Source organism: Lynx canadensis, chromosome A3, assembly GCF_007474595.2.
Source record: "Lynx canadensis isolate LIC74 chromosome A3, mLynCan4.pri.v2, whole genome shotgun sequence".
In the NCBI taxonomy this organism is placed as follows: domain Eukaryota; kingdom Metazoa; phylum Chordata; class Mammalia; order Carnivora; family Felidae; genus Lynx; species Lynx canadensis.
Genome location: NC_044305.1, coordinates 107,507,159 through 107,579,247, shown reverse-complemented (window position 1 = coordinate 107,579,247; position 72,089 = coordinate 107,507,159). Strand labels below are relative to the sequence as shown.

Genomic DNA, 72,089 nt, shown 5'->3' with positions numbered 1-72,089 from the left:
CAAGAAATCTGTTCCCCAAAACCACTGATGGGAAGAAAGGAGAGCGTTTCAATACCACCAGGATTCTATAAACAGTGGAGTGAGAGTCTGAAGTTCCAGAGCTCAATGCCTGGTGGTGCTCTGGTGAGGAAGCAGAACGAATCCCCGGGTCTGAGGGGTCTGTGTGCACACAAAGAGAAGCAGTTCTCCTGCTTGGAGAGTAATTGGTAGAGGCCATACAGCCTCCCCACAGGCAGAGGTGACCACTAAACCAGCCCCGCAAGAAATTTTAAGGGGAACTCTTTAAGTGGAGAAAAGAAAAAACAAAACAAAAAAGACCAAAAGCAACAAAAATGAGAAAGGACCAGAGAACGTCACCAGAAACACCAACTCTACAGGCAACGTGATGACACTCAATTCGCATCTTCCAGTACTCACTCTAAATGTCAATGGACTAAATGCTCCAATCAAAAGACATAGGGTATCAGAAATAGATAAGAAAACAAGACCCATCTATATGCTGCTTACACAAGACTCATTTTAGACTTAAAGACACCTGTAGATTGAAAGTAAGGGGATGGAGAACAATCTATCATGCTAGTGGTCATCAAAAGAAAGCCAGAGTAGCCAAACTTATGTCAGACAAACTAGATTTTAAAATAAAGACTGTAATAAGAGATGAAGAAGGGCATTACATCATAATTAAGGGGTCTATCCACCAAGAAGATCTAACCATTGTAAATATTTATGCTCCAAATGTGAAAATACCCAAATATATAAACCAATTAACCACAAACATAAAGAAACTCATTGCTAATAACACCATAATAGCAAGGGACTTCAACGCCCTATTTATAGCAATGGACAGATCGTGTAAGCAGAAAATCAACAAGGAAACAGTGGCTTTGAATGACCCACTGGACTGGTTGGACTTAACAGAGATATTCAGAACATTTCATCCAAAAGCAGCAGAATACACATGGAGTGCACATGGAACATTCTCCAGAATAGATCACATACTGGGTCACAAATCAGCCCTCAACAAGTACAAAAAGATCAAGATCATACCTTGTGTATTTTCAGACCACAAAACTATGAAACTTGAAATCAACTACAAGAAAAAATTTGGAAAGACCATGAATACTTGGGGATTAAAGAACATCCTACTAAAGAATGAATGGCTTAACCAAGAAATTAAAGAGGAAATCAAAAAGCACATGGAAGCCAATGAAAATGAAAACATGACAGCCCCAAACCTCTGGGTGGTCATAAGAAGGAAGTATATAGCAATCCAGGCCTTCCTAAAGAAGGAAGAAAGGTCTCAAATACACAGCCTAACCTTACACCCAAAATAACTGGAAAAAGAACAGCAAATAAAGCCCAAAACCAGCATAAGAAGGGAAAAAATAAGGTTAGAGTAGAAATCAATTATACCAAAAAACAAAACAAAACAAAACAAAAAAACAGTAGAACACATCAATGAAACCAGAAGCTGGTTCTTTGAAAGAATTAGCAAAATTGATAAACCCCTAGCCAATCTGATTAAAAAGAAAAAGGAAAGGACCCAAATAAATAAAATCAAGAATGAAAGAGGAGAGATCACAGCCAACACAGCAGAGATACAAACAATAATAAGAGAATATTATGAGCGATTATACGTCAATAAAATGGGCAATCTGGAAGAAATGGATAAATTCCTAGAAACATATAAACTACCAAAACTGAAACAAGAAGAAACAGAAGATTTGAACCGACCCATAACTAGTAAAGAAATTGAACTAGTAATCAAAGTCTCCCAAGAAAACAAGAGTCCAGGGCCAGATGGCTTTCCAGGGGAATTCTACCAAACATTTCAAGAAGAATTAACACCTATTCTTTTGAAGCTGTTCCAAAAAATAGAAATGGAAGGAAAATTTCCAAACTCACTCTATGTATCCAGCAGTACCTTGATTCCAAAACCAGACAAAGACTTCACTAAAAAGGAGAACTACAGACCAATTTCCCTGATGAGCATGGATGCAAAAATCTTCAACATGATGCTAGCCAACTGGATCCAACAATACATTAAAAGAATTATTCACCATGACCACGTGGGATTTATATCCAGGATGCAGGCTGGTTCAATATCTGCAAAACAATCAATGTGATACATCACATCAATAAAAGAAAGGACAAGAACAACATGATCCTCTCAATAGATGCAGAGAAAGCATTTGACAAAATACAACATCCTTTCTTGATAAAAACTCTCAAGAATGTAGGGATAGAAGGATGGTACCTCAAGATCATAAAAGCCATATGAAAGACCCACCGCTAATATCATCCTCAATGCGGAAAAACTGAGTTTCCCCCTAAGGTCAGGAACACAACAAGGATGTCTACTCTCACGACTGTTATCCAACATAGTGTTGGAAGTCGTAGCCTCAGCCATCAGACAGCGCAAAGAAGTAAAAGGCATCCAGATCAGCGAGAAGGAAGTCAACCTTTCATTCTTTGCAGATGACATAAAACTTAAGTGGAAAACCCAAAGACTCCACCAAAAAACCGCTAGAACTGATCCATGAATTCAGCAAGGTCGCAGGATATAAAATCAATATACAGAAAGCGGTTGCATTTCTATACATTAATAATGAAGCGGCAGAAATAGAAATCAAGGAATTGATCCCATTTACAGTTGCTCTGAAAACCATAAAATACCTAGGAATAAACGTAACCAAAGAGGTGAAAAATCTATACACTGAATGCTATAGAAAGCTTATGAAGGAAATTGAAAAAGACAAACCCACACACACAAATGGAAAAACATTCCATGCTCATGGATTGAAAGACCAAATATTGTTAAAATGTCAATACTACCCAAAGCAATCTACATATTCAATATAATCCCTATCAGATTAACAACAGCATTCTTCACAGAGCTAGAACAAAAAAATCCTAATATTTGTATGGAACCAGAAAAGACCCCAAATAGCCAAAGAAATCCTGAAAAAGAAAACCAAAGCTGGAGACATCACAATTCCGGACTTTAAGCTGTATTACAAAGCTGTAATCATCAAGTCAGTATGGTACTGGCACAAGAACAGACACACAGATCAACGGAACAGAATAGAGAACCCAGAAATGGACCCACAAACGTATGGCCAACTAATCTTTGACAAAGCAGGAAAGAATATCCAATGGAGTAAAGATACTCTCTTCAGCGAATGATGTTGGGAAAACTGGACACAAAATGCAGAAGAATGAACCTGGATCATTTTCTTACACTATACACAAAAATAAACTCAAAATGGATGAAAGACTTAAACGTAAGACAGGAAGCCATCAAAATCCTCGTGGAGAAAATAGGCAACAACCTCTTTGAACTGGCAGGCAGCAACTTCTCTATTGACACGTCCTGGAGGCAAGGGAAACAAAAACAAAAATGAACACTTGGGACCTCATCAAGATAAAAAGCTTCTGCACAGTGAAGGTAACAATCAGCAAAACTAAAAGGCAACCGATGGGATGGGAGAAGATATTTGCAAATGACGTATCAGATAAAGGGTTAGCATCTAAAATCTATAAAGAACTTATTAAACTCAACACCCAAAAAACAAATAATCCCATGAAGAAATGGGCAAAAGACATGAATACTTTTCCAAAATTAAAAAAAAGAAATTAAATAATTAAAAAAATAAAGTGAATGTTTTCACTGTGAAAAATTAAAAAAATTTAAATCGTAAAAAATAAATAAATAGGAGTGCCTGGGTGGCTCAGTAAGTTAAGTGTCTGACTTCGGCTCAGATCATGATCTCATGATTCATGAATTCAAGCCCTGCATTGGACTCTGTGCTGACAGAGGCTGGAGCCTCCTTCGAATTCTGTGCGTCCCTCTCTCTCTGCCCCTCCCCTGCTCGCACTCTGTCTTCCTCTCTCTCTCAAAACTAAATAAAACATACATACATAAATAAATAAATAAATAAATAAATAAACATTAAAAAATAAATGAAAACCTACAGTGTAAATTACAGAAACAATGGCATGAAGCTATCCGATGTTGAGTCAATAACAAGGATATCTTCCACATTTCTTATTACACATCAAGAAAGGTACTTCATTTTCTGTTTCTCTTTGAGAGGTTCATCCCTGTGCATTGACTTCAAAACCAAACCTTAAGACAGCCTTGGGAGTATATGGAGGCTCTGACTGGCATTCCTGTCAAAAATAGAGGAAACTGAGACTCTGAACAGTAACCTAAAGTCTTTTGGCCAGTCTCTGGCAAGGTGTCGAACTTCCTAGCAAGTGAGCTAAGTAGGTTTCGAAGTTCACATAGCTAAGTATCTGTATTCCTGCAAACACGTAGATAAACCACTAGCCTCTGCTTGAAATGCCTCTGCGGTGACTACAGTAAATCGCTCTCATGCCAACACGTTTCTCAAATAAAATGGACGTGGGAATTGAAACTAAACCAACTGTGAAAGGTAATCTGGGGGAGATAACATGAGTGATTAATGCAGTATTGATTCAAAGGATGAGCCAGTTCTTAAACAAAGAGTTTTCCAAATAAAGTAACAGTTTAAAGAGTGTTCACAGGAATGGGGAATGGTTTTCAAGAGAATTGGAGCAAAGTGAGGGAGGAAGGTCGGAGGCGGAGTGAGGAGAGGTGGGTTGAGGGACAGAGCCTCGAAAGCCACAGGCAGCCATGCCACGCAGGACATGTGGATGCACCCCTCTCTCCACCTTGTGAAAAATACCAGTTCCGGCAGGGAGCCAGAGGAGTGAAGAATGCAACGGGTTAAGATGGAATTTAGTGCAATTTCATTATTTTTAAAGCAATCAGCCTGTGGGTCTGTGATACGCCTACATAATCAAGAAGGGTGTCACAGAAAATGTCAAGCTTTTACCTAGGAACGATTGGTTCTGTGTTGCATGATTCCATACATCCCAATTGTCACAAAGGAAAAAAAGGAAAAAAAAAATCTTCCCTCAGGGAATAACAGTTGAAAAATGTTTTCCTTTTCCCTTTGTGACATTGAAATGCGAGGATTTGGTTCGGGCAAGGGGGTACTTGGTCTATCATCCTGGAACTTTCTGGTTTGTTCGCTTGGTTGGGCAGATGACCTTGAAAAGTAACCTGTGTGTGGTCATTTATTTATCGGATCTATATTGAGTGACTAATATATGCCAGTGACTGACTTCAGTGTGGGGAATCATCAGTGAGCCTATCAACAAAGCCACTCCCCTCAGGAGCTGTCGCAGTAATAGCCAGAGAGACAGACAACAAACAAACATGTCCCTTGTGCTGGGGCTAGGGGCTAGGAAAAGAAATAGAGATGGTGAGGAGAATAGTGTGAAGGGTGAGGTGGTGGTTTGTTTAGGTAGGGAGATCAGGGATGGCCTCGCTGATAAGGGGACATTTGAGCAGAGAGCCTGAGCAACGCAGGTGTGGGAGGAAATGTCCCGGGAGAGGGATCAGGAAGGACAAAGGCCTGAAATGGGACGAAGCTTTGCATATTCCATGGCCAGCAAGAGGACAGAATGAACGACTGTTAGAGATGAAATCAGAGGCCACATCAGGACGCCAAGTTTTATTCTGAGTAAAATGAAATGTCATTGGAGGGTTTTGAGCAGGAGAGTGATATGTCTGACTCACACAAAAATAAAAACAAAAAACTTCTGGCTCAGCGAATTAATTTTCCTTGGTTTCCATGTTAATATCCAGAGGCCAGTACTGGGTATTTGGAGCACACAGGCAGAACACATGGTTAATGTATCCGCTCTTCCAAGATGAACTCAATCTCAAATAGTGTGGAGGTATCACGGGCAGAGTACAAAATGGCAGCTGGAAGAATGACCACGAAGTGGTAGAAGTAATTAGTAAGAGAGAGGAGGGTGGGCAGGGAGGGGACCTGGAGTAATTACTTTCCTTTGTTACACCCTCGAGAAGGCAGTTACTCGTTGAAGGAACTTGATGAAAACTGACAATATTAAATGATTGTCGCATTCAGATGGCAAAATTATACTTCAAATCTCCGGATTCTTTTGAACATAATAGATTCATGGAAATTAACTGAAAGACAAAGAAAGCTGAGCTCTTCTTATAGCTAGGCATGTTTTCAGTTGTTTCTTTAAACTCCCGACAAATCCATTGCTTGTCATTCAAACATTTCCTGGACTTTGTTCCTCTTTCTTGGTCAAGCTTTTTCTGAGTGGTTTCATCCCTCCATTTCCAGAAGTCGGGGATAATCTTTTCTCTCATATACTCAGACTTCCAGCCGGCACCCCACCTCCCTCCCCACCTGCCTTTCTTTCTACAGAGCTGTCGTGGCAGCATTTCAGGCAAGGCCAGTCTACCAAGGAGCATCCCTGGAGTTTGACACATAGCAAGTACTCAGTAAATGCTTGATAGCTCAGTGAAAAAAGGAGTAAATAAGTGAGCAAAAGAATAGGAGAATAGAAGAAGCTACATACACTGTAGGAAATAGTGTTGGTATAACATGTATAAAAATACTCACTTGAGATTTCTTTCTTTTTAAAAAAAATTATTTATTTTGAGAGAGAGAAAAGGAGAGAGAGAGAGAGAGAGAGGGAACTGGGGAGGGGCAGAAAGAAGGAGAGGATCCCAAGCAGGCTCCACACCAGAAGCACAGAACCCAACTCGGGGTTCAAGCCCATGAACCGTGAGATCAGACCTGAGCTGAAATCAAGAGTCAGATGCTTAACTGACTGAGCCACCCAGGTGCCCCACACTTGAGATTTCATAATGACCAGGATTTCTCTGTGAAGAGTTTACATCTCACCTAATTTTAGTCCAAAGGCTTTCTTGCATAGTGGTTTGAACAATCATATTTACCTTACATCTAAGTGAGTGGTTCCTCTTGAAAATCAATATATCTTGAATCCCTGATGAGACTTAGCTTCCTAGATTCTATAGGAAGTAGGTATCCCCCTGACAGCTGTCTATCTCTTGTATGGCTTTCTGAATGTCCCTTCACTGTCCTCAGATCCACGAGTACTTATCTGTTCCCCTCTAACAGGAGCCAGTGCAATGTAGTTCAAGAAATATTAAGTGTTCTCATGTGTTATGCCCTGTGCCAAAGGGGAAAAAATACTACAGAATATTCCCAACTAGAAGATAATTTTCAAATTTTGGAAAATCCTCAAAAGGCTTTATTGTCTTATGCATTTGATACTAAAGACGCTTTAGCAGAACCTGAAACTATGATTTAATTCTGTGAAATACACTAAGATCATTAGAACCACTGCCTCCAATGATCTCCGCTGCTGTCATTCAAGTCAATGAAGAAACACATTTTTCTCTCTGTCATTTGCTGCCTCTTGGTTACACACACAAAGATGTCCACCCCCACATGTATTTTTTTTTCTCCTCAAGATGAAAATAAGGCTTAGACACAGAATAAAAAAGACTGTATTTTTCAAAATCTTTAGGAGGCCAAAACGTTATGAAAATAATTTGGGGAGGGGCCGCAAAACAGAAAATCGAGACCTGGAAAATATGGCCACAGGGCAAACGCAAACCATACGAAGCACTTCAGTGAGACTGGGACAGGCCGCGCCCGCACGACAGGAATGTGCTTAGTGACCGAGGTGTGTGGGACAGAGTTCCCCGCTGCCATCAACAGAATCTACTTTAGGTGACTTAGAAGAAAAGGAGTTTATTTTAAAATATATTAAGGTGTTTAAGAGGGCCAGAAAACCTGTCCGGCTGGCTCTACAACTGGGAACACCATCCAAACTGTATGATGGGATTGTTACCGCTGACACCTCCGCTGAGCACCCACACCACGGCTTGCACCATCGATGTTGGGCCCTGAATGCTGCCCTCTGTCCCTGCTGACCCTTGGGACCAGATGCTTATTCTACCACCCTTCCAGAAAGTGGGCTCCATTTTGGGGCTTGCTTAATAAGAGGTGATATGATAACAGACACCCCTCCCACTTTCACCCATTGGTCTCTGTCTTCTGATTTTGGGAGAAAGAGCACCATCTATTGGTCACTGGATCAGAGCACACACAGCATCCTGCAGGGAGGCATTGCCCCCTCTCAAGGAATAATCTCTGCCAGCACAGTAATGGAGCATTCGGTAGGCTGTACCACCATGCCACGAGACCTTCTGTTTTAGGTGGTGGGGGACACGGTGAGAAATCCTCTGAGCATAGGCTTATCGTCTCCCTCCCATCGCTGTAACTGAACTCTGGTGAGAAGCATTGCTGCCCGGAAATAAACGATGCTGAAGAAGATAGTTTGGCTAAGTCCATGCGACGTGCTGCCGGCCTGGAGAATCCAAACCCCGAATGCATCGTTATTCCAGTGGGGACAAGTTATTGCCCTCTCCACAACGGAAGGGGTCTCCGCTGTAATCTTCCTGCTGAGTGTGGTATTACAGCAAATCTCAGGGCTGGTCACTGCTCCTGAAAGTGAATCAGCAGTGGGCAGCAGACGCTTGGTGAGGAGAAGTCCTTGGTGGGCCACTGAACTCTCTCTATGCCTGAAACCACAGCTGCTTTGTCCATGAAGCCACTGAGCAAGGGTGGCCAGGGAAAAAGGGAAGGCACAGGACAGGCGATCTCCCACCTGCGCACTCAGAACCTCCTCCACGGTGGTAGCTTTTGTGGCCATTCCAGTGTGACACAAATATTCTCCCATAGACTGGGCCCAGCTCAGAGACATCCATCCCGTTCCTTTTTCCCAGACCTTCTTTCATGACGCTGACCGTCCTTTCAACCTGGGAGTCACTAACACGACATGGTTAGCATCTGCCTCTCAGGCTCTCTCTCCTTTTCAGGAAAAGTGTACCAGGTGGACTGCTCCCAGTTCGGCTCCCTGAGAACATTTCCTTTCCCCATTGTCTCTCAGCCCCAGTGGGGCTGGAGAGCCCCCGCAGTTAAATTCCAGTAGGTTCCAGCAAAATTTGCAGGACCGTCTGCAAACCAGATGTGACTTTTTTCCTCTTTGGCGAACGGCTCGGTGTGGATTCCCCCACAGGAACACGGCGGTGAGGGAGGGGAGCGGCGCAGAAGTCAGGAGGCACATGGCAGGATAAGGCGCCGACTGTTCCTGTGGCTCATAAGGCCCATCAGCCATGGTGCTCGTATACACCCCTTCCATCTGATGCAAACGTGCTGGTGGGCTGGGCTCACCGAACTCTGGTTTGGCGGGTCAAATCACTCTCAGTTAGAGGCGCCTGGGTGGCTCCGTCGGGTAAGTGTCCGACTTTGGCTCGGGTCATGACCTCACGGTTCGTGAATTCGAGGCCCCACGTTGGGCTCTCTGCTGTTGGTTGGCACAGAGCCCGCTTCGGGTCCTCTGTCTCCCTCTCTCTCTCTGCCCCTCCCCACCCGTGCTCTCTCACTCTCTCTCCCCAAAATAAAAATACACATTAAAAAAAAATTATTCTCAGTTCAACATGGGCAATTTAGGTCCCAGGGTCACCTAGTGCCCCGTGGTCAAGCCCTCAGGGGCCAGCCAAGAGTTCTTTCTGAAAGGAGAATAATTACTTGCACGGAGAGCTTGGCTTTGCTCCAAAAGCTAAGAGGCGACAGCTATGCTTCCCCTATTAGGACTTGCTGCAGGCTCTGCACAGCGGCCAGGTGGGTCACAGGCTTTCTGAGCACGGGGTCATAAGGACAAGCATGCAGAGCTGCTCGCAGGGGGCCTGGGCCAGCTGGAGAGCTCCCTCCCTTGCGCGAGGCTCCATTAAAAGTAAATGAGTCAGAGCAGCAAACCCGAGGGTGACATCGATTGCCTTCTGTTGCCAAGGAATTCCGCGAGGCCTCCGTGCTTCTTTCTCCTTAATGGCACGAATCGTTGCAGTTCCTACAAAGGAAGAACTATTGCTTTTGTTTGGCCATTTTGGCAGGAAGGGGGAGCCCCGGGAGGATGGCATCTTGGCCCTCCATTAACAGACGCCATGCTTACCCCCATGCTGTGGAAGCCATTGTGGGGTTTCTGCATTTGCTGAGGGCACCGTTCCAGGCACAGAGGCAGGATCTGGGGAAATTACCACATAATTTCTCACTGAGAAGACTGAAGCATGCAGAAGAGAACTTCCACAGCCCTACCACCACCACATCCGCCCCCCTCCCAGCATCTGCTCCCACTTACAGTCTGTTCTACAGTGCGTGCTTCTGTAATAGGCATTAACTCAAATATTATTGCTAGGTGGGGGATGATGTCACTATAATGGGGAAATTGGGTCGGTTCCTAAGTGATGTTTCCCCCATTAATATTTTGTGCCATCAGATAAGAGCAGCTGAATGTGGAGACACCAGTGGAATGAGCTGAATGAGCAAACTGCCGAAGAATCAGGTACTTTACGTGAGCCCTTTTCACTGCATCTTCTTATTGGGGCCGTTGGGCTACAGGTTCCGTCTTGGAAGTGCTTACTGTGTACATATCTGCTTCTACCCTTCCTTCTGCCAAATTCTATCAAGCTGCCTTTGCCTTCTTCTTGGAAAGGCGAAATCCTTTATTTACTGATGTACAGTTGACCCTTGAACAACAGGGGTTCGAACAGCAGGGGTCCACTTTTACGTGACAGCAAAAGCCACAAGGCATTTATTTACAACTGCCCACCTCGGTCTCCTTGGGAGCAAGTCAAAGGCGAAGGGTACAGAGGTCATGGCTGCTGCCCTCTGAGTATTTGGTGAGGCCATCGAGGCCGTCAGCAGACCCCAGGCACCCAGGACCAGGCAAGGCTGCCGGTCCCCCGTGTGCTGACAGGGTGGCTGGGCAAAGGGCCCCGGCTGGTGGGCAGGAGGCTGGGCTGAAGCAGAAGACCATTTCCAGAAGGCGGGGAGAATGCTGCAGGAGCTTAGCCTGGGACGTCTCACCTTGGTCCTCCTGGCTCCTGGCTCCAGGACTGGGGCCTCTGCTGGGCCAGGTGCAGACCCCTCCCTGCGGGACGGTCACAGGGTGGAGGACACCTGCAGGGAGACGGGGCAGCTGTACTGTACTTGGCCTGTGTCGCTACCCACAGGCTCTGGCTGCTGCTGCTGAGCCAAGGCCACCAGGCTTCGACCCTCTGCTGCCACTGCACTTGACCTGCTCACCCAACCAGCCTATACTTTGTTTTCAATAAACACACCTACAGTGCTGCAAATGTGTTTTCTCTTATGACTTTCTGAATAACGTTTCTTCTCTCTAGCTTACATTCATATACGAATCCAGTGTATAATACACACAAAAAAAATATATGGTAATCAGTTATTTATGTTATCGGTAAGGCTTCAGTTCAACAGTAGACTATTAGTAGTTAAGTTGTGGAGGACTTGGAAGAAATTATATGTGGATTTTTGACTGTGTGTGGGTCAGGGCCCCCTAACCCCTGTGTTGTTCAAGGGTCAACTTTATTAGGAATGTAACATGTTCTTTTAAACTATGTTAATTGGTATTTTTGTTGGTATGCAATTTCCAAAGTTGGACAGGTTTGAAATGGTCTGCCCTATATTTCTTCCGTGAATTCTGTTATTTTTAGTGCATGAATTTGAGAATAAGAAATTTTCAGGAGCACATTTATCACGTTATTGCAGAAATGCCTGTGTGCCGCCTTCCCACTCGTAACCATGGAGAAATTATTCATGCTCTTATCGAACGCTAATTCCCCCATGTGTGGAATGTATTCCAACCCCCTTTTCAAGGACACTGCTCCAGCATTTATCCTTTTCCTACCTCATGAATTTTTTGCCTTTCTCGGAGCAGTCTCTTCAATATGAAAAACATGTTGCTGTTTCTCCCATCTTAAAAAAAAAAAAAAAAAAAAAGTCTTGATTCCACATCCCTAACCCACCTACTAACTCCATTCTTCACTCCCTTTTCAGCAAACTAGTTGCAAGAGTTGTTTGTACTCATTACCTCCAGCTCTTCCCCTATTTTCTCTTAATTCCAACCCAGGGTGACTTTGCTCCTTCCACACTCCACCAAAACTCCCATTGTTAAATCCAAGGGTCAATTTCCAGTATCTTATCTAGCAGTACTTAATAGGTCACTTCCTCCTCCAGACCCTTTGCTCATTTGCCTTCCAGGCAACCACTCCTTTTCCTCCTGCCTCACTGGTTATTCCTTGTCAGTCTCCCTTGCAGACCCCTTCCCTTCTCCTGACCTCTTAGTGTTGGAGGAACCCCTATTCTTCCTTCTCCTCCATTTAGTCCTTCAGCGATCCCATCCAGTTTCATGGCACCAATATGCTGAAAATTCCCAAATTTATATCTCCAGGGCAGAACTTTAAGAACTTTGGACTCTTGTATTCAATTGCCTACTCAACACCCCCACTGGGATATTTAATGCGCATCTCAAAAGTCAGCAAGTCTAAAAATGAGCTTCTGCCTTCTCACACCCAACCTGCCCCCTCTGCAGCCTTTCCCCATCAGTTGATGGAAACTGCACTGTTCAGGTTGCTTGGCCAAATATCTTAGAGCCACTCCTGTCTCCTCTCCACCTATCACACCACACATCAAACACATCCGCAGATCCTGCTGGTTTAAGAACCAAAATATATTCAGTATCTAGCTGCCTCTTACTGCGTCTACTGCCACAGCCCTGGGGCAAGTGACCATTTTCTCTTGTCTGGATTATTGCAAAAAACTCCCAATGGGTCTACTTTCACCTTTGCCTGTCCACAATACAGTTGTCACAGTGATTCTGTAAAATGTAGGTTAGATTTCTACTTGTTCAAACCCCTCCAATAGTTTTAAGTCAAAGTCAGTCCTGCTAGAAGTCTTTAAGACCCCCTTTGGTCTAACCAGCCTGGTACCACCACCTGCCACTCACGTATCTCCAACCTCTCCTTCTCCCCCTCATTCACTCTGCTCGGGATAAATTTCCTCTCTGCCGCTCCTCAAATACATCAGGCAGGCTCTTGTTTTACGGCCTTTGCAACTGGCTGTTCCATGTGCCTGGTACACTCTTCCATGTCCTTCAAGTATTTGCTCAACTCCCATATTCTCAACGGGGCTTGATCTATTTAAAAATGGAAGGCACTTCTATCCCCATCCTCCTGTGTTTCCCAAACCTTTGCTCTACTTTCATTCCCCCCAAACCCACACATATCACCTTCTAAGCCATCAAATAAATTATTCATTATGTCTACTGTTTCTTCCCTGTCTCCCCTACTAGAGTGTTGTCCTCTGAGGGCAAGTATCTCTGGTTCACAGATGTGAACAATGCCTTGGCAGATAATAGCTGTGCAATAAATATTTGTTGTATGAGTATGTGATAGGCTAGGTCCTGCTGGGGTTACTGTGAATTGCTTTCAGATCAGTAAGGTAGTAACTAAGTAAATTTCATTTATCACAGGTGCTCCACTAGCCCCAGACTGATTGGTGGGCCTAGCTTGATACTGGGCCAAGGTTACATGCCACACCCTAGCTGGAAAAGAAGTTTTCTGCTTCTGCTTTGGAGAGGTGGGATTCACAAGGTGAGAGATTGCCTAAACATGGAAAGGTTGTTCAAACAGTACTAAAGCAGCCAAGAACCCAAGTCACTACTTTATTGAAAAAAAAAAAAAAAAAGAAAACCATATTTGCATCAATTTTCTATTAAGATTTTCTTCTCAAGTTGTAAACACAAGGAATGCATTTCATTTAAATAAGAGAGAGGTGACATTTAAAAACATTTATTAATGTTTTTAGAAAAAGAGCAAACTTTATTTTCTATCATGTTGGAGGATACTGGCTGGATTCTTATTGCTATTATTCCCATTAATGTTTTACATTATAAGATGGGACATATAAAAGGGCCATATGGGACATATAAAAGGTATTCCAAATAAAAATTATTTTCATTCCAATGGAGAAGAAAATTACCGGCTTAAAAATCAAGTTTAATATCAAAAGAAGTAACATATCAAAGTTTCCACATTTAAAAAACTTTGATAGTTGGGGGCGCCTGAGTGGCTCAGTCAGTTAGGCATCCGACTTCGGCTCAGGTCATGATCTCACGGTTGGTGAGTGCCCCGCATCGGGCTCCGTGCTGTCAGCTCAAAGCCTGGAGCCTGCTTTGGATTCTGTGTCTCCCTTGCTCTCTCTCTGTCTCTCAAAAATAAATAGAAATGTTAAAAAAAAAATTTTTTTTTAAAAACTCTGATAGTTAAAATATCATCAACCTTGTGATGAGTGCAATATACTTTATGTGAACCTCTGAAAATTTGTGTTCCAAGTTGCAGCTCCTTCTCAGAAACTGCAGGCGGGGCACAACTCCTCACATTCCAACAGAATTCAAAGTTTGAGAGTTCTTTAGTAGGAGTATTCATTCACAGGTCTTTGGCAACTTTCAGCTCTTTCCAGGATGAAGCTGGAACTCGTCCAGCAGCCATGCCTCCTGACCCCAGGGGAGTCTGCTTCCCTGGAACTCTGTGGCCCCATCAAGATCCTATGACAACTACCTTCGCGGCTGTACGGCTGGCTGACACGCGAGGACTCGAACCGGCTTGCAGTAGCGAGGCTGCTAGAGTCCCAAAGAGTGCAACTTCCTATATTTGCATATGAATGCATCTGTTCTCCCAAGGCTAACTTTGTGGCATTCCACTGGCACTAAAGAGCCAAAGGGTGGTGTTTTGTCTAAGCACTCCTGGCTACTGGCTTCGAATGAAGATGACACTGTCTCTGATGTGCCAGTTTTTCCTCCAGGCTTCAAGCACTTTTTGATTGAAGGTTCACCTGTGTGGCTGCCCTCGGAATTCAAAGGGATGCTGCTCTGTTCGCCATCTTTAAGGCGCCTGTGGTGCTCTTCGCTAAGCAACAATACAATGGCTCCGCCAACGTGAAGCACCCTGTGACAAAAAAAATGGTAATTGGTATGAGTACTTCTTTCTTTTTAGACAACAAACAATCCCACTTTATTTAAAATATTTGGGGTTTTTAATTTGAAATTTAATTTTATCTATTTAAACACAAGGATTTTGATAATTAGGTAGTATCTTCCATAATGCATATTCATTATAGTAATTATGGAATCATGAGCACAAATCTGCTTTAATTATCTATTTTTACTCTACTTAAAAGGCAAGCCTCAAAGTAATTCATAGTCACATTCTAATAAGTGATTGTACAAAGGAAAAGGCGGATGAAAGAATCCTATAGAATCAGCATACACTAGGCTGATGGCAGAAGAAAGGCACCGGAAAGAGTGAGGACGTGGACAAAGGAATGACAACGGGGAAGCTCAGAAAGGGAAAAGGGGAGGCCTCAGAATGTCAGCCTGTTGAGAACTGCTCAATCACTTGACCAAATTCTGCAGAGCACTTGTGTGTGGAAAAAGTGATGCCCAACCACAGTCCTCGGAGTTGCTAAAGAGATTACTGAAAGCGGGAGAGAGGCAAGTGGAGAGTTACAGAGGCTGGCGATGCCACCCTCCAGGCAAGTACGAGGTCCCCTGGGAACACATGAGCTGGGTCCCAAACGTGCACCGTGAGTTAAGGACAAGCGGGACCAAGCCAGGCCAAGTGACAGCGAGGGGCTGGAGCGAGGCAGGGAGCTGGAGGCAGAAAAGCAGCAGAAAGGAAGAAGTGAGGAGGAGGAGGCACTGAAAGAAATTCAGCGTGAGGGTGAATCAGAGGGGTGGGAGGAGGAGGGAGGAAAAGAGGGCTGTCTGGAATATGCTGAGGGACCTCAGGAACAGGGCAACGTGAGCTCCAATCCACAGTTGGATATACAGCCTGGAGGCGATGAGACCAGGGCTCCAGGTAGAGATTTCGGAGCTGTCAATAGCACACGGTAGATATAGCTGTGATGGTGAATGACATCACCTGGGGAGGCAGGTTAGCGTGAGAAGAGAAAAAGGGCCCAGGAACAGAGGCTTCACAGTTAAGGAAGGAGAGAGGAGGGACGGGCCATGGAACAAAATCCCGGGAGAAAGTCTGGACAACAGTGATGGCATGGAAGCGAAAGGTGCACACTTTCAGGATGGGAATGGTCTCCACAGCGTCTAATGCTACAGGATGAACAGGTGACTAGGATTACAAGAGGTCCTCGGTGAACCTGAGGACAGCAATCCTAGTTGAGGACACGAGAAAATGCTGGTCTGCCAGAATCGAAGGGGGACTGGAAGGTGAGGAAGCAGAGATGTCAAGTGTAGACTCTTCTTTCAGTAAGTTTGGTTGTATGGGTAAGGAGACAAGGTGACAGCTAGAGGGTCAAGAGTTAAAGGGAATCTCCCCCACACCCAACAAAGATATCAGGAGCTTAAGTAGCTTTCCCTCATCTAAAAAATCAGTGAATCAAGACAAGTTTGTCTCCGAACTCCACTATATCAGGCTCCACTGCCTATATAAAACCTCCAACTATAAAAACTGAAAAATCAAACCATAAAGGCTGTGGGCAGGTGTCAAGGAAGCGTGGTCATAGGAGTTCCTTATGTTCAAATACATACACTTTTCAACTGATCCTACTGAGGCATTGAAATTATGGGGGGAATCTTGAATATCTTCTGGGAAGTTTCAGGTTAAATATAAGTCACTGCTTACACATATTAGTATTTCACTATGAGTTGGCTTAATAGTGTGGCTGGTGAATTACCCACTGGGCACAAAGGCTGCGGTTATTAACACAGGCTGCAGGACAGAATCACCTTGGGAGTGGTTAAGAAATACACCCACGTTCTACTCTAGACCCATTAAACTGGAGAGGTGGAGAATGAGCATCACTGTTTTTCAAAAGCCCCTGAAATGATTTTAATATGAAGTCAGGGTTGCAAAATCTGCTTGAGGGGAAGGTGTTATCAGGCAGAAGGGAGTGCAGGCCTGAATTATAGGTGGTGCCCAGAAAGAGATCTCAGGTCAGGTAACTGTGTGACAGGGGAAGTTGCTTGGAAATAAGATAATCCAAAAAAAGTGTGGAGCATCCAGTTCACCAGATGGAGGTGAGACGGTTCTTAGTTGGACTTAGACTTCATGTCAAGTCTTCATATAAAGTTAAGTCTTTAATTTTCCCTACAGAATGTCAGCCTTGACACTGAATTTTCTCCATCCAAAACCCATGGCTCATTTTTTCTATTGGTGACATTATTTATATACAGGTTCTTGACCATTTACATTGTCTTGCTCTATCAAATGTCCAACTGAGACAATTTAATGAATTGACTTCTTGGTCATATCTATTTATTCCTCCATGTGTTCTAGGTTCTCTCCTTTACCAGCTTAAATGATCAGAAAAATATATATTCAGGCTTCACTGTTTGAACTTCTCAAAGAAATACTTTCCCTGAATTATATTCCCTGAGGCCAACCTTAGACACCCTGACATGAATAACACCTCTAAATTTTCATTTTACAATCAGCAGTGTTGTAGCCTCTCTATGATACTGAATGCTCCTCATGTGAATTTTGTTGTGGGGCTTAGTAGCTGTGATCTTGAGAAAGTTCATCTTTCCGGGTCCCAGTTTCTCATTTGTAAAGTGTGGCCGATTAACACATTAGGAGGCAGGGTTTTGGTGAGGTTTATAATATGTAAATTACCTACCTCAGTGATTAAAATATAGGTCACTAATCCAGATACTCGAATTTTAGCCAATAATGAAAACTCAGTATCTTTTTTGGAATAAAACTTAATATAGTATAAGATGATACAGAATAACTATTTCAATGATAACCTTCTGATTTGAAACCTTAGAAAATTTAAGTACAAAAACTCTGGGAAATTACTAAAATGCAATCAAATCTTAGCTGAAGAACTAGGATATATTTCAGTTAAATGACCAATAACTCAAAAATCATGAAAATAAACTCAAAACTTACCTCTCCATTTCTTGTAGAATGCTTTTGATGTCTTCCCCTAACTTAAACTTTTTCCCAAATGGAATGTCAGAAATAATAACATCGACACTTTCTGAAGGCAATGGCAAGTCTGAAACACAAAAACCAGAGAAACCCGTTACATTAAGTTCAAATATTTACAACCTAAATATGAGAAAACTGAAGTATGGAGAATTATTTTTGCATATTAAGTACAATTTAGGGTTGCTAACATTGTCTCCAAGAAATTATAAGTTCCCGAGAGGCTTTTCAACTAAAAAATAAATGGTAAAGTTATTAGATTCTGTTCTTTGAAAATTGGTTTTTCTGTTATGATAAAATATGACATGAGTTAAGCAAAATATTAAATTAATCAGAAAATTGAATTCTCTAAACATATTACATGAATACAAAGTTGCCAGATCCAAGAAGAAACACATTAAATTGTCTAGAAAAAACTTTTACAAATTATATGCTCTTTCATTTCCTTCTTCATACTTACATATAAAATTTTGCATGTGTATATCTGTGTGTTTTTAAAAGGGAGATGATCTTAGCTTTCACTGAAATTTTAAAGGAGACCCAAAGGTTAAGAACATTGACATAAATCCTAAGGCTAGAGAAAAGGCTAAAAAACAAATAATCAACAAAATGAACATTATTACTAAACAAAATTAAATGTAGTATTTGATTACTGAATCTGAACTTTTTTCTCATCTTTACATTTCTCAGAAATTAGCTTCCCAGGTCATACACATAATCTTAACTTCCACATTTTCTGAGTGTACTTTTCACTTTCTACTTATTTTACTTCCCACCCATCATGTAAATTAGTTGTATATTCATAAGGTAGATGTCCCAATTTTCGTTTTTTGAATAGCATTTAACTCTGTAAGAACAGAATACAATTTAAATAACCTTTGCTCTTCTAAATACCATATACATTTTTGTTGGCTGGAAATTTAAAAACAAAACAAAAAATCCCATTATCGGGGAAAGTCTAAGGAACACTTGATGATCTTTCCTAGTTCTAACCCTTACTTGAGATTAGTAGAAAAATAATAGGCCGTCAGAAGAAAAGTCTCAGGATAATATTCTTTTAAAGCTAGACATGAATTCTTTTTTTTTCCAGGTCATATTTTAGCTTCATGCACTTAGTTTTAGGATGTTGCTACCGGACACGTACATTTAAATACCGTTTCTATACTTTATGCAGGGCTACTCAAGGTAAATGTACTGTGAAGGCAATCATGGTTATCAGATGTTTTATACCGGAGAAACCATGCAGTAGTTGACTCTAGAGTTTGAGTCCACATCTTTCTTTTGCATTCATACACACACACACACACACACACACACACACACACACAAGCTGCCCAGTTTGGTCAGGTTTGGTAACATTTTTTTTCTTCTGTCAGTCTCTATTTTTATTTGCAACTTTCCTACTCTGTATTATATAATTTGCTAAACTGCTTTAAATAATTTTAGAAGTTGAAGGAATAAACTTAAATGGAATAATTTTTTTCAAAAAGTTCTAGAACTAAGCGATGCTATCTTACAATAGAGCATAACACAAGTTTTTGCTGATGTGTCTGAGAGCGCGGGCAGGCCCTGCTATTAGACGGCTTGCATCTGGCTCTGCCACTAACCAGCAGTGGGACTTCGGGAAATGACTGCTTTAGTTTCCTCGTCTGTAAAGTGAGGTAAGGGTACCTATCTCAGGGTCCTAACAAGTGAGGTCACTTATGGAAAGCACTCAGGACAGTGCCTGGCACCCAGTGAGCACTCGATGACTGTGGTGATTATGTACAATGTCCTCTCTGGGTGTACAGGCAGATGACGGCCAGGTGGAGACCGGCGGGCCAGAATCCCTCAAAGCAGCTCTGCAGAATCCTTCTCACGGCTCCTCAAATGCCCAGCAGGGCCACCGCTTCCAGGTGGGCCTCTTTCCTGCTCTTCCTCCAGCAGCGGTTCTCAAGGCTGCAGCCATCCCTCCTGCGCAGCATCCCCAGGAGACACCGGCAGAATCAGAATCTCCTGGGAACCATAAGTGCAAAGTCTTGCTCCCTTCATCCCAAACCTACTATGTAGTGTGTATCAGAACTGACTGGAGGGTTGGTAGAACACAGACCGTTGGCCTTACCTCCTGAGTTTCTGATGAGGAAACTCCTGAAATCATGAACACCTGACCCATAATTTTCAACACATTAAATCTTTTAAATTATTAAATGCCTTGAACGGCCTGTGAACAAAGAGTTTGCTTGTAGCTAAGGAGATAAGATTCTGAAATAGAAACATAGCTCAAAACAAATATATAAAACTCATCCCTTTTGTATGACTCTGCAGGATGACTCAAGAACATGAAAAAAATGTAAAATACTGGTGTATCTTGAACAAAAGAACTGCTCTATTTCTCCCTCTTGCCAGAAGAAAAATGGGTAAGAACTGCTTAAAACTCAGAATTATGGCTCTAATATATTGTCTTCCAATAGGTTTTAAGAGCCTTCAGGATATCTTTTTGTGCATTCATTTATTTTAAAGTTTATTTATTTATTTGTTTGTTTGTTTGTTTTGAGAAAGACAAAGACAGTGTGAATGGGACAGGGGCTAAAAGAGAGGGAGAGAGAGAATCCCAAGCAGGCTACACAGCCAGTGCAAAGCCTGATGTGGAGCCCAACATGAGGCCCGAACTCATGAGACCATGAGATTGTGACCTGAGCCGAAACCAAGAGCTGGATGCTTAACCGACTGAGCCACCCAGGCGCCCTTATTTATTTATTTTTAAATGTTTATTTTGAGAGACAGCAAACGTGCACAGAGAAGGGGCAGAGACAGAGGCAGGGGGACAGAGGATCCGAAGCAGGCTCTGCGCTGACAGCAGAGAGCCCGATCCGAGCCAAAGTCGGATGCTTAACCAACTGAGCCACCCAGGTACCCCTATGGATTTTCTTTTTCAAAGCATCTGATAACCCTGAAACAAAACTGGCAACGTTTAACTGTCTGCAAAGGTCTTCTACTAATGGAACCAACAAATTAATAGCTATAGCTTCATTTTGTTCATGTACATAAGAAAACTTGGTATTGAAGATGAGCAAAATTAATTTCGAATAGTCATTTGATCTAAATGAAAAGTCATGCTTTACAGAGTGATAGTTAAATGCGTTTTCTTTAGCTGCATTTGATAAATGGCTGTCTTTGGGCTCTGTCCCCTTAAAATACCTGCAATGTTTTGAAATAAATGCTACACACTTCTATACACAGATCTATTTCATTTGGTCAGTGATATCACCATGGCCCTCCCAGCGGATGATAAATGTCAACAAACATTTTACTTAAGATATGTGTTCATCAGCTTTCTTACAAAATGACAACTCTGTATTCACTTTTTCATTAAACATATGCTTTTAAGAACTTATTAATGCTGAAAAACTTTGTTTCAGAATACGAGTGTTGCCAAACAATAAGAAAGGATACCATACAATAAACTGTAAGGCCACTGTACCAAAGAAAACACTCAATATAGTAGGCTTCTTATCCCCTATTTCCACATACTTCACATACACCTAACTCATCACTTCCCACATTTCCTTCTGATTTCCCAAACACGGAGCCTGGCAGCTTCATGAATCTTGCAAAATTCGGCACAGGCCACAAGACATGTGGATGGAACACCAGGGCCCAGGCCAGCAAGGGCAGGAGAGGAATTAGAGAAAAACACACTGATATGAAAGAAAATGCAGCCACTACATTACGGGCAGCTTGTGGGTGTACTGAAAAAGCATGTCTTATTCCTACAAGGGTGGAAATGAATAACACCTAAGAACAAAGCACAGTTGTTGGCAATAAGCTTGTTATAAATTCTCACTGAAGTAATGTGTGACAGGCTATAGAATATCTAACTGAAAGGAGTGAAAACATTCCTTTTCTCACCTGTCAACAATTTTGTCATTTTAATTAATTTATATACGTGTTTCTTTTGCTCAAATTTGTATATATTACAGCTCTCCATCTTATCCTAGGAATGTATATGTATCTGTAGATTAACAGAAAACAAAGCCTAGCCAATGACTAATTAGTTCCTAAGATAGCCTGCAACATAATACTCATTTGGTTCCAAACTTTCATAAGTAAAACTTAGGAATAAACACATGCAATTCCTGCATATTAAAGGATCATCTCTTTTTATACTAGTAGAAAGTTGTAAGGTGAAAGTTACTAAAAAGGTAGAAAAGATATAGTCATCAAAGCTCACAAAGAGAACAAAGATAGTGATTCTGCAGAAACAAATCACAACGGGAATATTACTAACTTCCCAGACATCTCCATGTTTACAGAGGTCCTTAATCATGCTGCGTGTTAGGCGATGTGCTCTGTGTGCTTATGTGATAAATCCTCACCACAGGCTCTATGAAGCAGGGATTACTTTCAGACTCTAGATGATAAAATACAGAGGTCCAGGATATTGCTGAAGGCCACAGAGTAAAGAAACAATGGTGGAGCCAGGATTTATACTTGGTCTGTTTGATTCTGAAGTCTTTACATGCGCTTACTTACTATAGCAAAAAGATGTGAAATCCTCACACCTGTGAACGTCGAACAATTCATGGGTCTCCCCACTCTAAGTTGTGTTTACGATTAAAGCTTTGAAACGTAAAACCAAATTAGCGAAGAAAAATAAACACTTGGATCCAGCTACAATTCCACCTCTCAAGCAGAGATGTGTTATGAAGGGCGAATTATTAGTTAATATTGGCCCCTTTGCACACAAGATATATATGGTTCCCTCTAGACTCAAATTTAACATTAAAAGGTTAGGATGATGAAACAATTTAAAATAGATGGTTTATTCTTTCCTCCAGAGTGTTACCCTGAAAACAATTAATTTGCAAAAGAAAAATCTACAAATGACGTAATGTGAAAAATGTTTTATCTCACTAGTAATTAAGGAAAAGTAAGTCTGAAAAATGTATCAAATTTGCAGTTTAAAAAAACTGCAATAAAATGATAATACCTCGTCTTGACAATGGTTTAGGGAAATGTGCACTTACAGCAGCAGCTGGCGTGGAGAAACCACGCACAACTTCTATTCCCAAGTGCTTTCCCTTCTCTATTTATCCTCATTCCCGAGGTGATCTCCTGGATTTAAACGTTACTATGCTGCTGATGCCTCACCTCTCCCCTAAACTCCAGATCTGGGGGTGGGGCTACTAACCTGACATCTTCTCCCCTAGGTGCCTAGTGATCACGTGGAATTTAAACAGGTTCCAAAACTCCAACTGGTTCCCCAGCAGTTTTCCCCAACTCCGAGGGTGGCCACCCCACCCTCCAGCTGCTTAGGTCGTCACTCTTGTTCTTTCACATGCCACATTCAATCCAACAACACATCCTGCTCACTCCACCTTCAAAAATTATGTATCTGACCTCTTCTCAACACCCCCACGAATAGCACTTTGGGCCAAGCCACCATCATTTCTTACCAGATTATTGCACTAGCCTGTACTTAGTTTCTTTGTTTCCTGTTTCCATCCTGTACTTAGTTTCTTTGTTTCCCGTTTTCCATCCTCCCTGCTGTAGTCTATTCTTGACATGGCAGTTAGACTGATCCTTCCAAAAACTACAATTTATTTGACTCCTTGGTGCCATAGAGAACGTTGTTTTTAACACTTTTATTATTATTATTATTATTTTTTTACGTTTATTTATTTTTGAGACAGAGAGAGACAGAGCATGAACGGGGGAGGGGCAGAGAGAGAGGGAGACACAGAATCGGAAGCAGGCTCCAGGCTCCGAGCCATCAGCCCAGAGCCCGACGCGGGGCTCGAACTCACGGACCGCGAGATCGTGACCTGAGCTGAAGTCGGACGCACAACCGACTGAGCCACCCAGGCGCCCCCTTTTATTATTATTTTTAAGACAACTGTGCCTTTTGCTTGTTTTTAAAGTGAAATCTTGTGGGAAAAGCCCCCCACATGAAAACATATAAAAATGGAGTTGTGGCAGAGGACAGACGGACAGCTCAGTACTTCCTTCCCAACGCGCCCGAGGCTCAGGAGATAGTAAAGGGTTTGAAAAACCACCGCGCTGCAACAGCTGATGAAGCCAGTCCAGTCCTCTTGCAAGTACCCCCCTCCCCCAAATAGCTTTCTGAAAGAAATTAGAGTTCATGAAAGCTGATTTCGGCTTCATCACCCCTTAGTTTCCTCTGGAAACCTGCGTCTTATCCCATTAAAAACCTCGACAGAAAGGTTGAAAAACAGTCGTTGGCAGCAAACAACTCTGAGATCTCAATCAACAATATACCATTTTTTTGGGATGAGCATTGGGTGTTGTATGTAAGCAATGAATCATCGGAATCCACCCCCAAAACCAAGAGCACACTGTACACATTGTATGTCAGCCAATTTCACAATAAATTATATTTTAAAAAATTAAAAAAAAAAAAAAAAAACCCCAAAACCCCAATACACCTTCTCCTCTGGGGCTGCTTTACTATGTTCTTACCCATAGTTACCCTAATATCTTCTTCTTGATACTCTATTATTCCTCCACTACATTAAAAAATTTCTTTAAAAAAATTTTTTTTTAATGTTTATTTATTTCTGAGACAGAGAGAGACAGAGCATGAGTGGGGGAGGGGCAGAGAGAGAGGGAGACACAGAATCAGAAGCAGGCTCCAGGCTCTGAGCCGTCAGCACAGAGCCCGACGTGCAGCTTGAACTCACAGAACACAAGATCATGACCTGAGCCGAAGTCGGACGCTCAAGCGACTGAGCCACCCAGGCACCCTCACATTAAAAAATTTCTAAACAATTATTTTGTTCCTCCAGATTATAGGTTTAACACTGGGACCATCTACTAAGAGAATGCCATTTTCTTAGTTGGGAATTAAATATGCTCGTTTCTAAGGGAGAAAGATGTACTAAGGGAAGGGGAGAAAATAAGGAATGTAAGTCTTGTCTAAAATGGTCTAAACACCATTTTAGATGGATGGGTCTTAGGGAAATATTATTTTGATTGGACTCAGTAGAGTTGATTCCTAGTCTGTTTGTCACTGCTGATTCCCCAACAGGTTTCCCTCTACCTCATAGGGTGACCAACTATCCTGGTTTGCCCCAGACTTGCCTAGTTTCAGCCCTGGAAGTATTGGTTTAGCAGACAGGGATGGCTGGTTATCTCATTCCTATATACCACAGGACTACTGTCCAAGGTGAGGCAAGAGAAAGATAAGATAATTCAGAACATTTCAGTTTATCTGAAAGAAATCCAAAGAAGGTGATGATGATGATGATGATTCTGTCCTCTTTATTTTATCCCTATATTAAGTGGTCTGTGGTTATGATATGAGAACAGTTCACATACAACAAACACATCTTAAAAAGGCACTTGTGGGCCACCTGGTTAAGTGTCCAACTCTGGCTCAGGTCATGATCTCGTGGTTTGTGGTTTGGATCCCTGCATTGGGCTCTGTGCTGATGGCTCAGAGCCTAGAGCCTGCTTTGGATTCTGTGTCTCCCTCTCTCTCTGCCCTTCCTCTGATCACACTCTGTCTCTCTTTCTTTCAAAATCAACTAAACATTAAAAAAAAAAAAAGGGCCTTTCACTTAAATGCTTAGGGATACTATATAAATGTTGGTACTAATAACCTTTTGAGACAAAAGTTATAATTATAGTATTGGAAATCAACCAAGTATTAGCCCCAAAGAATTCAACATATGGAAACATTTACATATGGAAAGTGAATTTTGTTTAATATTATGATTCTAAGTATATTTACATATGTTCATTTTCCCAAATGTTTGCATTTTTTATATCTTACCTATAACAGAAACTTGAAGTAACTCAATTTTATTCTTAAGGCCTGCAGCTTTCAGATTGTCATATGCACCTAGTAACTGTGAGTCACTGACATCAGCACCCACATAATATACATCCTATGAGGAAAGAAATTCATATTTTAAGTATAAATAAGACTATCAGACATTTTACATAGTTAAGAAAACCTACTTGCTTTTTCTCCAATAAATGAAAATGAATTTAATAGATTTCTTAATTCAGGTTAAAAGAAATTTGTAGTATTTCTTTAAAATGATATTCAATAGTAAAAAATTAGAAGTTTTTGTTAATTTTTAGAAACTGTTAGTATATTTTCCAGTAACAAATGCCTAAAGAATTTGGGGATTATCATAATCTGCCATGACTAGTTATTGAAATTGCTCACATTTTCCTAAATTCCCTAAAATACGATTTCCTAAATAGTTGTTTAAGAAATGAAACAGTGATTTAATTAACCCTTCATAATCCATTTTGACAATAGTACATAGCAACTCATGTAGTCAAAACTAATACTCCTGAATAGACAATCTACTTATAAATAACTGGTCAGTGAAAATACATATAATGATTAAACATACTGCTTGATTTACCAAACGTGAGTACTTACGGGCCATTCTTTAGCAGCTTCCAAAAGTATTGTTCCGAGTCCACACATTGGATCTAAAACAAACGCACCAGCCTGCAGACAGAAATACTGATTTGTTATTATTCAGTCTATCATAATATATATTATAAAAGAAACCTAAAACTTGAGGAATCAACATTTCAAGAGCAGAGATTCCTTTTTACACTTTATTAGGAATTTCAGGTGGTCAAAGCCACAAGGTAGGTGTATGCTCCACATGTATGAAGATTAGGAAGGTCACTGGTGTGGCCAAAGCACAGTGAGTGAGATGGAAAATGTGGTGTTCACATTAGGGATAGGCTATTCCGTCAAGATGGACTGGGTTATGGGGCGCCCGGGTGGCTCAGTCGTTTAAGCGTCGCGACTTCAGCTCAGGTCATGATCTTGCGGTCTGTAGGTTTGAGCCCCGTGTCAGGCTCTGTGCAGAAGGCTCAGAGACTGGAGCCTGATTCAGATTCTGTGTCTCCCTCTCTCTCTGCCCCTGCCCCACTCACATTCTGTCTCTCTCTCTCAAAAATAAATAAATATATATATAAAAAAAAGATGGACTGGGTTATGCCGCACGTAGTAACAATCCCCAAATCTCAGAGGTTGAAAACAACACATAGCTAATGCTACATCTCCACAGAAGGACATCTGGGGCTTCTGGAAGCCAAACTCATGAAGTGGTCACCATCCAGAGCACTGCCATCAGAGGGGAAAAAGAAGCATGACAAATCGTGTACTTTCCTAAAGATGCCATCTAGAAATGAGACACATTACTTCCACCAACACTTAACGGGCTAAAGCATGTCAGTCACATGACACACGCAATTTGAAGGGGCGAAGAAAGTGTAATCCTACTTGTGCCTGGGAAAACGGGAAATTTGGAGAAAAAACTAATTTTTCCCGTTCTGGGGGAGGGATGTCTCATTACTTCACATCTTGTAGGTACCGTAAGGATTCTGGTTGCCTTCTGAAGAATGGGAAACGACTGGAAGGATCTGAGCAGAGGAGTAACAGGACATTACACTTCAAAGGGCTCACTCTGGCTGCTCTGCTGAGAATGGACCAGAGAAGGGGAAGAGTGTTAAAAGGGAGGCTAGTTAGGGGACACCAGCAAGAGATGATGTTGACTTGAATTAAGAGTGGTATTGGTACAAGTGATGAGAAGTGGTTACATTCTAGATATATTTTAAAGGTGGAGCCAATGGGATGGACTGGATGTGGAATGTTAAAGAATGACAATAGTTGGAAATGACTAAGGGTTTTGACCTGAGCAACTGGAAGAATGGACTTCCCTGTTACTGAGATGGGAAGAGATGGGGAGGAGAAGCTTTGAAGGAGACAGGAGTACGGTTCTGGACAGGTTAAATTTTGAGATGCCTCTTAGAGCAAGTATGGATGTCAAGTGATTTGTTGAACATATGGGTCTGGAGTTCAGGGGAGAGGTTCAGGCTACAGACATGAAGTTGGGAACACTCTGTGTTAGTCATAAATGATATTTAAAGCATCAGAACTACATGAGTCATCGAGAATGTGAGAGAAGTTAAAAAAGAAAAGTCTATGGGTTGGACCCTGGTGATCTCCTAAGTATAGATGTTGGTAGATGAAGATTCAGCCTTGCATACTGACAGCAGCACATACTGATGTAGGAGGAGAGCCAGAGCGGTGTTCCAAAAAAAGTGGAGAAACATGTTTCAACAAGGAGAGTGATGACAGTATCAAAGTGCTAACAGGTAAGTGTGATGAGCAGTGTCAGTGGCGTGTTGGTGATGACAGCCTGACGGAAGCGGGCACAGGAGACAGGGGATGGGAGGAAGTGGCGACACCAAATATGGACAACTATTTTTAAGAGTTTTTCTGTAAAGGGAAGCAGAGAAAGAGCATGTGGGTTCAGGAAAGGGCTATTTTCTTAAATCACAAGATACTAAATCAAGTATATGTGCTGATGGGCATGCGCAGCAGAGAGAAAGTCCTCGAGTGGGCACGAGGTGATGGAGTCCAGTCCCCAAGCACTGGAGTGAAACAAGGACAGCTCCCTTGTTGTGATGGCGATGAGGCAAAGCATGTGGGTGCAGGTTCCAGCATGCTGGTAGATTCAGTGAGGAGAACCCGCTGACGTTCTCTGCTGATTCCAGTATTTAAGTCAAATAAGGAGCGGGAGAGTGAAAAGCGTGGGCAAGGAAATGACTGTCATGGTAGAACGCAGAATCCAAGCCGTGAAGCAGCGATGAGGACGGGTGAGGAGCGATGGAGGGTGGTGAGGGCAAATGACTAACCCCCTGCGGGGGCTAAGGAACTGTGTGGCAGGACACCAGAGGAGCTGAACGGGAAGGAGGAAGGTGCTAAGAGCAGGATTCTTGAAATTGAGATTCAGCCTCTGGGCACGATGAGGTACAGGATCTGAGCAGGGCAGATCGTCAGAGGTAGGGAAGCCAAGAGACTAAAGGGTCAGGTTACAGAGCGGATTCTGACATCATAAAGAACTATGACAGGCACAGTGGCCCATACTCTGTTAGAAATGATAGAAGAGAGGTCTGCCTACGACTGGGATAACTTCCCGGCACGTGCTTCAAAGGCACAGAGAGGTTCTGGGCAGAAGAGCAGAGAGGCTCAAGCAGGACACCTACCACCTCCAGGCCCTTGGTCCCTTGATAGGTCTATAGAGGAAGCAGAGCCCTCAATGGACAGCCAGGTTTCGGTCAGAGCCAGAGGACACCTAATGGAAAGAAGCACAATGTTGTTCAGGAGAGGGAAAGCTCCAGCAGGAAATTCTAAGGAGAGTATCCTATGGATGCCCCCACGAAGGGGCGGCAAGTAGAAAGAATTTAGTTAAAATTTAGTCAAAAATAGGGGCGCCTGGGTGGCGCAGTCGGTTAAGCATCCGACATCAGCCAGGTCACGATCTCGCGGTCCGTGAGTTCGAGCCCCGCGTCGGGCTCTGGGCTGATGGCTCGGAGCCTGGAGCCTGTTTCCGATTCTGTGTCTCCCTCTCTCTCTGCCCCTCCCCCGTTCATGCTCTGTCTCTCTCTGTCCCAAAAATAAAAAAAAAAAAAAAAAAAAAAAGTTGAAAAAAAAATTAAAAAAAAAAATTTAGTCAAAAATAACAATGGTATGAGAACTAATTTTTATTAAGATCTTGATATGTGTCAAACACTGTGCTCTTCCCCTCTCCAACATGGTCCTCGCTGAATGAGGTAATCTGACCTTAGTATCTATAAATGTCTTTACGTTATCATAGGACCTTGTCTTGCTGTGACATTTGGGTACACAGGCAGAAGCAGACAAGCATTTCTGTATTAATAACTAAAACTTACAGAACTTGGTTTTCCTTATTAGGATTTTTTTGTTTTATTTATTTATTTTGAGAGAGAAAGCACAAGTGGGGAAGGGGCAGCGAGAGAGAGGGAATCCCAAACAGGCTCTACACTGTCAGCTCAGAGCCTGATGTGGGGCTTAAACCCACAAACCACGAGATCATGACCTGAGCTGAAATCAAGAGTTGGACGCTTAATTGACTGAGCCACCCAGGGGCCCCTTCCTTTTGAGGATATGTAGGAAGGAGGACAGTGTGTGGTAAACATGAAAAATATCTAACATCCTCGTGTTTAGATCCCACTGCTAATAGCACTGGCTTACCCAAGGTTGAGCTGTCTACGCACTGCTCTGGGTACCATGCTCCCTAGAGGGGACTGGATCAAGGCTGAGTACTGGGATTGTTTACACTGTGGGTCTTGACTAAACTCCTCCAAAACAACTGTGCTGTGCAACTTCTTACATGTTTTAACATTCCGATGCTGGTGGTCACATTTAGAGAAACATTCCTTACTCTCGGTTCTGGCAAGGCAAACTGACAGTAAGGGAAAATTTTAACAAGCATCATCTTTGGATATATTTAATTTACTTTTCTACTTTTCGGACAAATGGATGTTTATATCAAAATAAAGGTAACATTTCAAATTTTTAGGTGGTTATATAAATTTATATTTATATAATACACACACACACACACATATATATACATGTTGTTATATAAACTGTGGTGAGATCACTGGCGTTTTGGTAACTCTCTCCTTAGACTAAAAGAGATTTGGACTAAAGATTAAAATCAAATAACAAAGAAAATCATGGATTCTGGGAACATGATAATCTTAAAGCAGCTTTCTTCTTTTCTCTCACCTCCAAGCTCTTTACTTCCCCTGAGCCCAAGTGATGCTCAGACCTAGAGGCAACTAATGCCAAGAGAAGCCCTGGGCTTGGTTTGGGTCCTCGAAGAAGGAACTCCATGGGGCCTCTTTGCCAAGGCTGGATGGGGGATTAGAGACGAGCACTGGAGCCCAGACGGGGAAATCACTGCAACCGGGGAGAACCTGGTCTTCAGAGATCTACAGATCTGCCGGGAGACCAGTGAACAGAAAAGTGTTCACCTAGAAAAAGTTTTCAGCACGGCTGACAGATTCTCCTTCCACTGCCAAGCCCGGTAGTGCCACAGATCCACTTGCCTTATAGCACTTTTAGGATTTTAGTCATTTCAAATATTTTAGTAACCACAATTGACTCCCAGTGAGCCAAAAAAAAAAAGGTAAATCTAAAGGGTAGGGGTCTACCAGTAGTGAGAGAGTAAACAGACAGAACAATCTGAACATACATCTAATGAAACAGAACTCCTGCGGGACACAGATAAGTATCTGAAGAAAAGAGGTAAGGGCTTCTGGAGATATTCAGATGTAGTACACACACAAAACTTTTCAAAGCTAAAAAACAATGATTTTTAAGCTAAAACATTCCAATGAATAAAGGAGAACATAATTCTATGACTCCTGTTATAGCCTGGAATATAACATTCAAGAATAAGTCAAAACGTAGACTCAAACTATGGAAAGACGGAAACCATGTTCTGGAGAGAGGATAGGCAACTTGGGAGACTAGCTCCAGGAGGCTTAACGTGTTTATAATTTCGGAAGCAGGAAAAGAAAGTAGTTTAAGGTAAAAGCCACTAAAGCAAAACAGCTGGGACAATAATAATTAAATAATGAAAGAAAGAGTGCCTGAGCCAGAGAAATAGTAACAATAACTTTTGTAATTATTACACTTACTACTGGCATAGCAACAGCGAATACTTAAACACCTCCTATATGTCACACACTGTTCTAACCATTTAATCCATGCTAATTCACTTAATCCTCACATGATCCTAGGAGATTGTTATTTTCATCTCACAAATGAGAAACTGAGGCACGCAGATGTTAAATATAAATATCTTGCCCAAAGTTTTCTAGGAAGTGGTGTAACCAGAATTAGAACTCAGCTTGGGCTGAATAGAAAACACACATATGTAAGTATATCCTGCTAATATTCCAAAACTTTGGAGGATTAAAGAGAAAAGTCTTACAAGCCCCTAAGCAGCTCTAAAGGAAAAGGAAATCCTACTGGCACATACTGCTCACCTGGAACACAGGAAACTAAATGACAAGGGGACAGCGTCTACAGACCTCTGAGGGCAGGGGACTGACACAACTCTTAAAGCCAGCCGAGATGGGTCTGTACCCCAGGATGAAAAACAAATTTGAGGCTGTATAGGAATTTCTGACTATGTACTACTTGGACACCACACTTGAAGAAATTGCCTAAGAAAAGACTTTGACCAAGTGACAAATAAACCAGAGCAGAGACCTCAAACAGGGAAGAACAGTGGGGAGGAATGATACACCTTGGAACACGTCTTTGCTTATACGAAAAAGTGTGTGTGTGTGTGTGTGCACAGTGATACCTTAATGACTAAGGACAGGCTGTGTAATGTAAGTGCTAAATAAGAACTTTTGAAACACAAGGGGTGTATTGCAAGGGAAATTCTTACACATGATAAATAATTTACTACAATCTAGTAGTTGGGGGCTGATAGTGGAAGGGTGCAAAAACGTTTCAAAGGTCTCATTGTAGGGAGGAATAAAGGGGGGTCAGGAGAAGAGAAGAAAAGCACTCGAGAGGCCTCATACTGTGCTAGGGAAGAGGGTAAGCTTAGAGGATTTGGGTGGTAAAAACAGTGTCCTGACACAGGAAAGAGTTGATATCTTGTTTTAAAGCAACAGCAGAGTCCCACGTGTCTAATTAAGAGAGCTGGCAACCTGAACCATTAGTGGAACAGAACAATAAAGTATAATTTCCAACCTCAAGGAGAGCAATGAAGTGATTACCAAGTAACTTGATCAAACCAGTAAAAACAGTGTCAGAAGTGGTAAACAGAGTAAAATAGGAGGAACACAATCAAATGTGTGTCATAAACACTGAATTCCCTCCCTGGAGGACAGGGACCATCGAATGGGATAAAAACAGAGCTGGGTATTCGTATAAAAAACAAAACAAAAAACAAACAAACAAACAAAAAAACATACTGAAAGCAAAGCTGAAAATAAAGCAATGGCAAAGAAATGCAGCAAATGCAAAGAAAAAGAAAGGACTAAAAAACTATTAATAAGACACAATGAAATTTAAGTTTAAACTCACTAATGAAGATAAAGAGAACTTTATGTGACAATGAAAAGGCACCATTCCTGATGAAGCAGTAAGTCATAAATGTGCATATACCAAACTAGACCACAGCTGACGACTAGCAAAAATGCAAATACGGTTAACATGATGAGATTTTGAAATACCTCTTTCAGAATTGTGCAGATAGTAAAACATTAATATAGCAGACATTTGTTGACTAAAAAATAAAGTTACCTTCTTATGTCCACAGAACATTTACAAAAATTATCAAGATCTTGGTCACAGAGAAAAACTTAAATTTTAAGAAGTGGAGGTTTTACAGACCACATGATTGTGACATAAAAGATTAGAAATCATAAAAACGCAGCTATCTTTGGACTCAGCATTTTCATAGCCAAAACACTCTCAGAAGTTCAACAATATATAAAAATATCGCTGTGGCAGTTCAGAAGTGTAATGGCAAGAGAAAGAGAAGGGTAGAAGAAAAAGAGAAATGAAAAGAAGGGAAAAACAAAGAAGCAATCAAAATGCCCATCAATCAGTTGATTACAGAGAGGACCTTGCTATCATAAGATGAAAACACTTCCTCACCTGAATTTCAGCCAGAGAGGCCAGTGCCCATGCTATGGTAGACCTCAGGCCTGCTGTCTTGATGTAAGCTCGGCTGGCCAAAGGAATCCTACAAAGAAAAGAACCTGATGACGTACCCAATATTACTGTATGTGAAAGAAAAGTGTGATATAAACAAACTGATTAACCTGTCGTATCTGTGACCTCCTCCTTATATATTCACCTAACATACACTAAGTTGCCCTAAGTTACAGAATATTTTAACCTTATGACAAAAACCCCTTTTTTCATTGGCACCTCGTCTGACCAGCCAGTGTGGTATTTCAGAAAGGCACATTTGTAAGACAACTGAAATTTAAACTCTTAGGTATTTAACTTAGAAAAATCTAATCACATATAAGGGAAGTATTTCTCAAGTGTTAATATACTTCCCTGTCTTCCCATGTGGAATAGACCTTTTCTTGCTGGAGTCATCAAGAGGAACATACTGTGATAGAGATGCGGTATGGGAAGTAGGGCTGAATGGATGCTAACCCTTGAAATCTGTTTTCTAGAAAAAAATCCCTTTTGTAAGTTTGCTTTTTGCTCATTTGCATCTTTCTCAAAAGATGAAATGAAGCATGACATTGCATTGTCTAAAATAATTTATGGAATGAAGGGCTGAAGCAGACATCTCCCAGATGAGTTCACTGGCCTCCATTATGTACCACTGCATACTTTATCCTTTGCTTCATTACTGCTACTATCAATGTTTCCAGATTTGATGGAGGTTTTCAAAATATTATTTCTATCTTTCCAATGTAATGAAAAAGCAAGCTTGATAAAAGCTATTACAATAACCTTAAGCATTCTTTTTTTACATCCTGCTTTGGGCTTACAGATGCATAAATGTGAGCTTAGGGAAAATGGGGTATTCCTATAGAATTTTTATAATCTTTGAAAATATTCCATGCCTAGAATCTAGAAAAAGGGTATCTAAATCACATTATACTATGTAAATAGGGATGTGCATATAAAATGTTTTTCATTAAGATGCCAACAATATCTACATGCTCCCAAGGAACTGGAAATCACTGTTTTCATCCAACTAGCTCTCTCTTCCTAAAGCATCTAGAAAAATACCTGTTATGTAAGTGTTCAACAGATATTTTGAAATAAGGAAATGAATCATTTGCATTTATTATTATATAGTACCCTGCAAGATTAGAGAGATACCTGCAGTAGATTTTAAAAACTGGAAATAGGGGTGCCTGGGTGGCTCAGTTGGTTAAGCGTCTGACTTTGCTCAGGTCACAATCTGACAGTTCATGAGTTCGAGCCCCACATCGGGCTTTGTGCTGACAGCTCCGAGCCTGGAGCCTGCTTCGGATTCTGTGTCTCCCTCTCTCTCTGCCCCTCCCCCACTCACTCTCTCTCTCTCAAAAATAAACATTAAAAAAATAATTAAAAAATAAAAATAAAAGTTGGAAATACTCTCCCACGATAAAAGAATAATGGCAATAAAATTTGTAGAATGTGTAAACGTGAATTTTAAGAAATGTGCTGTATTTTCTATTTTAATAAAAACTCCAGATGCCAACAGACTAAGGGCCTGTGAAAATCATTTAATAATAGAAATAATTAGATATAATTTTTCAGTACGAATCATGTAATCAGTGCATGATTATAATCAAATCTTTTAGAGCTCTAACTGGCCAGATTAAATCATATGCGTTATGTACTAAGAAAACACTTTACTGGCTCAAGTAGAGAACTCCGATGCTTTGTCCTTAGCCCCGCTCTGTTACATCGATGTCTTATACTATAAATAAGAGCATAAATTTCTCACTTTCACAAACTCTAAGGGACAAACCAGCTCACAGAACAGTATCTACCTGAACACAGGGATTCCCACCACAGAGTAAATGTCATTTAGATGTATGAAGATCTGAAAGAACAAATAGAGAAGTTAGAACAGAACAGGAAATGCATTACCAAATGCACGGACAATTTGAAAACTTCTATTCTGAAGCTGTATATAATCTAAATTTTATCTTTTATTTTACTTTTAATTTTTAAAATAATCTATATTAAAAAAATTCTAAGGCCTTGTTTATAATATATGGAAAAATGTCCCAGTATATATACATATATATATATACACACACATATATACATATATATATATTTATTTATTTATTTTATTTTATTTTATTTTTTAATTTTTTCATTCATTCTAAGAGAGAGAGCACAAGTCGGGGAAGGGCAGAGAGAAAGAGGGAGAGAGAATCCCAAGCAGGCTCCGCATCGCCAGTGCAGAGCCTGATGCGGGGCTCAAACTCACAAACTGTGAGATCGTGACCTGAGCCGAAGTCAGATCCTTAACCAACTGAGCCACCCAGGTGCCCCACTATAATATTTTTTCTTGGGCAGAGGCAAAGTAAATTTTCAGTACATTCCATAGGAAGATTCTGAGGATAGTTCATTATACGAGGTATTATATATGGAGAATCATGTTCTGAAGACATCTTGGGTTCTTTCTTCCCTGGAGTTCTCTGAACTATGACTGGGTCAGACTTTTCAGCATTTGGGGTTAGAGAAGACTTTCTAACCTTAATTCTTCCCACCTTAATTTTAACTTCAAATTGAGACTTGAGGTCACACAGGATCATCATAGGCTACACATATTTCCAGGGTAACAAAATTTTCTTCAGGCCAAAGATATTATAGCAAGGGTAATCTTTTCTCTCTCCGCTATCCGTGGGTGAGTTTCTTTCTCTCCATTACCCTTCTTCTGTTAGGCCACAAAGAGGATTTAAATGTCTCAAGTTATAATTAGTAGCCCAATTAAATTTTAAAAGTTAGAATCTTACTTTTGTATAGTTTGATGAAGTTTATGGAGTATTCTTTTTTTTTTTTTTTCCAACGTTTATTTATTTTTGGGACAGAGAGAGACAGAGCATGAACGGGGGAGGGGCAGAGAGAGAGGGAGACACAGAATCGGAAACAGGCTCCAGGCTCTGAGCCATCAGCCCAGAGCCCGACGCGGGGCTCGAACTCACGGACCGCAAGATCGTGACCTGGCTGAAGTCGGACGCTTAACCGACTGCGCCACCCAGGCGCCCCTGGAGTATTCTAACTTCGTTGTTTGATCTCAAGAGCATTTGATCCTTGATACTTTCACCCTAAAGTTATTTTTACTCTATAGTTTAATCAGAATTACTCCAATATTGACAAATTTTTTTTACATACCGAATGATCTGGAATGGACTCCCGTTAGTCCATTAAATCCTTGATCAGCAAAGTAAACTTTCCAATGTTTTGCATTATTCATTTTAGCAAAAGTATTTATTAGGATTCTTTTCTATTTAAAATTGATACTAAAGGTAAGATATACTGATATTTTTATATATCAAATATTATTGAGAATAGCTTCTCCCACTATAATTTTTCTATTAATTTTATCAAATAAGATCTGTTAAGATTTGATTCTTCTGTTAATTTTGTTCACAAATTTTACTGTGTGATTATACTGTTGTCAATTTTGCTCTGTGTTATTTCTACCAATAATAGCTATTATTAATTACATTAAATACTGATAGGAATTAAATTAGCTATATTTATTTAGGAGCTAAAACTATGAGGAAACTAATTCTCAGACAGTGAGATGGGGCCAAGGGGAAATGGGGAGACTGAAACTGGCAAAGCACAAGATAAGGGAACTGGTGAGGGGAACTGGGAGGAGGACCCCCTCATGTTACAACATTCTTGGGTCAAAATATTTTTCATGACAGTAATGAAGGACATACACCGGCATTACTTTGTAAAAGTGAAAATACCAAATAGAAACATTAAAAAATGAAACAACACAAAATGTTCTAATATGGCCAGCTATTATTCTATTTAAAGCTATATAAGAATAAATTTATGAATCAATGAATCATGAAAAGGACTAAACCACCTGTCAAATTTATCAGATAGTTTTCAAAAAAGTGAAGAATATTTTTTATGGCTAGCATTGGTTTCCCCATATAAGTGTTTTACTTTGTTCCAATGAAAAACAGTGAAACCTAATTAAATTAATTTTAAAAATAGAGAAAAAAAAAGAAAAACATAATCCCAGAATCCTCACAAAGCCATATTAACATACTATTGAATTTTGAGTGGGCATTTTTGTTTCCTATTCATTTTCCTTTTTTTTTTTAACATTAGCTAGATTTATTTATTTATTTATTTATAGAATTTTCTATTTTAGAGATTTGTTACATATTCTAGTGATTGTAGAGGTCATCTCTAAAATTCAACTGTGGCAAAGTAATTCCAACCCCAAACATCTTATTTGGATAAGACATTTTTACAGTGAAAAATACTAGGAAAATTATCTGCACTACTCCACTATTAAAGAGAAAAGAGACTGCTGGATCCACGCAGACATGCTTTTTAAAAACTCGAAGCAAAACTGAAAAGTACAATAAGGATAGCTGACGTGGTCTTTAAACAATTAGGTTATAAGCACAGAGGATAAAATGAACATTCAGTACCTCTAAATTTGGATTCCTCAAATCTGCTTTCCATCCAAACTGTTTCATAAGAGCAATTCCAGTTATTCTTCCTACCTCCTGGAAAAGCAGAAAGTTACAGAAAGGAGCACTAAAACTGAAAATTTTATGTTTAAATGTAAGCAAAAACTAAGAGAGCATGCAGAAAAATCAGGTCAGACTATTTGATGGTAACTTAGGGCTGCAATATAAGAATATGACACTAAAGCATTTTCTGTTCAAGGCAAGCAGGCTGCATTTGACCTCTTCACCCCCCAAAATATCTTATGGCACTGATGCTTCCTCATGTGTAATCTCTCTTCTTGTAACTTTAGAGAGCTGAAATAACCAGATCATGAATCGATAAAAATGGTCATTGTGGGTTTTAGCAAACAAATGCAAAGTGAAAGATGAACTATTTTAGCTACTACAATCCTACACGTTTACAAATTACCAGAACAGTAGCATTAGACTCAAACTTTAGGGTTTATCTGATTTTAAGGCTGGTGAAAGGACTCAGACCTTTGCCCCCCGACATCACTGAACTTTGTAAGGGCCGAGTAATAAAGTGTTTTGAAGGAAACCGTGGTATTCTCTCACGGAGACCTCGAGTGTCTTGTGCATTTGTGTATTTGCAGTCTGGGTCCTGGTGACAATCACACACACAAGGCAGAGCGCAGAGCAGCCATTTAATAAACACAGGACTGAACTGAAGAGAAAACCCAAAAGGTTAGGACAATAACACAGGATTTCCAAACGTCAAGAATACCTATGAGTTTAAGGGAAACTTTGAGCGAGAAAGGAAAAAACGGAGGTGATTACATGGAATGGCATACTATTACTCTTAAAGCATCTGAGGTGAAGTTAAAAAGGCAAATGCATTTTTAGGGGTGCCTGGGTGGCTCAGTCGGTTAAGTGTCTGACTCGTGATCTCGGCTCAGGTCACGACCTCACCTTCTGAGAGCTTGAACGCTGCACTGTGTTCTGTGTTGGCAGCGTAGAGCCTGCTTAGCATTCTCCCTCTCTCTCTCTCTGCCCCTTTCCCGTGCTCTCTCTCAAAATAAATAAATAAACATTAAAAATTTAAAAAAAAAGAATGCATTTTTTAAAGAGATTTAATTATATGACATTAGGCCTAGTGATGTGCCTTGGCCTACTTAACTGTTCCGTGAAAGGCTGTCATCTCATTTTAAAGCTAAGGAGTAGTTAATTCTTTGAGAAAATGGAACCCCACCTTGGGAGGTAAGTGTACCTGTGCAGTAAAGGTCTTTGCAATAGCTCCACTGCAGCGACAGGAAACTCTGAACGTCAAGTCGTTCTGGTTTTTGGCATCAGCTGCTTTTACTACATCGTTCTGAAATGCTTCTTGAGATTTTTCTCTTTCAGTGAGAAAATCTCCTTGCTCCTGTGTTTCTTCTTCCGTTTGCTTTTCCAGCAAGCATTCCCCACTCTCTTGTAACTCTTGCAATTGTTTTGTTTTTAATTTCTTAGCACTGATGATGTCATTTTCCTCCACTTTTCTTTTTGGTGGGTTAGCAGCTCTTTGAAAAAGAGCAGCTCTTTGAAAAAGTTTGTCCTTTTTTGCATCAAGTTCAAGAAGATTTTTCCAAGTTGAGATGGCATTCAACCAACTTTCTGGATCATCATTTATAAGTCTCTGTATCTCACTTAATATTTTTCCTAAATAAGTAAGATGTCAGTTAATCCTCTATTGAAGCTTTAAAGACAGTCTATTACATCCATCACCCCCAAATTCCATTACCTTTATTTCTTTAAAGTCAGTTTTATTAAACTGCTACATGAATAGTGAATTCACCTTCACCTGGAGTTTATATAATTTAACATAAAAATATTGTGCAGAATAAAGTTCATTTTTTTTTAAACAAAGTTTATTTATTTATTTATTTTTAATTTTAACGTTTGTTTATTTTTGAGACAGAGAGAGACAGAGCATGAACGGGGGAGGGGCAGAGAGAGAGGGAGACACAGAATTGGAAGCAGGCTTCAGGCTCTGAGCCATCAGCCCAGAGCCGGACGCGGGGCTCGAACCCACGGACCGCGAGATCGTGACCTGAGCTGAAGTCAGACGCTTAACCGACTGAGCCACCCAGGCGCCCCCAAAGTTTATTATTTTGAGAGAGAGCAAGTCAGCGCGTGAGCGGGGAGGGGCAGAGAGAGAGGGGGAGAGAGAGAATCACAAGCAGACTCCACACCAGCAGCACAGAGCCCAGCACTGGCAGCACAGAGCCCGACGATGTGGGGCTCCAAATCACAAACTGTGAGGTCATGACCTGAGCCAAAACCAAGAGTCGGACGCTTAACCGACTAAGCCACCCAGGCGGCACTAAAGTTCATTCTTATATTTCATAATTAATATCAAATTATTTTAAAATCCTATAGAATTATCATGTATGTTAGCAAGATCATTTGTCTTATGATAATATATATCTATATCTTCAATATAAGCATAGGCCTAGAGTATGCATTCATCTTTGAAATAATGCAGATCTTGCCTATAAAAACTAAGTTAAAAAACAGAATAAATTGCAAAACAAAGCTTTGAAACAAGAGCAAATGAATCTTGAGACTATCTTAAACCATACACTATTAGCATACATCATAAAATGAGTTTTCATAAAGCAACACTTCAGATACACAACCCATTCATAAGTTAGGGACTGTCAGCATGCGCAACACAATGTAATCTTTTTTTCGATGAAGAAGGGTCATCAAGATGACCTAACAATAATTACAGTGTTCTCTAAAGATGAGAATGTAGAATGTTGGGATGAAATTATATCGACCCCATGGTATAACACCTTAGGATTTGCTTTAAAACCACATTTCTGCCCTGTCTTGATTTCTTGCCATTTATATCTTTACTGACACAGTTTAGTGCAGACTGTAATATTACATGATCTCTTGTGCACGATCAGCAATTAAAATGAAGTTTAAGGCAATGTTTAGTCTAGCAGTATCTGACTATTTTTGGTGCTTCTATTAAGATCCTTAAATTATTTTAGCAGCATGTGTATAAAATTAGAGAGCGAAGAGGGAATCTCTTAATTCCCTTTAGCTGTAATGCTTTATTAATGGGCATAAGTTTATTCAAAACTTTAAATTTAAGGTCACCCAAATAGGAAATTTTATAACATAGTATTTTTTCCAATTATATAATTCATCAGTTAAAAAGTACGAAGTGATAGTTTTGATCAACTTATTAAAACCATGCATTCCGGGTTATTATACACTTCTAAATCTAAACAGAAGCAACTGATCACATGTATCTTTAGAGAAGGTGTCTGATCATAATTAAAACAGAAGAAATGTGACTCAGAAAATAGGTAGCAGGTTGCAAAGAGACACAATTAGGTGATAATATGATTAATATGGTGATAGTATTCAGGAAATACAGAAAAATACATAATTGGTGATTCCACAGGTATGAATGAATCTTAAAAATATGAAATGGATACAAATTAATTATCAAGCAGAAAACTTTGGAGTACAATATATCATGTGGGTAAAAGCAATAGGTATATACTGTACCTTTACTTACAGAAGAAACATTAAGTGGAAACTGCTTTTTAATCAGCAAAAATAATCTTTCTGCAGATTTTAATTTTTTCAGCATATTTAAGTCAGAACAGGTGGTGAAGAAAACTTTTCCTGAAATATATTCAACCTAGAGACAGAAAAGATTAATGAGGTCCTGTGTCAGAGTAAGAATCATTTCCCTTTTCCCCTCTAAATGAATTAAAACATAGCATCTAGATTAACAATAAACAACCATTTCTGAAAGATTTACTACTTGTCAGACACTCTACTAGGCACTCAGAACACATTTTCCCCCTCATCCTTATAACAAACTTCTATGGTAGATTTTATCACCCCCATTTCTCAGATTAAGAAACTGAGGCTTGGATAGGTTAAATAACCGGTATGAAGCCACATAGTGACCAAGATCATAATCTGTGCCATGTTACCATTTGTAAAGTACACTTCTAGGACAAATCAGGCGTCTAGTCCAAGGTTAACATCATCAGTAGGGATTTATTAAACACCTACCTTGTGGTCTACCAGGAAACATGCAACATAAATCCTAAAGATGAGTAATAATGTAACACGTACATATTGACATACAAATTAAAATATAATATTTACAAGAAAATAACTTGAATTAAACCCAAAATAAAAAAGTTAATATGTAAATGCACTGATAAGCTGTATGTACAATAAGTAGCACCGAATATGGAACCATCATTAGTAAAAGTCTTGGAAAAGAACTCTGTAAGATTTGAGAAGAGAGATTCTAACAGAAGAACAAAGGGCAAGATGCAGAGGTGGGAGTGACAGCCTGGCTGAAGTAAAGTGTAAGTCAGCATGGCAAAATTTGCTGTTTACACTGATTGATAGTGTCAGGTGGATGGATGGTGTAGCTCAGGCCAGCTTGATAAATGGTCGTGAAAATTTGAGTACCACAGATGGTAATGGTCAACCATTATAGACTTTTGATGAAAGCTATGACAGCACTGAATTAGCTAGCAGAAAAAATTACTTTGGAAGAGGCATAAAGTACTGAGTGTAGAATGTGATGTCAGAGGAAGAAGGAGACTACCAAGGTAGAAATAATGAAACTTGGCTGTGGAACTGGAAAAGGGATAACAGCAAGAAATATGCATCATCAGAAAGAGGTTTTGGAGGCAAGATGGATATGTGGTAAAAGCCAGAGAAGAAAGAAAATGAAAAATGCACTAACTATAGAGTCTACTGAGGTATGGGAAATGGATCTCAATACCAATGGAGTCCTAAAACTTTTGGAATCAACCCAGCCCTCTCAAGCTCAGGATGGATGTGGAATGCCTTAAAGTTTTCCTTTTAGCAGTGGCCATCAGCTGATTAATATGGTTCTAAGTTATCTCCTAGAACTGAGGTAATGGGGAATTTGGGGTTTCCCATGTGTTTAGGCAGCTCCCGTCCAATGGGAACTTGAACTCCAAGTGTTTTTGTATTTTTGATCTGACATGGTCTAATTAAGCTCTGGGGATGGTAATTTCTGGGGTTACCATTCTAGCTTGATGAAGAAGAATCTGCAGAGGAAGCCCTAGGTTGACACCAATTAAAGCCCAAATACTTCATTATAAGATTAACAAGTTTTGGGGATCTAATGTACAGTATGGTGATTATAGCTCATACTATATTATATAATTGAAAGCTACTAATAGATCTTAAATGTTTTTACCACAAAAAAGTAAATGGTAATTATGTGACTGGATAGGGGTGTTAGTTAATGCTCTGGTGGTAATCATTTGCAATTTATAAATGTATCAAATCAACATGTTGTACACCTTAAACTTACATAATGGTATATGCCAATTATATCTCAGTAACGCCAGAGAAACAAATAAAAATAAAAGCCCCAGCAATGCATCTGACCAAGATAGATGGAGAAAGCAGGGAATGAGAAAAATGTTTAGGAATCAATATTTAAGGTCATAAGGAAGTAACTAAAATAAGAACTTTTGGCTTCTAGAATTTACTTCTTTCTCATTACAAGGTGATGTTTTCCCATGAAGTCAAAACTAAATACATACCTCAAAATGCTTAGAACTTGAAAACAAAATATTCAAAAGTAACTTTTATTAAAATTTTTTTTCAATGTTTATTCTGAGAGAGAGAGACAGACAGACAGACAGACAGAATGAGAGCAGGCAGAGAGAGAGGGAGACAGATTTTGAAGCAGGCTCCAGGCTCTGAGCTGACAGCACAGAGCCTGACATGGGGCTAGAACTCGTGAACCCAAGACCATGACCTGGGCCGAAGTTGGCCATTTACCCAACTGAGCCACCCAGGCTCCCCTTAAAAAGTAACTTTTAAAAAATTTAGATTTTTTTGTTACCTGACATAAAAATATAGCTGATATTAAAGCCATCACAAAACAAGTTAACAGACATGAAATACATTGCCAAGATTATGGGGTAATTGAAATAAGTATTTTACTGAAGATGTATGGTTTTAAGATTCAAGTCCTGTAAACAAACTGATGCAAACATCTGGACCAGTGATTTTAATCTAAGTAGTCAGTGATCTAGATATTAATTTATAGTTATTTAACTGTACAAAGATCTTTTCTTATTTGAAATATGAAGGGAAGCAATTTACACAGCAAACTTCCTTTAAAAATATCATCATTTGGGGGTGGTGGGAAGAACAAATAAAGAACATGATTGAAAATCAGGTTAATTGAGAGGACCTAAAAGGTTTAATTTATTGGGGGAATCAAATCATAAGAATAATGTCTTGAAGCATTAAAATGCTAAATATATTCTCAAAACCAAAAGCAACATTATTTTCTTTCTTTAAAAATTAATGTAAGGCCTACATTCCTTTTACAAGTAATAAGCATGTAATCAAAAGTAGTTTACTAAATTGCTAAACAGTCACTATGAGAATCAAATAATCATATACATGAAAGCACTATAACGTTGTACCCTTTGTGAAGATGACGTATGATATCTTAAAGCAGTGGGGAGAATGAATTTTGGTGCTTATGACTTCAAAAACTGCTGAAGCTGGTGTTAACCTTTTTCTTTGTTGCTTGTAACTGATCATATTCAAATATAATACTTAGGGGAGAAATGTGGCATTTTAGAATACTTCACCCTAATATTTGTTACTTGAAAATTTATTTATATATACAATCTGTTTTTTCCATTTGGAATGAAATCATAATGAAGTGTCTAAAACCAGCTGGTTTTATGTCTAACACTTTCGAAGATGAAATAACAGCCTTTATTAAAGTAAAAACACTTCTGTTATCAGCTAGAATATCTAAGCAGTTAGCATTTTTGCCTTTCTTTTAAAATTCAGGCATTCAAGTCTAACACAAAAATTAAAAGTTTAAGTCTTGGCAAAATGGATAGGAAGATATGGAGATACCAAAGTTCTCCTAATTCTACAAATGCCATTTAGTTTTAGAATTAATTATACATTGCTAAATGAAGAGCTGAGGTGGTACATGAGCTTTTTTGGTTCATTTTAGAAGAAAGGATTAAAAAATATACTTTAATTAATTTTTAAAAAAGCATTCAATCTGCAAGAAATGCATAGGATATTAAAAAATATCAACCTACGCAATTACTCCTTTAAATAAAATAATTATGAAATAATCCAATTATCTGGTTAGCTCTACCCCACTACTTTCTATCACCATGACCCTACTAAAAAATTAAAAATTGGTTGGCTTATTCAAGTTCAGGTCCTGGGTTAAAAGTCTTTGCTATGTGGGTTTACAAAGACCAATCAATCCATTGACAGGGCCTTTCTGGCTAGCTGGTATTAGGCACACCTCTATTATACTGAATTTTATCTTAAAAATAACTGTTCTTGCTATTATTGTTATAATAGCAGTATTTAATACATTATACATTGTTATAGCTTAATTTTTCTTAATTTTAAAGCAATCTAGGTAATATTTGTATAAAATAGTTTATACAAATACGTAATTATACAATATAAATTGAATATTTAAAAATACCCAGGAACCTATAAATAAGCTTGCCCTACCACCAAGTGGAAAAAAAATCTAATCTGACTCTGACCAAACTCTAGATACAACTTACAAGATTCCAATTGATAGGAGATAGAGAGGACAGAGAAACATGTTAAACTACACCATGGAGATGCAATTAGCAATATTTAGATCAGGGGAACTTCTAGCAGTGCTGTCCAACAACTTTCAGTGATGAGGAAAATATTCCATAATCTGTGCTGTCCAATGCAGTCAACACTAGCACATATGGCTTCTGAGCACTTGAAATGTGACTAATGTGCCTAAGAAAGTGAATTTTTTTGTCATATATTTTAATTAAAATAGCCACCATACCCTTTTGGACACCACAGCTCTAGACTAGGGCTCAGAAAATGAGGCCTGGTGAGCTAAGAATGGTTTTTACATTTTTAAAGGGATGTAAAAACAAACAATAACAACAAAAAAGAACAACAAGTGATCCATATATGTGAACTACAAAGCATAAAATACTTATTATCTGGCCTTTATTTTACACATAGTCCATGCACAGTGCAGAGCCCAACATGAGACTCAAACTCACACCTTGAGATCAAGAGTGGAGCCGAGATCAAGAGTCGGAAGCTTAACCGACTGAGCCACCTAGGCACCCCAATCTGGATCTTTAGAGAAAAAATTGGCCAACCCCTGCCCTAGACTATGGGATAAACAAACAACCCTGCTTCTTTAACAAATAATAAATTGCTGGTGGGGGGGGGGGACGGGGGAGAGATGGACGGGAAATCTACAGATTAAGAGACTTAAAATTTTTTTATAACAAACGAGATTTAAAAGAATATCAATCACAATACATGGTCCTTATTTGAATCCTCATTCAAATACACAAACTTGAAAAGTGACATTTATGAGAAAGTTGAGATTTAAACACTAGATATTTGATAAGGAATTATTTTTAGATGTGATGATATTGTGGTTTATATTTTTTTAATTTAAATTTTTTTGAGAGAGGGAGAGAGCGCGCAAGCGCGCGCACACACACGCATATACACGCGCGCGCGCGCAAGCGCGGGAGAGAGGCACAGAGAAGGAGACAGAGGATCTGAAGCAGGCTCCGCGCGCTGTGAGCCTGAGCCACCCAGGCGCCCCTGTGGTCTATATTTTTAAAAAGACCCATTGTATGATGTCTTCTATATTATACTATATATATTATGCTGTGAGTCCTCTCATTATAGATATACGGTAGCCCCCTTATCCACAGTATAGCCTCCTGCCGTCACTGCATTTAACCAGTCACTGCATTTAACTGCGTGGTTCCTAAGCAGATGACCCCCCCCCCCACCTGTGACGTAAGATCAACAGCCTAAGGCTACGTCAAGCACAATCCTCCTTCCGAAGAAGAAGTAGAAGTATGGTCAGAAAGTCAATAGTAGCCTAACGTCATGCGCCACGCTTCATCTCATCATTTTGTCATCTCACATCATCACAAGAAGGGTGAGTACAGTACAAATAAGATATTTTGAGAGGGAGGGAGGGGCAGAGGGAGAGTGAGCAAGAAAACATGTTTGTTCACGTAAGTTTTATGACAGTATATTTTTATAATGTCCTATTCAGTTATTGTTAACCTCTTACTGTGCTTAATTTAAAAATTAAACTTTATTATGGGTATGTATATATAGCAAAACACAGTATATATAGGGTTGGTACTATCCATGCTCTCAGGCATCCACTGGGGGTCCTGGAATATGTATCTCCCATGGATAAGGACGACTACTATATAGGCAAACATTTACAGATGAAGTGATATCTTGGCCTTGCCTCAAAATAACATCGGTGGAGCGGGAGGGGCATTAATGGAGCAGAATTCACCGTGGGATCGGTGTTGCAGCGGGTCGGTGAGCACGTGAGATTCACCACACTATTCTACTTCGTGTATGTTTGAAATTCTCCGTGATAAAAAGCTTAACAGAATACACAGGACACTTTCTATTGCAAGCTGCATGTTGGAGGAAGCAACTGCATCAGTCCTCCAGGGAGGGAGAGTTTGCAAGTTAAAATGCAAACGATTGAGCTATGTACATTCCTACCAAAAGAAAAGTTTTGGGGGGTGGCAACTAGGGACACACATTTTCAACAAGCTCCCGTGCGTGATTCTTACCCACTAAAACACCGATTAGAAAGGCGTGACTAATCTGTAAAAGGAAACACTTTCTAAATTCATTTTATAAATGCGGACTTCACAATATTAATTTTCTTGAAGCAAATCAAAGTTTCTAACACTCTTATTACTGCACGAATGGTTTCAAGTATTCCTGTGCAACTCATTCTTTGGGAACATTCATTGATCACCTACTAATTGCAAGACATTGTGCTACACGTGCTATCAATTTTTATCTCAAGGTTTGCTTTAATCCTTTAAAGTAGGTATAATCTTCTCCATTTTCTATCCAAGGAAAGTGAGGCTCAGAAATTCGAGTATTCACCCCAAATTCAAAAATCTATGAAAGGAAGATTAAAATTTGAACACACGTTTTTTGCCTCTGAGATCTACATATACTCTTTTCCACGCTGTCACAGAAATAACTTACAAGCTTCGGGGAAGTTCCCACTATAATTTAGTGTACTAGTAAAGCACCTGGGCTTCAAAGCAATAAAGATCCAGATACAAGTCCCAGCTCCACCACAGAGCATCAGTTTTCTCTTTATTTCTTTGTAAAACAGTGGGGGGAAATGACGTCTCCCATAGGATTCTTCTGTGGATTAAATCATATCATGTACATAAAAGTGTCGGACACGTTTTAAGTGCTTTATAAATGTTAGATGCTATCATTGTTCTTTCGGGATTGCTTTAACTTTGAGAGTTAGCGAACTAGAGATGACATTTCAGAAGTTATTTGTTCAGATCCCATTTCCAAGCATATCTGTCCTTAAAACAGGCACAATCAAAATATGGAAATCCCCAAATCTTGTGGTTGATTCCTCTCATTGCCAAGAAGTTTGTCCCTATAATTAATTGAACTTTTTTGCTGTGAGGAGACCCCCTCCCCTCACATCTCATTTTGTCTTTAGAGAAGATGGAGGACATGCAGAGAAGATAATTTTGGTAATTCGACGTATTGCAGTTGGGTGAAGGCTTCTATTTTTCATACTAAGAGCTCTAAGTTAATATTAAAAAACAAAAACAAAAAACCAGTGCAGCATGATGTAATGGAAGGAACTGGACCTGGGTACTGGCCTGCCTGGGTTAAACATGATTATATACTCATGCCTGATTTCACAGCTTGGGTTTGAATCCCAGGTCTGCCATTTTACATGACTTGAATAATTTCTTGGACTTAACCTGTGCTTTATTTTCCTTTTCTGTTACATGTAGAGCCTACCTCACAGTGTTGTGAAAATTAAGCATGTGAGTACAGATTGAGGACCTAAGAACATGCTTAATCAATGTGGGCAATTCTTACATTGTTGCTTTTTTAGATTAGCCGTATTCAGTGCTCTATTAAATTCTGCGACCAAAACCACAAGTGGCTGGTAATCTAATAAAGCTGATGTCATATTTCGTGACCCCCCCCCCCATCCCGCATGCCCCCAACTCCTTCATTGCAGAAAATCCTTTTGTGGCTTCCAACACTATAGGGGCTGCACACTATAGGGGCTGCAAGACTGACGTGGTCAATTTCATTTAGTAAGCTTTCCTTTTCCAAAAACACATGATTCACACTGTCATATACAGCCCATCAAGTCAGTGGAGTCTGTTTCTATTACATCTTTTCCCTCTGCTTTCAAGAAGCCAGCTCAGCACGTTCTAGAACCTAAACTCAAGTTTAAAACCTTGTTCATGTCATTGAAATTAACACCAGCAATTGTTACTTCCCTCCAGAAGCTGGACTACGAAGCCTCCAAGACTATTATTTTTCTAGCTACTATTTACTCGGTGTTTAAGGTGTACTTTACGCACCTTGTATCAATCCCATGGGGTAAATACCATCATTGTCAGGAAACTGACAAGTCCAGTAACAACCTGAAGGCTGTACTTGTATTTAAAGGCTGGAGAAAGGCTTCTGTGATGGGTCTAACTATTGGCACTATCCAGTACCTTCTTGTAAAGAATCTAGGAAATACCTTGCCTCAAACTCCTTCCCGCCTTAAAAAAAAATACAGGCATGAGAGATACGCGATAATGTGGAAGGGAGAACGACTGGCGATTCTTTCCTGCAGTAATTAAAGGACGTGTCAGAACTCCGAGGCCTGGGGCTTGAGAGCTGGGGGGGCTTGAGAGCTGGGGGGCTCGAGGCTCTTGCTTTCCAGAGTCTACACGGACCCTGGCGGGGAGGGAGACCCGGCGCGGACGGGGGCAGGGCCGCCCTCCTTCCCGCCCGGGCGCGCAGCGAGGCCGACTCACCTGCGTGGCCGCCAGCCGCGCCCGCACCTCCCGCATCAGGAAGGGCTCCAGGCCGCGGCCCGCGGTGCAGAAAAACCGGGCGCCCGCTGCAGGCCGCGAACCGGAATCTGTAGGAACAGCCGCCATGGCGGCTCGGGCGCGGCCTCGCCGCTCGGGGTCACGTGGCCTGGGGCGCGCGCGGCGAGTCCCGGCTCTCCCGGAGGCGGGCACTGGGGCCGCGGGGCAGGGTGGAGTCAGAGGCTAGGGTTGTCAGGGAGACCCGGAGTGACGGTGGGGGCAGGTGGGGGGGGGGCGGGGTAGCGGGTCAGCTCGGAGGGGTGGCTGTGGGGCTCCTTGGTTAACTGCTCGGAATTTCCCTGATTAGGTATTTGGAACTATTTGGAGTCACACATGGAAGGCATACAGTTGGGATCTGTAATTGGAATCTATATAAACGGTATATATCATCTAATCCATTTGTCTTATTTTTGAGATTGAGGAAGTTGATCCCTAAACAGGCCAAGGGACAAGTGGCATATAGCTGAGGTTTGTCTTGATAGCCAGTATAACGAGCTTCTATTTCTTCCAAATTTCTCCTCCCCTCTTCTTTATCACTCGCCATTACTCTCCTGACATAAGGAGCCCTATTCTGTCTTCACAAAGAATTGGGCCAAAGTTGGGAATCCTCAGGACCAAGAGCAGAAATTGTCACTCTCCAGTGGAATGCTTTTGTGTTCACATTTCTTGCACTTCTAAGTTCATTCACCATGAAGGTAATGAATGCACTGTCTAGTTTGGGCCACCTGGTTTAATTGGCTGTCTTAACAGTATTTGAAGGGACTACTCTAATTTTGAATTTTCTTTCTTTCTTTTTAATGTTTATTTATTTATTTTGATAGAAAGAGCAGGGGAGGGGCAGAGAGAGAGAGAGAGAGAGAGAATGGGAGAAAGAATCCCAAGTAGATTCTGCCCTGGCAGCAAAGAGCCCTATTTGGGGCTCAATCTCACAAACCGCAAGATCATGACCTGAGCCCAAGTCAAGAGTGGGATGCTTAACCAACTAAGCCACCCAGGTGGCCAATTTTGAATTTTGAATTGGCAATGAAAATATTACTTGGGAGGAATAGAATCCATATGACAAAGTGGACAGCATTACATAAGCTCTGTTGTTGTATAGAAGTCGACATGTAGTTATATGAAGAGGCAGTATATAGAAACTATTAAATGAATGGCTGGCTATCTTTCTGGCAAGTGCCTCTTATGTGGTTCAATGGGATACCTAGGTGAATGGCAGATACTACCTCTCTTCCTCCCCACCTCACCCCAGCTCATGGTCTACTTGGACAGTATTATGAAAATTCTTATGGAATCATGTAACATGGCTGTATCAAAGTTTCAGTCCTAAAACTTCTTTTCAGAACCTTTCATGTTGGCACATTCTTTAGTTTCCTTCATTCTTTTTTTTGCCTCCATATTTATGTTTTCATTCTTTTGGCAGTTGACTTAGCTTTATGCTTTGTGATTCCTGGTACTCCAGTATGTCTGGGGACACCCAGGAAACCTCCTTAGTACTTCCTACATTCTGTACCCAAGATAGTAAGCACCCAGACATATAGTTCAACAAATACTCTCTGCCAGACTCAGATGCAGATGTGAGTGAGTGTTTGAGTGTGTGTGTGTGGGGCGGGGTGGGGCAGACAGGAAGGCCCCATCAGCAGTTAGGTGCTATTAGAGCATAATTACATGAGTTGGGAAGTTGATGGAGATCAAGGTAGACAGGTGGTAGGGCTAATGTTATGGTAACACTGCCCATGGAGGATGAAGAAATGACTTCTCCAGTGTAGGGCTGGCTAGCAACATGCTCTCCTGCCAAACCACTGCTGAGCTGAGGCTCAGTCCTGCAGAGCCAATCTTCCCCTTATATCCTCTTTTCTCTTCTTCTGTGGTCTTTCCCCCACCCAGAACCTTTGGTCAGCACTATCAGTCTGGAGCTACTCTTGTTTCAGTTGGGGTCGGGGAGTCAAGTGCATTTGCTCATCTTTGGGCCTTGCTGTAGCACAGCGCTTCTGGGAATGCCTTTCATCATACAGTATTGGAGATGAGAGGAGATAGGTGGAGTTTTGCCTCTTTAGGGAGAAAATAATTGGTTCCCTGAGAGGAGAGTTGCCTGGAATTCTCTCTGTGTGACTCAAATACTCTTTCCTCCATCATTTCTGCTTCTCATTAAAAAAATGTCTCTACTGGAAAAGAACCACTGATCCCTATAGATGCTTTGCATATCCAGCTGAGCTTTGCAGTTTCAATATCGCATATTCAACGGGTAGGAAGCTGGTGGTTGGCAGAAACAATTTTACAACAGATATACTTTTAAGTGGGAGTGTTTAAGGAATTTAGGGCTTGATTATTTGCTTCAAGATCTCCATGTTTTGGTGCAATTGGCATTTCCTTTCATTCTTAAAAGCGTTTGATGCATGTACTTAGATATTAAAATGCAAATGCTTTAGGTTGTGAGATCCTTGAGGATGGGATGATCTCATTGATCTAGGCATCCATAAAGAGCACACTGGCTTGCCTATGGTAGGCTCTCCATCAATGTGTGCTGAAGTGGATGGAATATAACTAGTTGGAAACCCACTCACTAGAGACGTCCTCTTCAGCTGGCAGGGATTGCAATAACCACCACACCAGCAGGGGCCTTTGTGAGTGCGATATGGGGATCAGGGTGGAGGACTAAGGCCAATGGAGGGCACTGAGGGGATAGAGGGACCCCGTTCTCTCTATCCCTCCCCACACAATTTATAAATAATATCACTTAACAAGGAATACTTGTCAGAATGACCTTAGGGGTCTTTTCGATGTCATATTTGCCCCCCACCCCTGTATTCTGGTACAGTTGAGTGGGGTTGGTGTTGAGCCAGGCCCCTCTCCTAAGGAGAACAGGAACCATTGCTGTATCCCAAATGGATTCGATTGCCAACTTCTTTGAAACACCCACTCTTTCCCTCCTCCCAGGCTTTTGCTTCCACTGCTCCCTTTGTCTAGAATTCTCTCTTCCATTTATTTTCTTTAAGGCTGAGGCAGAATGCCACTTCTTCCAGAATGCTCTCTCCTGCCTTTCTAGCATGCTTCCATTTACATAATATTTTATACCTTTATTATTTATTCGTTCATAAATATTTATTGATTCCATGTCAGTATGTCTGTTAATACGACAAGGTTCCAGCCTGTGAGAAACGTTCGGTTTAATGGGTGGTAATGGTGATGGTGCTGGATTGCTGAGAGAGACATACAAAGAATGACAATAAAATGTGATATATGGTGAGCAAAAGAAAGCAGCTGAGCCTGGCACATGGTAGGCACTTAGTAAGTAAATGAAGTTGAATAAGTGAACTTATCCTGAAGTCCAGTGAACATTTGTTATGTTTGTGGTTTCTCGTCTCCCTCTGAGCATCTTTGCCAAATCAGGACATTCTCTGTCTTCTGAAGCTCCCTGCCCAAGGTTTGTGCATACGGTGGAGATACAGTGGATTTTGCTCACACAACCCAGCGTAGTAACTTTAGGATCTTACGATTTTTTTAGAAGTCAATGGAGTTGTGGCATTGTGGTAAAACCTCAGATACAGGCACAAAGTCTGTTGGACACACACATTCCAACCAAGTCAGTGCGGATTGTGAAAGAAGGAAACAACATATTTTTACGGCGGCAACTGCAAATGCAGTTTGAGAACAAGCTATGGGCCGTCACTTATGTGCACACGGTAACCACCTGGAGTGGTGCTTCCTTGAGCTACATAGTCAGAAAAGAGAAAATTTAGCAGAACATTAATGCCTTGTGTATATCAATACTGCCTGTGGAGCATTATTTATTCATTAGTGTTTATGTCACTGTAGTTTTAATGTAACATCAAAATTCAAAAAGTGTAATCTCCGTGTTGTGATCTAGAGGGAAAATTCCTTTATATGTATTATCTTGCTTTAGTTATGCAGTGCATGAACTTATTATTTCATTATTATTTTGATGTACAAATAGAGTCTAGGTATCCAGTGCTTTTTTGGAAAAATGTGACGTGCATTTAACGCGTATTTCAAAACACTAGGGGTTTTGATGTGATTTTATTTGTTTAAATATATTTTGAGCTCATAAAACTGTATTCACATCTGATAGACCTTTATAACATCCCATCTGGAAGGGGGTATGGAAGTTATTTCTTTGATACATTTGCTGACTGAACAAATGACTGAATATACAATTTTCTTTAATTTACTTGGATCAACTATACTGCCTAAATAAAATAAAGCCATTTTCTTGCAGTTATGTTCACCTCACTCAGACTGTTGTTTTAATATTCCTTTTCTTGTACTGCATTTATGTGTATATTTACTATGAATTCTTTTCCATTAGAGGCTTGTTATTAACAGTCATCCTATTTCTTAGTATGAGGAAAGCCCCTCAAATATCCCAAACCAGCTAGGACTCCCATATTTTGAAATTTCTCTCATTTTCTGGTAAGACGCCCTCCTTTCTAGTAGATGGTCCTTTATTTTGCCTGTTTTATCAGTGCAATTTAAACAGAATCACCTTAAAACTCAAGCAAATGTGATCTACAAATAAACAAAAACAACCAAGGTACAGATTCTATCTCTTCAGAAATACAGACATAGTACCTTGTTTTAATGTGAATGGTATTTGGCAGAATAGAATCTGAAGATTTTATTAGAATGTTGGCCTAATTCAGTCAACTTTCCTTCTATTGTTGGCATGATCGTTGAGAATGGACTGTGGAGCAAGCAAACTTATTATGTTTTCAACTCTGTATTTTTGTTGTTGTTGTTGTTGTTGTTGTTGTTGTTGTTGTTGTTGAGGGGCAATAATTTTTCACTGCCCGTGAACATTTTGTGCTATTTTGAAAAATAGATTTTAGCACCCTTGAAAATTTATTTCTGATACATATCAGAAAAATATAATCAGGCTTGCCTTTCAACAATTTTCTTTCAAAACGTTTGATTATGGGGTGCCTAGGTGGCTTAGTCCGTTGAGCATCTATCTGACTTTTGATACAGGCTCAGGTCACGATCCCAGGGTTTGTGGTATCGGGCCCCACGTTGGGCTCCATGCTGAGTGTGGAGCCTGCTTATGATTACTTCTCTCTCCCTCTGCCCCGCTCCCCCTCTCGTGCACTCTCTTTCTCTAAAATAAAAAAAAAAGTTTGAAATTTAATAATTAAGAATATACTGCTTATATTTAATGTTACAATTTTTTATAATATGAATTACTTGGCTAAACAGAAAAACAGTATAGATACAAGATAAAAGCATGCAACCTGCAATATAAGGTTAGGCTATCATTTGGTTCCTCCATGAAATACCTTCAGAGTAGGACATGATGCCGGAAATTATTTGGTACTAGCTGAGCGCCTAGACTATAGGCAGGTAATACTCACATCTTTAATCAAGACACGTTGTTTTATTGCCCTGTCACTTTGGTCAACTTAAACGATACAGATTATCTGCCTCACAAAGTTCAAAAGATCTAAATATAGCCAAGTTGGGAAAAATATTAAAAGCTGGCCTCAGAATTCATCTTAGGTACCAAATCATCTTTAAGAAATATCCTTGATGGAATTCAGCAAGGCTTCAAGTCACCAAGCGGAGAAATATAGAAATTATCAAACTGTTCTGCATAAAAGTCAACAGAAGATAGGGAATGTCCTGAGGGGGGAAAGACCTGATAAGGAAAGGGGATTTATGGGGCAACAGTGTGGGAAACTGAGGCCAGTGGGGTTAAACAACCAATGAGAGATGGCCTATAGTATGGTACCTGAAGGACTTCTAAGGATGTTCAATACTCAGTTGAAATTTGTTTCTGGTGCTGCCATGAACTGTCTTCAGTGACCCCAAATTTCAGTAAAACAAATAGACAAAACATAGCTTTTTTGCCTGAGGTATTTTAGGATTCAAAGTGTCAGGGTGTTGTGATACCCTTTACATGGACTCTGGTTGACTTTGGTCAGAAAATTCAGCAGAATCAGAAACTCAGGAGCAGAGCTGCCAAGAGAAACCTAAGTGTGTGGGTCTATTAACAAGGAATGTGCAGAGAGGGGTGCTGCAGGCCAATGGCAAAAAATGAAAATGCCGTTGACAGCTGGGTGCAGCTGAATTTGTCCCTCACCTGGAACAATAAATTTGATATAAACCAAGTGTCTAATAGTTAAGCAGGGGTAGACATTGCAATCTTGGGGCAACCCAGGGCAGGTTAACTAAGGGGGATTATGATCAGGGGTTGAGCCTAACATTCTCAATTTTATATTTTTGGATTTTCACTTTCTGCTAGTTTTTCTATAAAATTTCAAATAGTACTTGCTTTGCACTAGCACATAGATTAATCACATTAATCAGACTTGTGTAAAGCTGTTATCCGGACCTTGTACATAGTTTGTACTGGATGTTATATTGGTTGTCTGCATTGGATGTTAGATGCTAGTGTGGATTTCCCAGACTTCAGGCTGAACACACATGCTCTCTAAGTTGGCAGCATTCTCCTCACGGTGGTAGTGAGTTTGGCTTCTTTTAAATGATGAGTTTCTAAAGTTGTGAAAGAGCGTGTGTGTTGGAGGAGGGGGGGAAATGCTGTTACAAACTTAGAGGCTCTTTGTCTGTGGACTAAGAATAGCAGTGACATTTCTAAAGGGTTTGATTTCCTCAGAAGGTAGAGCACTTATAACAAATAATTCAAAACCATCATTAATCCAAATAATTCCGGAGCAATGTGATACACATTTGCTCTTTCAGACTGGTCATACACAGAATCAAAAATGTTCCTACACATAACTTTTGTTGAAAACTGCATTAGGTGATAACTTGATTTAGAAATTTCTTGCTCTTCTCTCTTCTTTAAATTATGGTTAGCCTTCCCCCCCCACCTGTCAGCACAGAGCCGGATGTGGGGCTTGAACCCATGAACTGTGAGATCATGACCTGAGGCGAAGTAGATGCTTAACTGACTGAGCCACCCAGGTGCCCCAAGAAATCCCTTTTTAAAAAAGTTTATTTGTTTATTTTGAGAGCGAGAGGGAAAGAGAGAGAATGGGGGGTGGGGCGAGGAAGAGAGGGAAGCCCAAGCAGGCTCCATGCTCAGCACAAAGCCCAATGCAGGGCTCGATCTCGCGACCATGAGATCATGACCCCAACTGAAACCAAGAGTTGGATGCTTAACTGACTGAGCCACCCAGGTGTCCCAAAAATTATGGTTCGCCTTGTACCCAGGTACTCTCAGTGATATTCAAATATTTGAGAAAAGAATGTCTGAATAATAAGATAAATCTGATGGGAGCAAATTCAAGGAAAAAATATGGAGAAAGAGTAGGCACAAGTTTAATCCAAATCTAGCTGTTATAAGCCTAACTGCTAAAGTGGACTATAAGCTAACCACAAATTTTATATTTATTAACTATGATTTAGCATGGTAGTTTTTAGACTATTATAATCATTTCATTTTGACATGGATATGAAAGTGGAGAAGTTCAGGGAGAAAAATTAAAGAAGGAGCTAAGGAAAATAAATCTTACATGAAAGGTTAAAAGGAATTGAAATTGTTTAGCTTGCTGAAATGAAGGAAGGTTAAGAAAAGCCTTCAGTATCTTCAAATATATGAATGGAATCATCAGTGAGATACTGGCCTATTTATAAAGAGGACTGAAAAATGGTGCAGGCTCAATCCTTTAAAGATTTTTGGAACTCGTACATGCCATGGTCTGATGTTCTGGCTGTCTGGCCTGCTGATTCCTTTCCCATTATGGTGTTTCTGGGTGTCCCAGAGGGCAGCGACTGACGTTTACCTCTGTTGATCCCTTTCTAAGCAAGGTAGGTGTCAGATCAGATCACAAAGCCTGAAATCACAGGGCAGAGACAGATAGTTGCTGAAAAAGGTAGCTGGATCATTACCCACTTGCAAAGATGTTGATGAATGAAAAAAAGTCATTCTTCTCCCATTAGCTCTTGAGCTTTATCCCTCTATTTGGATTTATTTACCAGAATGTTTTTTTGCTGCGTTTCTGTTTTTTTAATTGTGGTAAAAACCACCTCGCATAAAATGTACCATTTTTAACTGTGTGGTTCAGCCGTGTTGACTGTAGTCACATTGTTGTGCAACAGATCTCTAGAACTTTTTCATCTTTTTTTTTTTTTTTTAAATTTTTTTAACGTTTATTTATTCTTGAGACAGAGAGAGACAGAGCATGAACGGGGGAGGGTCAGAGAGAGGGAGACACAGAATCTGAAACAGGCTCCAGGCTCCGAGCTGTCAGCACAGAGCCCGACGCGGGGCTCGAACTCACGGACCGCGAGATCATGACCTGAGCCGAAGTCGGCCGCTCAACCGACTGAGCCACCCAGGCGCCCCTAGAACTTTTTCATCTTGCAAAACTGAACAACTTCCCATTTCCTTCTTCCCCCAGCCCCTGGCATGTTGGGTTTTGATAGATTATTTTTTTCCTTACATGGTTGCCCCCTTCACTAGTCTCTAAATTATGGAACTTACTCATATTTTGTTTCCAGGGGCCATCACTTAGGAGGAGCTTAATAAATGTCTGCTAATGAAGGTCAGAAAGAACATCAGAATGAGTCTTTTCAAGTAGAGTTATGGGACTAATAGTAAGTGAAAGGTTGTGGCTGGCACTGTTATTTCCTTTCCTAACCCATCCTCTTTATTTCTTCTCTTTTTGACAAAACCCAGATTTCCCTTATGATGACTAGCTGCCTCATCCTAGACTCTTGAATGATCCAGTATGTGGCTCTCATCCCTACCTGCGTATACAGATTCCTGCTCCCCCCGCTCGGTGATCCTGATTTAATTGGTTTGAAGTGGGGCCGAAGCACTAGGAGTTTAAAAGTCTCCTAGGATAGAGAACCGTTATAAGGCTATCCTGTTCTTCTTTGCTAGCTATTTGCTTTTCCCAGCTTTTTATTCCCTGAGGATGGCCACGTGACCTAGTTCTGGCCAGTAAAATTCTGCTGGGTCTTCTGGAAAACTTGTTGCCTTCCTGATAAAAGAAACAGATACCAGAGAACTCAATGGTGTAGCCTCTTCCCCTTTTCTGTCTTGAATGCAGATATGATGCCCCATGCTTTGGTAGCCATCTTGCCACCACGAGGCAAGTATTAAGAACAAAAACCCAACAAGTTAATAACGGGGAAGCAGAACGTTGGAAAGAATCTGGATCCATAATAACATTGTTGAACTCTTGGACTACCTACTTTTCTTGTTAAGTAAACAATAAATGCCATTATGGTTCAGTCTCCCTAACAGTGGCTCTCTCCTTAATTATCTGCTTACAAAAGCATCCTGAACTGAAACAAAGGGTATCCTAGACCAAACTCAAACTACGTGCAAATAAATCCCCAGGATGAAATGATTTTCAGAAAACCTGGCTAAAACTCTAAAACAATTTGTCTAAATGTGTAACAGCTATCACAAAAGCTCATGATATTTCCCATAAAATATATTGGGATAAAATGATCAAAAACAGACCATGGCTGGTATACTATAATTCTTACTCAGTTTAACATTTATGTTTTTATATTTCTAGTCATTAACATAAGCGTGGTAGAATGGCATATCTACTTTTAAAAAATAATATCCATTCATTGCACAAAAAAATCTTCCTGAGCATCAGTCAGCCCTGTGCCAGGCATGATTTTAGCTAAGCACATGGGAAGGAAACACCAATGAACAAAACAAGTGTCTTTGTCTTTAAAAATACCTCTGTGGCACTTACATTCTAGTTAGGGGGTGAGGGAGGCAAGCAAAGAAACCATTATCATAATAAAGAAGCTATGTAGTGTATCAGAAGGTGGGAAGTTCCAGAAGAGACTGGGGTGCCTGGGTGACTCAGTTAAGCATCTGACTCTTGCTTTAGGCTCAGGTCGTGATGCCAGGGTCATGGGATTGAGCCCTGCGTCAGACTTCATGCATCTCTCTTTCTCTCTCTCTCTGCGCCTCCCTCCTTCTCCATCTCTAAAAATAAATAAATAAATAAACATAGAGGTTCTTGTAGGGCTCACAGTGGGGAAAATTCTTCACTAGCTACACCTTGGCTTATTTTTTTAAAAAAAAGTAATGTTTAATGTTTATTTATTTTGACAGAGAGAGAGAGAAAGGCAGAGAGAGAAGAGAGAGAGAATCCCAAGCAACCTCTGTGCTATCAGCACAGAGCCTGATCTAAGGCCCCATCTCATGAACCATGAGTATATGACCTGAGCTGAAATCAAGAGTGAGATGCTTGGGGCTCAGTCGTTTAAGCATCCAACTTCGGCTCAGGTCATGATTTCACAGTCTGTGAGTTCGAGCCCCGCATCAGGCTCTGTGCTGACAGCTCGGATCCTGGAGCCTGCTTCAGATTCTGTCTCCTTCTCTCTGTGCCCCTCCCCTGCTCACACTCTCTCTTTCTCTCTCTCTCTCAAAAATAAATAAACATTAAAGAAATTAAAAAAAAGAGTGAGACACTTAACCAACTGAGCTATTCAGGCGCCCCAGAAGAGTACTCTTTTAAATGTACTTGGGGGATAAGGAATAGAGCAAACACTAAAAACCAGGAAGAACGCCTTTTTTTTTTTTTTTTTTTTGTAAAAATATCCATGAAAAGGGAGATAGCTTCACCATTAGCCAAACTGTAGCACTATATGGGAGTCCTCATGTTCTCTTTAGGGCAACCGATAATCATAAAATTTTGCTCGTAAAATAGTTTTGCAGGAGAAACAGAAGTCTCTAGAGGTCAGGGCCTTCAAGAGATGTGGTCTAGGCTGCCCGATGCCTTATGGCTGCATGGTTTTAGCCCAGTTTGGTTTTATGAAGTGAGAGGAGAAAAACAACGTTCTGTTTGGACTGCGCTGTTCTGTTTGCCTCCCTGAGTTACGTGATGGCCTTGTTTCTGGTCTCAAGTTTTATGGCACCAAATGAAAACTGTTTATTTTATCCAAGCTTCAATATCTGGCAGAGGTAAATCATCCTATGTGCATCCTGGATTAAGTGTAAACAGAAGTGTGATAAGATACGACCTGAGGAACAAATTTAAAAAGTAGTAATCATCACGGGAAACAATTTTTTATAAGTGTTTTCCTGTTTGTGCTATTTGATTGCATTAACACTAGCACTGCCTATAGAAATGATATTTTATGAAGTGACATTATTCTCTCTCTCTCTCTCTTTTTTTTTTTACTGTTCAACAAGTTCAGTAGATAAATGTCAGAAGGAAAAATGAATCAAATTCCAAGTTGCTTAGTGTTGCTGCTTTGATTTTGAAAATCAGCAAGGCTATATGTTTTGTGTATGGTTAGGCATCATTCAATAAAAATATTTAGAAACCAAAAAAAATCTTTTTTCAATATACTCTAGGAAGAGGCACATCAATAGATGGAGTGTCTATAAACTTGTTCTAGTTATTTTTCCTCTGGAGTTGATGCTATAATTTATTTAAATAAAAAATTTTAATTCTACCAGTGAAACCTTATGACAATGATACAACTCAAACTATTAATTTTTCAGAGTTTATTTTGGGTATGTCTAAATAATAGTCTCAATGAAAATGACCAGTTGTGATCCTTATGGCTGAGCCTTGATGAGATAATAAGCATACTGCCCTACAAGGACTTACAGGCATAGGAGAAAAAAAATGGCTTTGGAAAAAAAGAAGGCCTTAAGGGTTTCCAGTATCATTTATGAGGTTCCCACATTTATATAAAGGGTCTCAGATCACATGAAACCCATGATACACAATGTCAGCCATGAATCAATTGGTTCTATTTATATAAAGGATAATATTCGCAGTTAGAAATTTCCTACAAAAGAGATTCATAATCTTGGAAGAAATTTTATCTGAAATGATGGACATACTCTAATCTTCCTCCCTAGGCTTCCTTCATTACAAAGGTTATGGTTATTTTTTGAGTATACAAATTAAAGTATTTTTCAAGAGGTATGTAAAGTTGAACTTTCCCCCAAGCGTCTTTAATGACCTATTCTGTGTCCAAGTTCTGCTCTTAAACCAGATCTTTGAGTCGTGAGCTTTGCCAGTTTTTCTTGCTTTGCCTTTATTTTTGATGCCTGTATAATAAGAAATGGATTCTCTAAATTGTGGTGAAGTCTGATAACCCTGTTTCTATATCTCTTCACCCCTGATCAGAATGAGTTAGAGCTTTTTGAACAACAGCATCATGGTTAGAGCTAAGAGAATATATTCTTTGTACTTCTGTTCTTAAAATTGATTCCCTATCAGAGAGAACCTTGCCACAAACATCTTGCTTTCTATGGTATTGATCATAAAAACATCTCTGCCTTGACCATCATTTATGACAGTCATTATTAGGAGATATTCACAGAACTAAATAAAAGATAGCCTCTTAAACTTGGATTTCCTTACATTTTGAATCTATTCTCCCTTTACTATACATGTCAGGCTCTTTCCCTGCCTCCTCTCCCACAACCTCTTTGCTTCTATGCTTGGATATTCTTACTAAATGAGAAAATGGTGGATAGCAGCAAACTGGTCTCTCAAAATATGGCTGCTTCAGTGACTAAAACAGGAAAAAGATTAAAAAAAACGTAGAAGGAAGTAATCTCACAGCACATTGTTTCTGGTGTCATGGTGGTTTCCCAATTATCAATTGAGTGGTATCCCACTTATCAGTAGATATTATTCAATAGTATCATAGAAAACTTCCTGTGTGTTGGGAACTATGCTAGTCCCCTTTCGTTTACATTATCTTGTTATTACTCCCAGTAACTCTGTAATCAGGTGGGTGTTATTATTAGCTTCATCTTACAGATTAGGAAATCGAGGCCCAGAGTGGTTAAGTGACTTCTCCATAGATACACTGACTGCTAAGGAGCAGAACTGAGAAGAGAATTCTTGCTGCTTGACCTCAATGCCCAGGCTCTTACTGGCTTTCTCTTTCAAGAGATGTGCAGTAGATACTTCAAGTAACTGTACAGTAAATGCTTATTAAAAATTCGTTGACTAATAGTCACAGTTGCATTGAGATGTTTTACTAGTCCATACCTCTACACTCATTTAAATTAGCCCCAAAGATCTGTGCATTTCACTGTCACATTCAAATGCCTTTTCTTAAGGCAGTGATTTTCATCTTATTTATTTGGCCTTCATGTTTGTTTATTCTATAATATTGTGCTTAGGGTTATATTTTGGAGACCTGTGTTATTGTGCAAGGAGGGTAGAATTAGAGCTTTATGGTAATCAATGCACTGTTTGGAAGATGTGCAGAGTCTCTTCTCTGGGTATAATGCTCTTTATATCAATGGTTGAGCGGGTTAATTTTGTTTAAATCTTCTATAGCAAGTGCTGGCAAACTTTCCTAAAGGACAGAAAGTAAGTATTTAAGGCTTTGCACGCTATACAATTTCTGTCATAACTACTCAATTCTGCTTTTGTAATGGAAAAACAGTCATATATGATATGCAAATAGATAGCATAGCTGTGTTCCTATAAAATTTTATTTGCAAAAATAGGTGGCCAGCCTGTAAGCCATGATTTGCTGACCCATGTTCTATTACTTTGTTATCTACCTGACCTATCAATTTCCATAGGGTATGTTAAAATTTCCAAATTTATCATTTATTCTTGATTTATCTCCTTTAAAACCTGTCAGTTGTTACTTTACAATCTAGAATATTAGCAGAAAATAGAGATTGAGAATGTGAACTCTGAATCAGACAGTCTTAGCATGTTCTGTGTCTTAACCCTCTGTGCCTCAGCTCCCTTCTTTGCAAAATGGGGGATGATAATAATATTTATCCTGTGGGGTTGTTGAGGATTAGTTGAATTAATACATCTAAAGGTCTTAGAATAGTGCTTGGAATATGATAAGCACTAAATGAAGGGATATAATCATTTTACATTTTTGGCTTTTATGTATGTATGTATGTATGTATCTATCTATCTATCTATCTATCTATCAAGAAAGAGAGAGAGCATGAGTGGCGGGGAGGCAGAAAAGGAGAGAGAGAATCCCAAGCAGGCTTCACACTATCAGCGCTAGTGTGGAGCTCTTTCCCACAAACCACGAGATCGTGACATGAGCAGAAATTAACTGAGTCACCCAGGAGCCCCTGGCTTATATCTTTTAATCCATGTATCATATTCATGTTTTTCCCTGCCATTTTTGGCCTTGAATTTACTTTTATCTGACATGAAAATTTCTTCTCTGGCTTTCTTTTTGTCATACTTGCCTATTATATCTTTTTCTTCCTTTTCATTTTCAACTTGTCTGTATTAAGTTTATCTCTGTAGATGACTTGTTTTTGCATATTACTTTTTGTTTATTTTTATGCCAATCTGACACTCTATTTCTCTTGGTTAGTTTTAACCATTTACATTTATTTTAGTTATGGTCATATTTAGAGTTACTGAGGCCATCTAATTAAAATTATTTCTTTATCATACTTTTATATGGTTAATTTATTTCTCTTCTCCTTCCTTCCAATGGATAAATCAAATATTCTTACCCTGGACATAAGACAGTTACATTTTATATTTTTAATTATCTGATGGTTACTTAAACCTTACTAAGACCTCTCTTATGTTTATCTTTTCTTTCATAGTTCTTGATTTTATCAATACTTATGTCTTCCCCCTTGAAGACTGTACTCTGAATCAGATGGTCTGACTTCTTAAAAAAAATGCTTTTGTAGCGTTTATTTATTTTTGAGAGCGAGAGAGACAGAGCATGAGCAGGGGAGAGGCAGAGAGGGAGGGAGACAGAATCTGAAGCAGGCTCCAGGCTCTGAGCTGTCAGCACAGAGCCTGACATGGAGCTCAAACTCACGAGTCGTGAGATCGTGAGCTGAGTTGAAGTCGGACACTCAACTGACTGAGCCACCCAGGCACCCCAGATGGCCTGACTTGGAATGATTGGCACTGCCTCTTACCGGCTGTGTGTCCTTGTATAGGTTTCTTAACCTCTCTGTGACTCATTTCCTCATCTGTAAAATGGAATCTTTCTTCTCTCTGACTACAACCTCTACTTCCCTCTTCTCTGAAGCAAGGTACTTAGTATCATCCTGTTTTAGTTATGGATTTTTATGTATTAATATACATAATATACATACCCCCTTCCTTTTTTAGACAAAATAAACCTTATTAAATTATTTGCTCACCCTGATTTCCTTTATATCTGGCTTTATTTATTTTTTCTTTCTGTTAAAATATTCTTTCTAAGAATGTTTTCACAGCAGGTCTTTGTGTGGTAAACCTTCTGAGGCTTTGCCTCCCTCTCTTTCTGTCCCTCTCCCACTCATGCTCTGTCTATCTCTCTCTGTCTCAGAAATAAACATTAAAAAAAATTTTAAAAAGGCGGGGGGCACCTGGGTGGCTCAGTCGGTTGAGCGACTAACTTCGGCTCAGGTCATGATCTCACGGTTTGTGAGTTCGAGCCCCGCGTCGGGCTCTGTGCTGACAGCTCAGAGCCTGCAGCCCGCTTCTGATTCTGTGTGTGTGTCTCTCTCTCTGTCCCTCTCCCACTCATACTCTGTCTGTCTCTCTCTGTCTCAGAAATAAATAAACATTAAAAAATTTTTTTAAAAAACCGTCTGAGGCTTTGTATGTAAAGGATATTCTTACTGCCTTCTATTTAAATGTGACTTACTGGACTTAAAATATTAAGTTTAATGTTCTTTTCTTGAAATACTTTAAAAGTATTTTTCCATTTTCTCTAGTGTAGCTGTTGAGAGAATGAATAATCTGAATTTTATTCTTTGTAGTTGAATTACTCTTTCTTTCTAGAAGCTTTTAGAATTTTCCCATAGACTTTGAAGTCCTTTGGTTTTCCTCCACTGATAATCTGGATTTTGGATTTTCTTCTCCTTTTCTCTCTCCTGTTTGTCCCTTGGCACTCTGTATGCTTTCTTAACCAGAAGTCTTTTCATCTTTGATTCTGGGAAACTATCAGTCATTAATTCTTCAGATATTTGCTTCCTTCCGTTTATTTTCCCATCATATTATTAAGCAGAGGGTGATGCTTTATTTTCATATCTCTAACATATACTCATAATATCCCACATATATTCTGTTAATCCATCCCTGAATCCTTCTAGACTGGTTCTTAGTCTTGGTCTTCCAGCTCACTAAATTAGTTTTCCACTCCATCTATACTGCATTTCATGATTCTTCATTGGTTCTTTAAGATTCTTATTTCTGCATCATGTCACCAATACCTGATCTTCTGCCGACTTTAAACTCTTAATCTGCTCCTTCCGTTAATTCAGCTCTGTTTGCTGTTTGCTATTGTTCATTGTCTTTTGTTTTATAGCATTTATGTTCTTCGTATGCCATTTTTCCTTCCGAGCTTATATTGCCTGGGGTCTTTGCTACGTGGGCTTTTCATGAGTATCCAGGGAGAGGAGTCTGAAGCTCAGGCCCTGGTTTATAAACCTTCTGGTGAGACTACTGTTTCCAGTCCACTCACAGTCATAATCATTTTCATTGTCTCCAGGGGTATCTTAGGAGTTTTATGTTAGTTTTTGAAAGTACATCTGATTCCTTCTTGGTTGTTTTTTGCTTTGTTTTACTTTCGCTTCTTTAGGGTAGGGTTCAGGAGAGGGAGCCAGCAGCCTGGGCTAGTTCAATGTCATGTTACAAGTGTAAGTTCTTTATAGCATTGCCGGTTTTCAAGCTGTATCACGGTGTTTGAAAAGGACGGTGTATACCATGGCTCCTTCCCGAATTACAGCGATTTTAGGAATTGCAGTAATTTTAATAATTAATCTTCTGGTGATTACTGTATAATGGACTTGGCAATATCAATCACTATCTCTAGAGACTACTGACATGGAAAGAATGGTGTGCCTGGAGTATATGGACTTGACTCAACTTCTTTTTTTTTTTGTGACAGGCCCGAAAGGGCCAACACTCTGCTCCTCAGGGTATAACTCATGTGCTCGAACGATGGTTCTCTGGTTCTACCTCTAGCAATCCTTACTACGTCTTGATGATTTACTTTGACAGGAAGGTCACATCTTAAAATTGATGTTATTTTAATAAAAAGCTTAAATTGGATTTTACTTTCATTGATTTCCACAAAGTCAAGCAATTCACTTCAGCATTATAAATCCTGCGACTACACCAGGTCTGTCAGGCAATAAGGTTGAAGAGCGATTCTTTCCGTTTTTGTGCCACTTTCTACTTTTATGTCTTCTTGTGGGGAGGTTTGCCTCAGAGTTCCACAGGGCATCTTACCACCAGCCTTATAGAACTCATATAATATTTATCTTCCTGGAGGAAAAATAATTAGATTTAAGATGTAGGTTGAATTAATTGGGTTTGTTTTCTTTTTAAGAGAAATTCCTGTTCAAGTTGTGAATGATAATTCAGTTGAAAAAAAGAATTTGTGTTAAGTGCTAAAATTAATCACCGAGATGGCATGTAAAATCTTTCTCTGGAGGTCTTTAAATATAGGGTACATTTTTAGCTTTTTGAGGTGTCTAGTTTAGGGTTATTTTTAAAGATGGAGGGATTGAGGTGATATCTCTTCGAACTCTGTTTGAGTCCTTTGATTGAAACTGCTCTCCAATTTGAGCTGAAAAATGCACCTTCTTTAAAAGCGCTTCTGTGCTAATGATATTTTTCAAGGGATGTAGGTTAAGACAGACATACAGCCTTGGAGGAATTATATTTCATCTGAAATTTTATATTAACCAATTCTTCTTCTCAATCTCTCCTAATCATTCCTATCTGCTCTGGTTGCTCTTTGTTTTTGTCCTAATAAGTGCTGGAAAAATCTGAGACATTCTCCTTACTCCTCCCTAACCCTGGTAGAGGTTTTATAATTTTCTTAAGATTTACCTTATATGTACCCTCCCTTCCTCTGTCCCTAACCTCTCCTCAACCAAATATGTTACAGTGGCCTAGACTAGAGCAATAAATATTTCTATGGTGGTGGGAGGACTTTTCCCTAGCTTTATCAATCATTGTAGTATTCTTGACAGTTCTCTGTCCCCTCATACATTTCTTTTGTGAAAAGTTAATTATTTGCCTAGTAAACGTGGGAACAGGAAGTGGGCATGCAGACACCCTTCCCCTCTGCTTTGCTTTGAGATCAAATTGCCCCAAGGAAGAATGCATTTTGTTCTGTTTCTCCCTGCTGCAAAATTTACAAGGTGGCTTGCCTCCATCGGTGTCCATGAGAGGCCTGTGACTGTTCCAGCCGTTACTGTGACTAGATGAGGAGGGCTTTCTAGTTCTGAGTCTGTCCACTTACTGAAATTACTGAATGTTTGGATTTAAATCTACCATTTTATTATGTGTCTTTTACTTGTCATACTCATTCTTTGTTTCTCTCTCCCTCTCTCTCTCTTTTTGTCTTCTTTTAAATTTAGTTATATAATTCCATCTTTTAAAAATCTATTATTCAAAAAATTATACATTTTATTTTATTCTATTAAGGGTTACCTTCAAAATTAGAAGTTACCTTATAGTTACCAAAAAATAATCATTAATGATGTGTGAAAGTCAAGGAGTGCTTGGGTGTCTTAGTAGGTTAAGTGTCTAACTCTAGATTTCGGCTCAGGTCATGATCTCATGGGTCATGAGATTGAGCCCCGTGTTGGCCTCTGCTCTGGGCTGACAATGCAGAACTTGCCTGGGATTCTCTCTTTCTCAAAATAGATAAATAAAATTAACAAAAATAATTTGTGAAAGCCTAAATTAATCAAGGTTTTTACCCTTCTCCAAGGTAATCCAAGAATTTTATTAATTCCATTAATTACCTTCCCAATATGCTATTGTTTCCAGGTAATCTTGTTATTAAAAATTTATTTAAAAATCATAAGACATTATTTTTAGTTTATACAGCTAATATTCTTTCATATTTAACTCCTATTTTTACCACCTTATTCATCCTTTATCCTGTGCTGCATTTCAGATTCCATCTCAGATCTTTATTTATTTATTTTTTTTGCATGAAGTATATTTTTTAGGATTTCCTTTAACATGGGTCTTCTGGTGATGACTTAGTATTTTTTCCTAATTTGAAAATGTTAATATTTTGTCTTCATTTTTGAAAGATATTTTTGCATTTATTTACTTTTGAGAAAGAGATAGAGCATGAGCAGGGGAGGGGCAGAGAGAGAGGGAGACACAGAATCTGAAGCAGGCTCCGGGCCCTGAGCCTGAGCACAGAGCCTGATGCGGCGCTCGAACCCATGAACTGTGAGATCATGACCTGAGCTGAAGTCAGATGCTTAACTGACTGAGCCAGCCAGGCACCCCAGATTTTTGAAAGATATTTTTGCTGGATATGGAATTCCACACCCATACTTTGAAGATATTCCATTGTTTCCTGGATTCAATTATTGCTGTTGTGAAGCCAGCTGTAATTCTAACTTTTGATGCTTTGAAACTCTTTTTACTCTGACTGCTTTTAAGATTTCCCTTTAGTCTTTGTTTCTGCCTTTGTGATATGATGTGTCTAATTGTGGATTTCCTTGTATATATCCTACTTGGAATATTTTTGTCTTCTTCAGTCTGTGGATGCATGTCTTTCATCAGTCTTCAGCTATTGCCTCTGACACATCCTCTTTCTCTTTTTCTTTGGGAACAGCAACAAAACGTTTGTTGCTCAACATATCCTCCAGATATCTTTTTTCTTTTCTGAATTTTTTTGTGCTATATTCTAGTTTCTTTTCACCTTTCAGTTGACTTTCAGTGTTTCAGTTGACTAAATTTCTCTGTATACAATATATTATTCAAACCATCTGCTGAGTTCTTGATTTTAAAAATTGTATTTTTCAGTTCTAGACTTTTAGTTGTTTTTCTTCTCGCCTTTGTTATTTTTTATGGTTTTTAGTTTCAGGAAAGTTTTCAATCTTGACCTTTATTTATTTCAACATAATAAACATGGTTTTGGTTTTTGTTGTTCTGCTTTTTTAGTAGTGTATATTTGGCAATTTCAATATATCATATAAAGTTGACCCTTGAACAATGTGGGTTTGAATTTTGTGGGTCCCACTTACGTGGAGATTTTTTTTCAATATAGTACAGTACTGTAAATGTGTTCTTTTCTTCCTTATGATTTTTTAAATAACATTGTTTTAGCTTATTTTAGTGTTGACTGTTTATGTTATTGGTAAGGATTTCGATCAACAGTAGGCTATTGGTAAAGTTATTAAGGAGCCAGAAGTTATACATGGATTTTGACTGCACAGCGGTTGGTGCCCCTAGCCACAGTGTTGTTCAAGAGTAAACTGTATTTGTGGATCATTTCTGTTACTTGTTGTTTATATTGTTTTTTTCTTAAGATGTTTATTTCCTTGTATGCTTGGTTACCTTTAAGTCTGTGCTACACATTGTATTTAAAAGATATTTAGGGAAATGTTTTGATGCCTAGGATGATGGTGTCTTCTCCCAAAGAGGACTTTCATCTGGTTCAGCTAGGTGTTTGGGAGTGCTACCATTCTGGGACCTCTTTAACCTTGATTCAAAGCTTGAGATTCCTGGACATCTTGCTGATTAGAGACTAGATTACAAATTCCTGCTGAAGGTTTACTGATTTTTAGTTCACATCTATTCTGAGGGCATGTTTTTCATAATTTGAATTGAAATAAATAAATTGAAATTTCAATTTCATAATGAAAGTGGGAATTAATTGATCAGAGTCCCATCCCTTGGCAGTGTCCAGGCTTTGATTCCTATCTCTTTGGCCTCAAGAGGACACCAAAATGCAAATGAACTTCATAGTTTCTTTTCCATCATAGGCAAGTGCCTTTGGAAAAAATGTAGCTTTGAGCAGCTGGGCTTACTTTTTCTAACTCTCGTCTAGTCTTGGCCTACCAGTACTGCATAATTTTGTAAGTTAATTTATTTTATTGGTCCAGTTTTCTTAGTTGTCCTCAGTGAGAAGGTTAGTTCAAATTACCTAGTCTGCTCTTCCTTTCTTCCTTGAGAGCTCCCTGTCTACAGAGATCAGGAATGTTGGTCTGCTCTTGTCCATGACCCTAGCTTGGTAGTAAAGGCTCTGGTGAGGCCATTAATTCTGTCACATGCTTCTTAAATTATATTTGTAAATTGATTATCTGATTATGCTTTCCCTGTGATATATCCTCATCTACTTCCTTCTAGGCATTTGTTTCTGAAATAAAAACTGGTTTCTCAAACTGGATAAGTCCTCACACAAAATCCTGTTAGCATGAACTTTTATAATATAGTGGACAGTCACTGAAAGACTTGAGAAGCCACAGAAGGAGAAAAAATGGTCAAGGAAGACAAGGTAAAATATTAAATGAATTTGGCAGGCAAGAGATCATTGGCAACCTGGGCAAGACTAATTACTGGTAAAGCAGCAAGAAGAATGAATGGGAGCTGAGGGAGCAGAGCATGTTTTATAAAAGACTGTAAAGGAAAGAAGAGAAGTCGGGCAATAGTTAGAAGAGTCATGGGAGCAAAAGATAACAAAGATGAAGAAGATGAGCATATTTCTATGCTGAGAAGAAAGAGCTTTTATGAAAGGAGAGGATGAGGCTCTAAGAGAGATACTTGATAGAATTATTAAGTTAATCGATTTTCAGATGATGATGGGCTCAAGAGTAGAGATGACTTGGTCCTCTGATTAGATTTTGAAGACATCTTCCACTGAGTTTGTTTGCTTCAGGACTAGGAGTCTTTAGGATTGAGTCTGAGTATCAGCACTTAGAGTAAGTCTTCTTATATATGCTCCTAGGATAAACTAGATGCCCTCCTGTGTATGCTATTATGTGTATGCTATTATTAAATCAATGAATTTTAATTTACTTAGAATTAATTCTAAGCCCTTCTCTGGCCTGAAGGTGACAACCAACTTCTCTCAAATCGCAAAGTACAAGTATTCTTAATGGTAGTTAATCCTTTTTCACTTGTTTTCTCAGTGTTGTAGATACTATCTGTGTTGTAGATAATTGAAGTTACCAGAAGTTAAGCTATGTTTTTTTAACATTCCATAACAAATGCTTGTGCAAATGTATTGAATAACGAGTGTGACATTTTTCTTTACAGCTCAATAGACTTTGATTAAACTCCACTAACATTAATTGGACGCCTACTCCCCACAAGCCACTGTGGGTGATGCAAAAATGAATAACACACAGTCCTTGCCAAATGGGAACTTTCATTCTATGCAACCACTTGGAGAAACTCCTATAACTCTTCCCTTTTATATTCCCTTCATGTAAGGGTGAAAGGTAGGTAGTAACAGATGGAATTTCCCATTTTATTCAGCTTGCAGTTTTGATAATCACCAAATGTGATAGTTCTATTTTATGTTATAAATTATATCCAAGTCCTATTGAGCCATGTTTGACTCATTTTACACAGGTGGTAGCATTGTATAATAGGCCACCATATTAAAATGCAAATTTAGCTAAAAGATTGTATTTGCATATGGTACTCATTTTTTTATGTTAAAAAAAAAAAAACATTTAAAATCCA

General features: G+C 39.8%; 1 protein-coding gene across 5 annotated transcripts; it reads right to left on the bottom strand.

The window, feature by feature from the left end:
• Positions 1 to 13,984: 13,984 nt before the first annotated feature.
• THUMPD2 (THUMP domain containing 2) lies at positions 13,985 to 49,783 on the bottom strand. Of its 5 annotated transcripts, none has more exons than XM_030311238.1 (10): positions 49,648 to 49,783; positions 41,270 to 41,405; positions 38,955 to 39,400; positions 37,724 to 37,801; positions 35,078 to 35,130; positions 33,225 to 33,312; positions 26,145 to 26,216; positions 25,521 to 25,635; positions 17,708 to 17,816; positions 13,985 to 14,746 (listed from the first exon to the last, which is right to left on the bottom strand). In XM_030311238.1, exons 1-10 carry the CDS (start codon positions 49,771 to 49,773, stop codon positions 14,422 to 14,424), a joined length of 1,548 nt encoding a protein of 515 aa, XP_030167098.1. In that variant the 5' UTR covers positions 49,774 to 49,783; the 3' UTR covers positions 13,985 to 14,421. The 5 variants fall into 5 exon arrangements, with proteins under 5 accessions (XP_030167098.1, XP_030167099.1, XP_030167100.1 ...); XM_030311239.1 differs by having other exon boundaries at positions 38,973 to 39,400; XM_030311240.1 differs by lacking the exon at positions 37,724 to 37,801 and having other exon boundaries at positions 38,973 to 39,400.
• Positions 49,784 to 72,089: the final 22,306 nt, after the last annotated feature.

Bases quoted from the DNA above. Each gene is read 5' to 3' on its own strand.
- THUMPD2 (XM_030311238.1), bottom strand. From the start codon at position 49,773: ATGGCGGCTGTTCCTACAGATTCCGGTTCGCGGCCTGCAGCGGGCGCC. The intron at 37,802-38,954 runs GTGGGGTTCCAT...CTGCTTTTCCAG, and splicing joins AGGTACACTTACCTCCCAAG to GAGGTAGGAAGAATAACTGG. The intron at 25,636-26,144 runs GTAAGTACTCAC...CTTTCCTCATAG, and splicing joins AAGCTGCTAAAGAATGGCCC to GATGTATATTATGTGGGTGC.